The sequence below is a fragment of the Alligator mississippiensis genome, chromosome 6 (assembly GCF_030867095.1).
Source record: "Alligator mississippiensis isolate rAllMis1 chromosome 6, rAllMis1, whole genome shotgun sequence".
Lineage (NCBI taxonomy): Eukaryota > Metazoa > Chordata > Crocodylia > Alligatoridae > Alligator > Alligator mississippiensis.
In genome coordinates, this window is record NC_081829.1 from 46,995,986 (window position 1) to 47,068,074 (window position 72,089).

At 43.9% G+C, this 72,089-nt stretch overlaps 1 long non-coding RNA gene across 1 annotated transcript; it reads right to left on the bottom strand.

Annotated features, from left to right (window-relative positions):
* Positions 1-9,563: 9,563 nt before the first annotated feature.
* Positions 9,564-31,123, bottom strand: LOC132251163 (uncharacterized). Its single transcript, XR_009463034.1, has 3 exons — positions 30,994-31,123; positions 23,857-23,895; positions 9,564-9,587 (listed from the first exon to the last, which is right to left on the bottom strand). It is a non-coding gene; the product is annotated as an uncharacterized LOC132251163 (long non-coding RNA).
* Between the last annotated feature and the right edge of the window lie 40,966 nt (positions 31,124-72,089).

Sequence of the window (72,089 nt, forward strand, 5' to 3'; positions counted from 1 at the left end):
GGAGGAAACCAAATATGTATCTTGATAGCATTGTTTCTTTCCTGTCACTTATCTATTATGGGTGAAATATCATAGTGAGATTTAGGTGGGATCTGAATGGGGAAAATAAGGTGGCTTTGTGAACATGTTTGAGGGTAGCACTATAAATTAGAGCTAGGAGAAATCATAGGATGATAGAAAAATGCTTCCTTGCTATTTTCTGTATCATATCTGATCTGTGTATCTAGGATTTAAATCTTCAGCTGCCTATCTAATAAATTTTTGAAAATTAAAGTCTCTTTACAATATTAAATGTCATCTGCATTGAGGTAACCAGCTTCACCCTGTAAAAGGTGATGGCTAATGTCTGGGCACAAATACATAATCCCAAAATTTGCTCTTAAAAATATATCTTCAATGGAATCTTCAAGGGACTCCCCAGAACTTCCCAAGATGCCCGCAACTTCTGGGGAATTGCCCTTTTAGAATTGGATGCTGAGTACCTCTGGGAATATGCTACGCTTCAAGAAGCCTGGAATTCCAGAGTGTCTCCAGAGTTCATGACTCTTTCTGTGTTTCTCAGGGTTCCCATACTTCTGTCATAGAATAGATAGCTTAGAAATCCAGCCTGTAGCCATGCTTTTCAGGATTTTAGCTTCGTTGTGCAGAGCAGAGAGACTTTTCTGCTGGTAAGAAGCCACCTCACAGGATGGAATTTTGGCAAGAAGAATGCTAATGGAAAGAGCAAGTGAGCAGCCAGTTATGTAATAAATGTGGAAGCCAACATGGCCCCAGGCTTCCTGATGAATTTGGAAAGTTCTGTTGTAACTGTAACAAGAGAAACCATTTTGCTGGGTGCTCCAGATCCCAAACACAAAAATATCAAGTATATACAGTTGAGAGCATGCCAGAAAAACCTGTATGGTAGAATCAAGCAAAACCAATGAGAGGGACAGGATTTTGCTAAAAGCGAAAGGAACAACGGTTTCATTTAAACTGGACGTCGGAACTCAACATTTCAGAGCATAAATACAGAAAATTAAAATTGAAACCAAAAGTGAATCCAACAAATATATAAATGACTTGCTATTCAGGAACAATTATACCAGTGAAAAGGAGTGGCATTGCTAACATCCAATACAGAAAATGAGCATATATTCATTAGCTATCCCTCGATACAAGGAGAATGTCTGCTGTGGGGGGAGGGGGATAGTGAGGGATTACTGGTGAGTTTGAAAGTGGCTAAGGAGTCCAATCTGTGGTCTGCAATTTTTTCTACAGATATGACAAGTGATGCCCGGGGGGAAGGAGGAGGGGGAGGAAAGAGGGTACAACTGTTGGCCAAGAGGTTTTGTGCTTTCCTTCCTCCTCTGCCATTTCTTGGCTTCCTGAGCAAGATGGTTCTCTTCAAAGTGGGCTGTAGCTTGATGTATGGTGTGGCACCACTGAGACCTGTTACCAGGCAGCATTTCCGAATTTGTAGGGTCATCTTACCATGATTAAGTTGAGAGAAGAGGACGTGCTTCAGAGACAAGTGCCAGCCACCTGCACACAGTGGCCAGCCCAGCAAAGTTGATGTTTCATGATTTTTGCCTCAATTCTGGTTATGTTAGCTACAGAAAGGACACTGGCATTGGTGCAGTGCTCTTCCCATCTAATGGTCTCCCTGAGGCAACTCCAATGGAACCATTCCAGGCACTTAAGATGGTTTCAATATGTCACCCATGTCTCACACCCATAGAGGAACATGGGAATACCCTCTGCACTGTAGACCAGGATCTTAGTTTCCATCTGCAGATCTCGGTCAGCAAAGACACAGCGAAGCAGGTTTCTGAAGGATATGCTGGGACAGTAGATCCTATGTTCAATGTCTACATCAAGACTGACTGACTAGGAGAGATAGCTGCCAAGGAATGGGGAATGCTCATCATTTTCCAGGGGTTCTCCACCAATGCTAATTTGGGGGGGAGGGACAGTTTGGGCTGGGGCAGGCTGATAGAGCACCTTGGTCTTCCCAATGTTAAGGGAAAGTCCCAGGCTGTGATAGGCACCGAAGGTCAAAGGTGGACCACAGATTGGTTTTAGTATGCACAAGGATAACAGAGTCATCAACGTACTGAAGGTCAGTGATACCAGTCTTGATAATTTTCATTTTGCTGTAAGGGTGCCAGAGGTTGAAAAGCTAACTGTGCATTTGATACTCTACCCCAATTCTGGGAGGAAAGTGGTCACAGAGGAGAATCAAAATCACACCAAGATAAATGGAGAAAGGGCTTGACATGATGACACAGCCCTGCTCGACACCAGTACCTATGGTAAATGGGTCCATGTCTGTTCCATTGCAAAGGACTGCGGTGGTCATCCCATCATGGAGTAGCCTGAGGAATAATGCTGAACTTCAGTGGACAACCATGAGCCAGCACCTTCCATAAGGCTTCATGATTGATGGAATCAAAGGCCTTGGTTAGGTCAATGAGTGCCATAAACAGCTCCTGGATCAGTGGTACCCCAAGACGGTCTAAAGCCACACTGGGATTCTGCAAGGACATTTTCAGGAAGGGGGATAAGGCAATTCAGAAGAAGCTAACCTATTTAACAATTTCTTTGCTTCCATTTTTCTGAGCAGGGACTGGGTCAGCCCTCCCACCGGGACCCCCATAAGCCCCAGGGGAGGTACGCCTAGGCCTAGGGTCAGAGAGGACCTAGTCAGGGAACTTCTGGAGGGACTGGACGTATTTCAATCAGCAGGTCCTGACGACCTCTACCCCAGAGTGCTGAGGGAATTAGCAGAGGTCATTGCGGGACCCCTGGCACAGCTTTACGAGCACTCGTGGTGCTCTGGTTAGGTGCCGGAGGACTGGAAAAGGGCCAATGTGGTCCCCATTTTCAAAAAAGGGCGGAAGGAGGACCCAGGAAGCTATAGGCCAGTTAGTCTTACCTTGGTCCTAGATTTTTGAGAGAATTATCCTGGTGCAGGTCCGTGAGGGGCCAGCAGGAGAGTTTATGCTTAGGGGCAACCAACATGGGTTCATTAGAGGCAGGTCCTGTCAGACCAACCTGGTAGCCTTCTATGACCAGGTCACAAAATCCTTAGACACAGGGGTAGCAGTGGACGTAGTCTTTCTGGACTTTAGGAAGGCCTTTGACACCATCTCTCACCCCATTCTCATTAAAAAACTAGGAGACTGTGGTGTCAATACCTACACAGTCAGAAGGGTCACTAATTGGCTGGAGGGCCACACCCAGAGAGTGGTAGTGGACGGGTCTTATTTGACCTGGAGGGATGTGGGCAGTGGGGTTCTGCAGGGCTCAGTCCTTGTGCCTGCACTGTTAAACATCTTCAGCAGCGACTTGGATGAGGGGGTAAAAAGCACCCTGTTCAAATTTGTAGATAACACTAAGATGTGGGGAGAAGTAGGCATGCTAGAAGGGAAGAATAGGCTGCAAATCGGACCTAGACAGATCACAGGGGTGGGCGGATGAGAACAGGATGGGTTTCAACACTGACAAGTGCAAGGTACTGCACCTGGGGAGAAAGAACCAGCAGCATACATACAGACTGGGGAACTCCCTTCTCATCAGTGCAGAGGCAGAAAATGATCTTGGAGTCATTATTGATGCCAAAATGAACATGGACCAACAGTGTGGGGACAAAGTCGGGAAGACCAACCGTACCTTTTCATGCATCCACAGATGCATCTCAAGCAGGTCCAAGGAGGTGATCCTCCCCCTCTATATGATACTGGTCAGGCTGCAGTTGGAATACTGTGCCCAGTTCTGGGCACTGCACTTCAGGAAGGATGTGGACAACATGGAGAGGGTCCAGAGGAGGGCCACCCACATGATCAGGGGTCAGCAGACCAGGCCCTACGAGGAGAGGCTAAAGGACCTGAACCTGTTCAGCCTCCACAAGAGAAGGCTGAGGAGGGATCTAGTGGCCATTTACAAAATAGTCAGGGGGGACCAGCAGGCAATGGAAGAGTCCCTGTTCCCCTGAGCACTACCAGGAGTGACAAAAAATAACGGACACAAGCTGGCAGAGGGTAGATTCAGGCTACATATCAGGAGGCGCTACTTCACTGTCAGGGTGGCTAGGATCTGGAACCAAATTCCAAATTAAGTGGTGCTGGTTCCTACCCTGGGGTTCTTTAAAAGGAGGCTGGATGAATACCTTGCCAGGATCGTTTGACCCCAGTACTCTTTCCTGCCATGGCAGGGGTCAAGACTTGATGATCTGCTCAGGTCCCTTCCAACCCTACCAACTATGAAACTATGAAAGGATGCGAGTAAGAATCTTCTCAGCAGTGGAGAGGAGGTCAATGCCTCAGTAGTTCCCACACACTGACTTGGTCCCTTTTCTTGAAGATAGCCACAATATTGGCATTGTGTATTGTGGCAATGTCTGTATTTATGCAATGTTGGCAGAGGTGGAACTTCCTCATTAACCCATATTTTGATGAGAAGTTGGTGAAATTTTTCCACTAGTGCAGTTCCACCAGCTTTGAAGACCTCTGCAGGGATGCCATCTGCACCTGGAGCTGTATTATTCTTGGTCTGAGTGATAGTATTCTAGGCTTCTTTGAAGGATGGAGGATCAGCAAGAGATTCTATTGCTAGGTGTTGAAGGATGGACTCGATGGTGGCAGCTGAGACCTTGGATTTACACTTGAGTAGAGTCTTGAAGTGCTCCTTCCAGGGTTGCTTGATGGATACATTGTCCATGAGAAGGGTGGAGCTGTCCTGGGATCACAAAGGGGTTGGGCCATTGGAACGTGGCCCATGGATAGCATTTATTGCTTGAAAGAAGTGTCTCATGTCATATTTATCAGTGAAATTCCGGATCCTCGGGGCCTTCACTTGCCGCCACTTTTTCTTGATGTCCCATAGCTTCCTCTGAACTACAGTTTTAAGCTGGTGGTAAGCCCCTTGTTTTTGCTGGTTGGAGGGTTCATTTTTCCAACTGCAGAACATGGCTCTCTTCTGATGGATAAGTGCTAGGATTTCCTCATTGTTATCATCAAACCAATCTCGGTGGCGGTAAGTGGAGTATCCAATTGATTCACCACATGCCTTATGATTAACATTCTTAAGCTTCTCCCAATGTGCCTGGATGCTCTTGTCAACAGGTAGGTCAGAAAGCCTCTCAGTAAGGAGTTGCTGAAGAGCCTCACATCTAGCTTGGTCTTGGAGTGCCTTAATGTTAAATCTCTTCCACATTCCTTTCAGTGGTATACAGTGTTGTGGTGCAAGCTGCATGCCCACGATTGATCTGAATAAACAGTGATCAGTCATCTGCACCTCTCATGACTCAGATGATATGGCCAGGCTGTGGTATGATCACAGGCTCTGACAATAATATAATTAAGAAGGTGCCAGTGATTGGGGCATAGATGTTTCCAAGTTGTCTTATATTTGTCATACAAACTCCTATACATTGTAGCTAGGTGGGTACAATGGTTGCTAGGGAAATGACACCATTTTGGAGTCTGGCAGCTTGTGAGTATCTCAAACTACCACATTTACCCAAATCCAAGATGACTTTGAATTTAAGACCCCTCCTAGTAATTATATTCTAGGCATAGGAAATTTATAAATTTATTATAATTTTCCTTGTCTGGGATCTAGTAAATTCATCCCCTCACCCTGCCCAACTGCAGCAGGACAAGCAGAGGCAGTGGTGCTATTTTTCCTGCCCCTTGTCACCTATCCACTGCCCAACTTGCCCAACAGCTCTCTGCCTCCTTGGGTACCTGTCCATCCCACTCCTGTCCTCCCTACTGTGCCTGTATCCCCCTAATCTGTCCCCCAGCCATTTGCCACCCTGATACCTGCCCCTCCACCTTGCTCCCTGACACTTTCCACCTGCTGCCTGCTCCCACACCACTTGCCTGGCCCCCTGCACCTGCCCTACTACTTGGCCTCCTTGCCACTTGCACCCCCCATCTACCTCCCCAATACCTGAGCTTTGTGATGTCAAACTCCTAGCACCTGGCCTCCCCCACCACTTGTCCCCCTCCCACCTGACACCATGCCTGCCACCCCCTACTACCTGCCCTCATTGCTTAGCCCCCTGACTCCAGTGCTCCTGCTGTCTCTCCCCACCCCACAGCAGCAACAGAGGTTGCAGGGAGTGGGCTGTGGGGAGCAGAGTAGGATGGAGGAGGAGGGGGCAGGTAGTTGGAGGGGCAGCAGGGGGCAGGTGGTTGGAGGGGCAGCAGCCACAGAGCCATAGCCACTGCTCCATCCTGCCTGTACTAGAATCTAAGATGAGGGCCTTTTTTCCTCCATGTTGAATGGGGCAGGGGGAATCTTGTCTTGAATTTAAGTAAATACAGTAGTTAAGTGTGTGCTTGCAACATGAGAGACAACATTCATGCCTCCTGATGATCCCCCCTGGCCATCATGCCCCAATTCCAGACAACTTTCTTAGGCAGAAACCAAATGTTTCAGAGCACAAGATGCAACCACATCCTTATGGGAAGACATGTACCTACAGACAAATGCAAACACTAACATGCAGAAAGAGGAAATTAGCCTTAGTATTCCAAAGCAAATGAATTTGTGCCATGTAAAGATGCATAGCTGCCGACAATTTAAATAAATCTGATTCCAGTATAAAAATGTATATCCATCATGACTTGGAGGGAAACTTCCCAACAAAAGCAAATCAGAAAATGGATCTGGTACTTTGTCAGTCTGAGAAGAAAGTGAAATCTCCCAAAAAAATCTGACTTGCAGAAAAGTGATGCAGAAATGGGAGAATAGGAAGCGTGTGGTAAAGACTCACTCCAGTAACTTCTCCTCTGTGGATGGGTGTTAATTGATTTTTGCTGGTATTGTTAAGGGGGTTGTAATGATAGAAGTTATAATTGAGACATCCCCTTAATGAGAAGCTGATAAAAGTTGGGAATTGGAAGATGGTCCCTCAGTTGGGTTAGTTGGTCAGAGAGACTAAAGGGCTGCAGAGGTTTGCCTACTAATCCACAAATAAAATTTGCTTTTAGTTTTTTTCATTCATGTATTCCTGTGTTGATTAAACCCAATGATCACTACAGACACCTTAACTATCAGCACACTCTTCAGTGTTGGGGTTTAGTGATGTTATTGCTTTCACTTCCTAGCACAATAACAGTAAGAGAAATAACTTCCTGCCAGTGGCTCCAGAGGAACCAGCACACCTCTGACTTCTAACCTGAACACATCACCCCCAGCCCTGCCTCACCAAAGGAATTCATGTATATCTGGAACAGATGCAGTTACAGCATTTTGATATCACTGCATCCCAGGTTCTTGGAGAACTTTTTATCAGGGGTATCCCCTGGAATTTGCACCAGCATTTGGCATCAATGCAACTCATCACAAACTTGGCCATCATTGAATGGGTCATAGGAACACTGGAGAAAACTGTTTACTTTGGAAGCTAATTAAATTTTTGGCCACTCAAGTTAAGACTGACCTCCAATGTATGAATTAATGTCATTTAAGCTGTAACCTACTAACAACCACAAGAGAAGCAACTAGATAGTTTCACATAAAAGCATCAAGCTGCCATCAGATAATAATTGTTACTGTTAACTTAGCCCTGATCCAAACAAGTTGATTAAAGGTAAAAAATAAATAAACCACTGCCAAAGTGTCCGCCATCCCCCTCTCGGGTTTGGCCCTTGGGTGCAGCACGGTTCTGCCCCAGAAGTTTCTCTGACCACCCTTCTGGAACCAAAGATAAGCATTTAGGGTCCTGAACACCGTGTTCCTGAAAATCTCTGTGAACGTTTCCTAAGAGTTTTGTGAATGTGGCACCCAGCCCCACCACCAGGGTGAGGCACCAGAAGTGTCTGTCCACCTGGATAGAACGGTTGGGCAACGCATTCACAACGACCCCTTATGGACTTCTGGGCCACACTGGGTAGCCCATGTCAACCACTTGCGCCACAGGAGAGTGGGCTGGGGGAAATTTTTCAAAGTCCCAGGTCAACCTGATTCTCCTGCAGGAGAACCCCGCCACTCCCAAGGAAGCACCTCAGCCTCCCTGAACCTTGAGCCAGTTACCAGGGTGAAGCTGGATTTGTGGCTGGGCTCCTGGAACTTCTGCCTGGCCTGGCCTGCCGGATCAGTCCCCATCCGGACCTCCAGGTTGATATAGCCTTATGGAAGGCTGCCCACGCCCCAGCTGCCCCAGCCCAGATCAGCCACCACCTGGTTCCACTTGGAGGGGGTCACTGGTCACCCACCCTGGGGCCCTGTATACCTGCTGGGACCCTTTGAGATGGCCCCGGCCTGCCCAGCCCTCAGGCAGGTCACCTGGGTGAAGCCGGAATTGTGGTCAGGCTCCTGGAACTGCTGCCTGGCCTGGCCCGGCCCGCTGGATCAGTCCCTTTCCAGACCTCTGGGTTGACATAGCCCTGTGGAGGGCTTCCTGGGCTCCTACCGCCCCGGCCCAGGTTAGCCACCTCTTGGAGGGGTTGCTGGGTGCTGACCATCAGCATGATAGGGGCATACAGTTGCTAATCTAAACCCTCCAAGAAGCAATTCTTTTTCTCTACTTTTGCTATTACAGTTGGCCTCTTATACAAACTGGACAATGTTTTACAGAAGGTGCCACATGGATACCAGATGGAAGGGTTGTTTTCCTTTTTAAATTAATTTCCTGAACAGTGCCACAAGAGACTTCAGTATGACTAAGTCAGTGCTGTTTTATGACTGTGGCACTAAAAGCACTGAAGGTATGATGCAACTTCAGATAAAGAAACTAATGTCATTCTAACTCTCAGCTACTGTCTGAAGCAGTCCCTGGGCCATTTCTTCTTTGCTTGTGACTTTCCTAACACCCCTATCTGAATATATTTCCCTCAGTAGCTTGAGGGGTTTGGATAGGCACCTGAAGGGTGAAAACTGAAGGCTGTCCAAAGTACTAGATGGTTGTGCCCCCTGCACAGGGGGTGAGTTTGCTCATAGACCTCTTTAGTCACCTGCATTCAAAACATACCTCTTGCATAGATAGGGAATCTTTATGGATGGATCCAGGTACTCTGGTCTGTAGGAAGTACTAATGCCCTACAAGGGTTCCCTAGTCCTGCTCCCACCTCCTATGAAATCACAATTGGTAATTCTGCTGCATTTGGGATCTGATTTATCTATAAATGAATAATGACATGAAAGCTACACATACATTTGCCATGACCCAGTTGCTCAGGAGGAGCACAGGAGAAAGAAGTGCCCTTTTTTTTTTTTTTGAAACTGGTACAGAGGAATTTGAATTTCTGAAATAAAATGAGATAAAGGACATTCCTCTGGTTTGCAAATTTGAAGTAGCATACTATTTACTTCGTTATCTCCACCCATTTCACTGTCTTCAACAGTTCTAGGACTATAAATAAAAGATACAACTGCCAATAAAAGCCAGGAGTTTGAATATTATATAAAAGAGGCAATATATGAATTAGCTTCTCTTGTGGTTAAACAGAAGTGTCTTGTCCCAAAGCCTACCTTGGCTGAAATGTCACGGCTGTTTTCTGGCATCTAAAAGCCATATTCTGTGTGTAGTCATTAGCTGCCATTTCTGTTTTCTCCTGGCATTCTGAGATTCCTGGCAATGTATTCTCCATCTGCTGCAGACACCAAAAGAAATGTTACCACTGGCCAGGCTGATGCAAACATTATGCTTAATGGGGAAAAAAACCTGTAAGAAATTGGAAGCTGATTTGTGGGGGGTTGGAAAATGGTGTGTAGTGATTTTTGTTTTCCCCGATTAAAAAACAAAAGTTGTTTTTCTGATGGAATGTTGGAAAACTGCCCTAAAAATGGTAATAAATCAGGAAACAAATGGAAAATACGAGGTATAAAGGGTTTCAAAGTGTTACTGTTGAGCCCCAGCTCAAGTCTGGGATCATGCCCGGTATGCAAAGGCCAATAAAGATACCAGGGGTGAAAGTATAAAGAAGGTTTATTGCTAGCAATAAAAGGTGCGAGCGGAATAATTTCACTTAACAAGCACACCAGATCACTACCACTAAGCATCTTTTATACAGGAGTTTTCAAGTTCTCACCAGCATATTTGTTTGCTGATTGGTTGTAAGGAGTGACGCAAGAAGTTCTTTACTGAGCATGTCTCTATACCTGTGTTTTAGCTATGTATCTCATTTACGTACATGTATGTTTCATTAGCATACTTTTTCCCCACCTAGGGGTGTGATTTTTAGTATTTTAATGAGCTCTTTGACCCAGTACTTTGATTCTGCTTTCGTTTTCAAGCCCCCTTTATCTAAGACTATCTGCCCCTTATCATTGCAGATGGGCCTCCGTCACATAACATTCTCCTCTGCTTTGTCTTGGGTAGTGTTTTCTAGGTCACTCCTTATATTACCACTCTCCATTTTAAACCTCTTTCTGAAACTTGCTCACGCACAAAGAGCCACCGATAAGCAAAAGTGTTGTCCATTTTCTGCTTTTTGTTCATTATTTAGATGACAGATTGTCACAACCCAGTTAATCAGTGCCCATACCACTAGCAAGAGATACCATTCAAGTAGTCAACTAAGGGTTAAAAGAAATCCTTGCCAGAAACTCCTGAAACAAAATCCTGGCAGAGAGCTGTATATAATTTATGCCCACGTCACAAACAAGAAACGAAACTTAAGACTGGTCAGGGTGAAAGGGGATAGCTCTGCCATAAATCCCTGCAACTGGTCAAAAAACAAGCGTAAGCCCCTCATCATAACCTCATACATAACAGGCAGGAAACCTGACCCACTACCTTGTAACCCAATAAAACAAAGAACTGCTGCTTGCCAGAAAATTAAAGATTCCACGTAACAGTTCATCATTGGGTATCTCCGTCAGACACCTCTGTCTATAAATAGTTTAGCAACCTCCACCCAGGCAGAGAACCCCGGAGAAATCTCTGAGGAGAGACCTGAGTCCATCACCAGAGTAGCTTGATGGCCTGATCAGCTGTCAATCACTCCCCGTCAACGTTAATTTTGATGTAATAAAGCCCTGCAGGCTCGATAGTCCGTTCTCGGCGCACTTCGTTCGTCATTGCTTGATATCGTAACCCGACCTTGTTCGCTCAACTGTAATCGATGCAACTGTAATGAAATAAAGGCTCAGCCTGCGTTGCACGTCACTATCTGGGCGACGTAAGTAAACAATCTCCTGTAACCAACACGTGTCTGTGCCTGGTTAATTTCACCCCATCCATCACTACCCACCTGTCAGGTGAAAGTTTTACTGCTCCGGTGGGGGTGGGTCAGAAAGCAGCTGCCGGCCGGCTGCTCCGATTCCCGACACAGATATCAGCACTTGTCCCAAGGGGTCCTACACATACCATTTAATATGCTTATTTATGTATAAATATTTGCATTTGCTTCAAGAGCACTCATTCAAATGACAACACAGATTTATACTGGGGGCCTCAGCCTGGAACTCTGACCCACAAAAGTCACCTAAATTTACATTAATTGGATTTGCAGGCTTTGTCGTCTTATATTACTGTTTTTCCCCTTTGCATTTAAACAATAATTTTGTAGTTTACTAGTAACATAATGCTTTGGGATAAGAGAAGGTCAGTTGGGAGGAATCTGTCACATCACTAGAGGAAAAAAAAGGCAGTTTAGTTCAATGATTTGAACCCAGAACAGGTAATTATGGAGCCTTGAGCTTTAAGGCTGCCTATACACATGCCTGAGGATGGGGAAGAGGAGTGTTTTATCACACTTTATCTAAAGCGCATTCAATGAGGTTTAGATAAAACTCCCCTGTGGCCATTTTGAAATGCGCAGGGTCTTAATACATGTGACCATGAGGCAACGCTGGAGTGTTCTAATTAGAACGTGAATGAGTATGTCTAGATGCACCCTAAGCCCAGTTACGCGACTGAGATGAGTCACTTACCTAACCTTTACATTATTTGTAAAATAAGATAATAATCCTTCCCTATTCCTTCAAGCCATTGTAAAGTTTAGTTAAGATGTCTTGTTCTGGAAATGCAAAGACTAAAATATTGGGGTTTTTTTCTTCTGTACCCATTTTATTACCCAGTAATTTATTTTGATCATTTAGAACATTGAAAATAAATGTACTTTTTAAAGCAACACTGTTGATTCCATTTTCAAAATGTTACATTTGGGCATTTATATACCTACCTTTTCATTTGGCGATGTGCCAGAAATCCACTGCTTCTGAGCAGACTTCATTAATAGAGTCTGCTCTGCACGTGAGATAACACGCACTGTGTGCAGTTATGTAAGTGGCAAAATGCGTCAGCACAGGAAAAAATCATGGTGGTGCGCTTTTGAACTAAAGCACCTCTGAGGTGCTAAGTTTCATTTTATAAGTATGTCACAGTATCAGTAAAGAATTTAATGATGAATAATTTAATAGTCCATAGCCATGTCTATGTACATCAAAGATGAGCTACCCAGGAAGGGTATTAATCAAGAAAAGATGACTTTGAATTCCAGAAGTCTTACAGAATATAAGAATATAGCACCTAGGGCTGTGTGTAAGTGAAACAAGAGCCACGTGTGCATAACACTTGAAAGAAAGCTAAATGCTTTTGCACCCCTTTAAATGGTGTCAGTGTTTACACACCTCAGCAGTGTATTGTGCATTCATTCCAGCCGCTGTAAGAAATTCAGTGGCTTAATGTGCCTTAAATGACCTGGGGTGCAGTCCAGGATTCCAGATGGACTCGGGAGAAATGCCGCCAGGCCTAAGGTCAGGGAGGACCAGGTTAGAGAGCTGTTGGAGGGGCTGGACGTGTTCAAATCAGCAGGTCCAGATGCTCTCCACCCCAGGGTGTTGAGAGAATTGGCAGGGGTTATTGCAGGGCTCCTGGCATGGCTTTATGAGCACTCGTGGTGGAAGAACGCAAACATGGTCCCCTTCTTCAAAAAAGGGAAGAGGAAGGACCCAGGCAACTATAAGCCCATTAATCTTACTTCAATCTGGGGGAAACTCTTTGAGAAGATCATCAAGGAACACATCTGTGATGGGCCAGCAGCAGAGATGATGCTCAAGGGCAACCAGCATGGTTTCATTAGGGGCCGGTCCTACCAGACCAACCTGATTGCCTTCTATGATCAGGTCACAAAAGCATTGGACGCAGATGTCGCGGTGGATGTAGTCTTTCTGGACTTCAGCAAGGCCTTTGACACCATCTCCCACCCCATTCTCATCAAAAAACTAGGTGACTGTGGCATTGATGCCTACACAGTCACATGGATTGCAAATTGGCTAAAGGGTCATACTCAGAGGGTAGTGGTGGACGGCTCTTTTTCAACCTGGAGAGAAGTGGTCAGTGGGGTCCCCGAGGGCTCAGTCCTTGGGCCCGCACTGTGCAATTTCTTTATTAGTGACTTGGACAATAGGGTAAAAAGCAGCCTGTTTAAATTTGCTGATGATACCAAGATTTGGGTTGAGGTGGGCATGCTAGTAGGGAAGGACAGATAACAGCAGGACCTGGATAGGTTACAGGGGTGGGCTAACGAAAATAGGATGGGTTTCAATACTGACAAGTGCAGGGTGCTGCACTTGAGCAGTATGAACCAGCAGCACACTTATAAGCTGGGAAACTCCCTTCTTGAGAGCACAGTGGCAGAAAGAGATCTTGGGGTCATTATTGACTCCAAGATGAACATGGGCCGTCAATGCGAGGTCACGGTCAGTAAAGCTAACTGTACCTTGTTGTGCATCCACAGATGCATCTCAAGCAGGGCCAAGGAGGTAATCCTCCCCCTCTATGTGACACTGGTCAGGCCGCAGCTGGAGTACTGTCGGACTTGATGATCTACAAGGTCCCTTCCGACCCTACTTCTATGAATCTGTGAGTTTTGGTTGTAGCTGTGTTGGTCTAAGGACACAGGCAGGCAAGGTTCTTTGAGAAGATGTGATCTTTTATTAGATATTTGTATTCGATATTTTTATATTGTTATATTTATTATATTTTATTTAGATATTATATTAATATATAGCTATATATAAATATGTTATTAATATATAACTATATATGTACTTATACATGTAATTAGCCCGAGGTGCAGTGCTCCAGAATGCAGAAGCCCCTGCACCTATCTCCTTGAAAGCTGTCAGGCTTTGTGGCCTCAGCAGGGGCCACCATTCCTGCAGTTTTTACCCCTGTGCCTTAACACACATACAGCGTCACCCATGTCATGAGTTTTGCTTGTCAGCAGCTTGAGGTGCAATTTCCCAGAAACCCCTGCACCCATCTCCTTGAAACTTGGCAGGCTTCTTAGCTTAAGCAGGGGTTAGCATGCCTGCAGTTTCCACCCTGCTGTGGCTTAACAAACACACGTGACATGAGTTTTTCATGTCAGCAGTTTGAGGTGCAGTTTCCCAGAAACTCCTGCACTTATCTTCTTGAAACATGCCAGGCTTCGTAGCCTGGGAAGGGACTAGCACCCCTGCAAGTTTCATTCAACTCAGGCAAGAAATGACAAAGTTATAGGCTGTTTTGTGTTTCCCCATTATAACCTATAGGCGAAATGTTGAAACAGCATCGAAACGACAAAACTGTTTTGATGAAATTAAATGGAAGTGTTTTTAAAACTAAATGAAATTTGAAACAAAATACTGTTTAGTCAAAATGTCAAAACGCAGGTCAAAATGGAACAGTGTTGTTTCGCACAGCCCTAGTGGCTAGCTATCTTGCTGAGGGCCTGGAGCCACTGCAATGTGACCCCATGGACTATTGGGCAACCCTCAGTCAGATGTGGCAGGATCTGGCCACGGTTGCCAAGGAACACCTGTCCTGTACACCAACCCGTGTTCCAAGTGTGAGGCTGTTCAGCATTGGTGGGGATGTTGTGGCACCCTACCATACCTCCTTGGGTCCTAGTTTCCTGGAGCAGCTGGTGTTCCTGAAGGTGAACCTCTCACTGCTGGGGTTCCTCAAGCTCCACCTACAGATGGAGTAAGTGCCACCATCCTCACTCCACACCTATTTACTTTTTTAATTTTCTTTGACAACCATTTAATGCCCCACTCTCAGATATGGAGGCAGAAGGTTTTCACCAGCCAGCAAGGGGGAAAAAAAGCTCCCTACTGAGCTCCCATGCCAGGATGAATTTGGAAGTATGGGCTACAGCTATGGGGAAGGAGAAGCCCCCAGGTCCTGGGCATCACCTAAAACTTGCTTTCATTTTCAAATGCACATACATAATTTCAAACAGTGCAGCCAGTCAGCTGCATGTTGGCTGCCTTCTTTTTGCAGTTATCTCAGTGAGAAGCACAATGACAATATGCCTAGCAGGAGCCCAGGTGTGTGCAGTAGCCTGCTGTTTCAAATTATCAGCCTTTTTTCCAAAGACAAAGACAACTTGTTGTATAATCAGCACCTAGTACCAAAATAACAACACATTGCTTTCAATTTCAAGTAAAGTACCATCACAGTGTGAAGAAGCAGATTATATAAAATCAGGAGCATGGCTTCCAAAACAGACAGTTTTAAGGCTACTTTACATTGGAATTCAATTGAAAAACTGCTGATGAATATTACTATAAGCAGAGCCTCCTTTTTATATGCATATTAAACAAAACCTGTGAAGCAGGAGGGAAGAGAAGAAAAACAAAAATCCCCAACTTTACAGCGTTCCCTGCAGCCACAATGGACCATGCAGGTAGGGTTTAGGCAAGTGCTTACAAGGCTTATAAGTAACTTTGTTCAGCCTTTACTTATATACTCTTCATTCAGCCTAATAAAATGTACGGCTTGGCCTACATTTTCCCCACAAAGGCCCCAGTCATACCAACTAGTGCATCTTGGCATACCCCTTTACTTGCATCAAGCTCCATGGAAATCTGTGAGGATCTGCACCCCTGAAGATATCCACCCCATTAGTAATGATGGTAGCTATAACTCCCTACAGTGACATGATATTTATTTTATGTTTTTTATTTTATGTCCCTAGCATTAATCTTGTTACCAATAAGGTGCTGCATCAAAACTCAAATCAAGTTGGAGGTAGAATAGTACCTATTCTTCCCACTTCTTCTGGCTAGAAACATGTGAAAGGAAGAGTGGATGGGAGTAGGCCTTTTAAACTCTGTTTTCTTTCCTAATTCAAGCCCTGTATCACAGAAACGCTAATGTGACTTTTTTTCCCTCCAGATACTGCACATTACAGTTGCATCAATATGTTATGGCACTCTAAAGATACAATCACAAAGTGCTACATAAAACTAAATCTGCTTCTTCAGTTAAAATCTTCAGGCCAAACTCAATGGTAATATAAAAGATAGTGTACATCTCTTCAAAATGGGCAATGTACAGTGGGATGCACTGTCTTATCTATAAGCATGAGGAACAAAGGAAACTTACACAATGAGGAGACAGAAAGTAGGCACTGAAAACAGAAAAAAAAAAAAACAAACCAGCAACTGACAATGGGTTGTGGAACAAACATCTATCTTGTTAGCCACAAGCATAATGGTAGTTTGTGCACTGGACAGCAGACTCATATTTTACGGGTTTGAGTCGAGGTGAAAAAAATGGAGGCAGTAGCTCCAGCTGAGTGGAGTGGACCAGGGTCAGGAAGTGGATGCGAGGGGAAATGTCACTCCCAACAGCCAGGTTAAACCTCCCCTGGCTCTCAGTTACTACAGATTGATATGCTGAGACACAATGCAAAGCCCTTAATTCAGTAGTGCTTACAAGACCAGGGAAAGGTTAACCTGGCTGTTGATGGAAATACCTCCCCTTGAAGCACTGTCCTGATCCCACTCAACTCAAGTCCTCTACCTCCACTCCAGCACCTTTTCCGAGTGCCTGGCCACCCACCCCCTTAGTTACGCTCCTTGTATTAACTGGCAACTGCTTTTCTTGATATGCCTTCTCTTGCATCTATTAGCATGTTTCTCCACCCATTTTTCACAATTCCTAGAAGAGTTAAAGGGGTGATGTATATCAGCTTCTATTTGCCCTCTGAAAAATCTTCTAACAACTAAGATTTTTTTTTTTTTTAATTACAACATTAAAAAAAACAAAAAACTGGGTCTGCACTATTCAACATCTTCACTGGCAACTTAAACGAGGGGGTAAAAAGCACCCTGTTCAAATTCACAGATGACACTAAGATGTGGGGAGAAGTGGGCATGCTAGAAGGGAAGAATAGGCTGCAATCAGACCTAGACAGATCACAGGGGTGGGCGGATGAGAACAGGATGGGTTGCAACACTGACAAGTGCAAGGTGCTGCACCTGGGGAAAAAGAACCAGCAGCATACCTACAGGCTGGGGAACTCCCTTCTCATTAGTGCAGAGGCAGAAAAGGATCTTGGAGTCATTACTGATGCCAAAATGAGCATGGGCTGACAGCACGGGGATGCAGTCAGGAAGGCCAAGTACCTTGTCATGCATCCACAGATGCATCTCAAACAGGTCCAAGGAGGTGATCCTCCCCCTCTGTTCGACATTGGTCAGGCCGCAGTTGGAGTCCTGTGTCCAGTTCTGGGTGCTGCACTTCAGGAGATATGTGGACAACATGGAGAAGGTCCAGAGGAGGGTCACCCACATGATCAGGGGTCAGCAGGGCAGGCCCTATGAGGAGAGGCTAAAGGACCTGAACCTGTTCAGCCTCCACAAGAGAAGGCTGAGGAGGGATCTAGTGGCTGTTTACAAACTAGTCAGGGGGGGACCAACAGGCATTGGGGGAGTCTCTGTTCCCCCAAGCACTACCAGGAGTGACAAGGAATAACGGTCACAAGCTGGCAGAGGGTAGATTCAGGCTAGCTATCAAGAGGCACTACTTCAGTGTTAGGGCAGCTAGGATCTGGAGCCAACTTTCAAGAGAAGTGGTGCCGGTTCCTAACCTGGAGGTCTTTAAGAGGAGGCTGGATGAACACCTTGCTGGGGTTGTTTAACCCCAGTACTCTTTCGTGCCATGGCAGTGGGCCGGACTTGATGATCTGCTCAGGTCCCTTCTGACCCTATCAACTATGAAACTATTAGGTGATTCAGTAGGCAACTAATTAAAATCTTTACACAAGCTATATAACTACATTACACTTGAAACTGATGTTCTGACAGAGGCAGGTCTTTTTATTAATAAATGGGGATTAACCACAGAAAGAAAATCAATAGCAGGCCATTTTATAATGCTACTAACTAAACATTAATGGAGAAGCAAATATAGGGCTCAGTTATATCTCCTATGCTGCAAAGGGAAATCTGTTCACTTCATTATAACCCCTGGAAAAGCTGAATTTGTGCTTCCCCCAGCATAGCCCATAAACATAAATCCATAGGGAGAGCACTGGGATTATGGCCACATCTGTAGACACCTAACAGGTATCTGGCCCTATGTACCTACTTCATGTTTTTGCCTCTGAATCCTTTATAGACAATCCAGTTTCATAAATAAACAAGGAGAGGAGTAGTAGTTTCACAGTGCATGGCAGAGAGCTCAGAGAAAGCTTCAGTTCTGATGCTTTTAGAACAGGGCTATAGCATAGCTACAACAAACGAGTGCCATCTGGGTGTTTTCTGCATACAGGGGTAATTCCAACGAGTTGATTCCACTGAGTTTGTTGTATTAGACACAATTCAGAGAATTACAGGATTATATAAGTAAAAACAGAATTGAAAAAAGATTATGTAAACATGACATGATTGGAACTATTAAGTACAGAGGAATATAATGAAAGCATACAACATATTGAATGGCAGAGAGAAAACAACATGGGTATTTGTATTCACCCATCTCATAATTTAAAAATAAGGGAACATTCAGTGAAATTAAAAGATACCAAATGCAAAATACTAAAAAGATAATTTTGCATTGTGTGAAATAAAGTAATTCGTGAAACTCAGTGTCAGAAAATAAAGGTTAACACTAAGGGCCTTATTACACAATAATTTGGGGCGACTCCCAGAGCTCTCACCCCCTGGACTGTCTGCACATTAACACCTAACACTATTTTTAAGCACAAGTAACATGGCTCAAAATTATGCCACTCCAGGGCAGGATTAGCTCTGATCCCTGTTACCCAGTTTATATTACACTAAATTGTACCCATTTAGTGTACCTTAGTGTAAACACCCTATCTGCCCCCCTCTCTCTGGCTAGCTTTAACAGAAAAAAATATTGTCATATAGAAAGTAATTGGACATATTCTTATTTTCCATAAATACATTGCACTAGTCCTTTAAATAATCCTCCTAAGGTCTTAGGGCCTTGTTACCATGTTAGTGCTAGCTCAAATTTGGAGCAGTCACACCTTTGGCCAGCAGGAGCCTGGAGGACTGAAAGGTAAGTGTTCTCCCCCTCTCCCTCCCCACACCATTTTCAGGCTTCCCTTCTGTCCTCCAAGGCTCCCCTAGCTCTCCTCCCTTCCCCACCCCTCAGGGCCCCACTGCCTCCAGCTGCTCCTGGCGCATTACTTGTGTGGCTGCCTGCACTGTCTGTCCCAGGGGAGCAGGCAGGGAAGGGTTAATCAGATTGCCCAGCCACTGTCACTAAGGCTTTTGTCTGGGCCCAAAGAGCAGCAACCTGGCAGGCAGGTTAATCCTTCCCTGCCTGTTCCCCTAAGACAGACAAAATGGGCAGCCACAAGTAAGTAATGCCCCAGTGGGAGGCAGGGCAGACCCCAATGGGCACAGAAGTGGGGAGAACTGGGGGAGCCTCAGGGCGCAGGGGGATTCTTACCTTTCAGTCCTCCAGGCCCCAATTATTTTCTATATGAAAATAGTTTTTTCTGTTACAAAGCTAAGTGATATATACTATCATGATCCAGTGCAGCCATACTAGTCACTGATAGACATGGAAACTGCCCGCCCCCCAGCAATTTACCAGAAGAGGAAGTGTATTAGTTTGTTCTGGCACCCCAGATAGACCGATAACATGCTTCAGCAGGGCTTTTTGGTGCTTTTATCAGATTCAATCAGGTATTAGATAAGAGTGCCAAGAAGCCCTGCTGAAGCGTGCAATCTATACAGACATTGGACAAGCTGGGTCAAAATAATGCAATGCCTCTTCTGTACAGGTGCTGTGCTTGGTGTAGGAGCTTGCCGAGCTGAAAGTAAAACACTATTTTTTTTTCATGTCTGTAGGCAGCAACTAATGGAGTTGGAGTCAGGGTTCCCTCTAAGCTGTGTGCATGCGCAGCCACGCACACTTTAAAAGCATGCCGTGCACGAGTTCATTAATGCCGTGCACCTAGCTGATGAGGAGCTGGGGTGCAGCTTCGAGGCAAGAAGCTGACCATGGCAGAGGCATCTACGCCGGCGTGGGAAAACTTACCGGTAAGCTCCAGGCAGGCTGCTGGAGGCTAGGCGAGGCGAGGCATGGTGGGGACGGAGACGGGGATGGGAGTGGGGGCTGGGAAACTGCTCTGCTTCCCAGCCCCGTTGCCATGTGCCTCCTTGTTCCCAGAGGCATGGTGAGGCAGGGACTGGGGCTGGTGCCGCTCCCGGAGGTGAGGCAATACGAGGCTGGGGCCGGGACCAGGAAATTGCTCCAGTCCTGGTGGTGATGCGGGGGCCAGGACTGGGAAACCGCTCTGGTCCCGGCAGTGATGCAGGGGCCAGGACCAGGACCAGGGCTGAGACCAGCGATGGTGCAAGGCTGGGGCCAGGAAACTGGTCCGGTCCCAGCAGTAATGCAGGGCCCGGGCCCGGAACTGGGAAACTGCTCTGGTCCTGGCACCAATGTGGGGGCTGGGGCTGGGGGTAGGGGCTGGGAAAAGAAAAAGTAAATTACTATAGATATAAACACATTCTGAAATTACACTATGCACTGTGGGAGTGTTTTTTATTTTTTTATTTTTAAAAAAAAAGAGCTGAATTGTTTTTTATTCTGGTGTTTGTTTGTTTTTTAAATATTTGTCCCAATCATGAAAGGATTATCTTTTGTTGTTATACCATGTTATACTGTGAGTGCGCACGAAAGGGGGAGGCGGGACCAACTTGGGAACGGACCAAAGTGGCGTGCTCACGGACCGCTACACCTTAGAGGGAACATTATTTGGAGCTAGGAAGAGTTGTCCCTTACTGGCAAGTTCTCTCATTAACAAACTTCCTCTGAATTATCTGGCACTGGTCAGGCAGAACATAGAACAGATCTCCGATCTGATTTAGTGTGGCAGTTCTTATGCAATTAAGTGGATATTTTGCTATTTCTCCCTTATTTGTCAATTTAGGAGATCTTGCTGGAAAACTGCATCTGTTTTGAGACCGTGACCTTTGGAATGTACATGTAAATAGTAAGTTTTCATTCACAAGGATGCCCTTATGACCTGCTGGGATCCTGGCAGCTGAAGCTTATCTGGAGAAATGCCTATGGAAAAAAAAGCTACATCAGAAACATTGTGTCCAATCTCTGGGAAATTTTTAACTGCAGAATCGACCCTTTGCCATGGAGTTATTCTTAAGTAGCTAGAACCAAAACTCAATGGTGGATATCCAAAGTTAGGCACCTAGATCTCTGCTGAATAAAAGTGACTTAATTTCCACAAGTGCTCAGTACAAATAATGAGTACAGAAGTCAGTAAGACCTATGGGTTCTCAACACATCTCAGGAACTGCTGCTTTTATTTGGGAATCTAAATACAGATAAAAGTGTCAAATTTAAAAAAACTAACCTTAACTTTTGGACCACATTTTTATTTTTTCTTAAACTCTTGTTTGTAGCTGCTAAGGTTGTGAAGGTAAGCTTTAAAAAGGCTCTAAAATAGTTTAATATAAATAAATAGAGAAAGACAAACTCAATATGAAAACAAATTTACACTTCTAATGCATTCCTAAGAAATGTCCCCAGTGCCCCAGAGTATGTGGGACATGTCATTTCTTAAATTACTTCAGACCCAGAGTCCCCTTTCTGACCTCACTATTTTACTAAGCCCCAGTAGAGCAATAGATGCTGTGCATTGTTCCCCATCTATTGCTTTTTCCTAAGCTAAATACAGAAAGCCCAAGACTGAATCAATTCAATCTTCTCAGGTTAGTCTAAACTATGTAGATTGGACTGATAAGCAAGTGAACAGACATTCAGTTTTGATTCTGGAAATGCAGACGCATGCCTGAAAGGCCAAGGCCACAAGCCGGGGGGCACTAGAGCACGCCTCTCTGCTCAGCTGGAGCAGACAGCTTGGGCCAAGGGTAGGCTGCCCACCCTGAAAGGGAATTTGCAGGAGAGGTACAAAGTATCCTGGGAAGCTGGGGGATGGTGAATTACCTTGAATATGGAGAGGATCTGGGACAGAAGTTCAATAAACCTATTTAACCTAAATCAGTTAATTTTGAAACTACATCTATCCAGGTTTATCTTAAACCAGTTTTGGCCATTTTGAATGTGGCTTATGTGCACTGAACTTCTGCTGTGTTACAGATTTGAACCAGTTTCCAATCACTTATACAGGTTTTATGTGTAATTTCTGTCCCTAGCCAGAGTGACAATTAGCCATATTATAGAGGAGGCCTTCTCTTGTCTTTATTGTTAAGTTTAGCAGCACCTAGAAGAGCAGGCCAAGGACTATTGCTCAAGTGTGCATTGGGACAAAGGTGGAAGGAATGAAAACAAAGTGCTGGGTGACTGAGAAGGAGTATAGGAGGAAGGTATAAAAAAAAAAAAAAAAATGTCATGTCCCATACCATTATTCAGGAAGAGGGAGGATAAGTTATGGTACTTTGCCCCTGAATTTTAGAGCCCACAATAAACCATTTAAACATGAAGAGATTTAAGATGATATTATAAACTACTTAGAAAATGATGCTGTCACCTTTAATATTTTGATATTTACAGTATTAATCCAAAAATGTGATTGAATTAAAATATCAATTAAGGGAGTCATATAGGAAAATAGAAGTGTCTGGAATCCCTATAGAAATGTTACACTTCTTTTTCCATAGTCACTTTGACAGCATGTATGTATTGTTTAAACTGAAATACATCCTGGCCTACCCTTAAAAAATAGTCAGCAACACATTAACAAGCAACTAACAATCAGCTTAGGCTTTTTATTCCTAGCATTTCAGCAATGTAGATAGTACCTTACTCACAAATCTATAAATCATTTTGCTACGGACAAATTCTTGGACACAACACAACTGAGTAGTCTTATTTAATAGCTTCTGAATAATCAAGTATGTGAAAATTGGTGATAAAATCGTCTGTGAATGATAGCTAACAAACCATGTATATTTTTAGAAGCAAACAAATTATACTAATGCTGAATAATAAGGTATAATTTTCACAGCAGAAATTAAAGTATTTTACCTGAAACAAAACCAACTGTATATTTAAATTTTGCTAGTGTGATCTCAATATTTCTAACTTTACAATGCTTCTTCTTTCTCTCTTGTCCATCTTAAGATAAATATATTTCCTCGAGACCAATAAGTTGAAGTCCATCTAAGAAGTTTACTATTCTAATTGCAGAGGAAAAATCTATTTTGATCCCAAACTTATCTGAAAAATGTATACTGATTTTGCTCAAAAGTTTCTTTAAAAATGTTTTCTGGAAACACATGCAATAAAGATAGACCATGTGCCCTGTAGAAAAGTGACACACTTTTGCTTGCCATGATCCACAATAACAGGAATTAGCAATGTCTTCCAATTAAATTCACAATGTACATAAATTCATATTTAAATTATATGTAGAAGACAGCAAACAGCAATATAAAGATATTATCTCATAAAGATGTTTCATGTTCAGCAGTTTTATTTACAGTGCAATTAACCATTGTTTTATATCATGTGCCGCGTATTCTCAATTACATATTAAAACAGAAGACTGGGCATGATTAAATGTTACAAGAGACTGGGGGCATTTGAAATAGTATTTAAAATTATTTCCTGCAGTAGCTAAAACCTTCATTCTTATTTAATTTTATAGGTATATATTCAAAGTATTCACTTACTCTGTTAAACCTGTGCTGTTGAAGGAGTTATCCTGAAGACTGAAACAGAAACAAGAAAACATCAGATAAGTCAATAAGGCAGGCAGGCTCCCTGTATCCTTTTTAGTTGTTGGAACACATACACAAACATGGCATTGCAAGTCAAGTCTGCGTGTTAGCTCTACATGAATATACTGTACCTTCAGCTGCTCTGCACATGCTCATAATCAAAGAACCACAGGGATTACCCTAACACTCAAAACCACAAAGCCCATCAGGCAGTGCTTTGAATTAATATATGGATGCAGATAATCAACCCATAAGATTCTTTAATAGGGATCACACCTTTACAGTTGCAAACTATGTTGTTAAATAGTAACCTGGATGTATAATGTTTTGATAGAAATACTTGGCTTCCTTATTCTTTAAATATTTAATTATTAGTATTCTGCTCATTGTGTACAATATTGTTTTTATTAATTGAATTAGGGGTGGCTAAGACTTTCTTGAGTCTTTTCTTCAGTGATCTTTCAGATTTTGCTCAAAACCAAACCTGAAAAAAATAAATCAGAAAGGAAGGACAGATCAAATAGCAGAAGGTTTTAAAAAGAGCAAACAATAGGTAAAACAAGTTCCTATAAAAGAGGAACTGTGCAAGAGCAAAATCTTAAGCACACCTGCAGCAAAATGTGTGCAAAACTTTATTATACTTTTTATAAGGGTCAAGTCAGGATACAGTTAGCTGTGCTGACTGATACAACCTGAGAATCCCTGACCATTTGAACCTCACAGTTCCAGCAAATATTCAGTTGGTTTGTCCTGCAATTCTGTAAGAGAAAAAAAAAATTTCCTCCTACATGTATTTTCCAAACAATGGAGTGTTACAAGCACTTCTGATGTGTGACAATGGCACCACACAGACTACAGCAAGAAACGAAGCAGGGGTAAAGAAGTGGGGCTTCCTACTCTGTGAAGCAGTCTGTGCTAGCATAGTGTAAAACACAGCTCCTAATCATTGTTAGCATGCATGAGGTGCTAAAGCCACCTAGGAACAAAGAACCAGAATTTCCCTTTCCTTATTAACAATATTGACATTGTCTCTTCTTCACCTGATCACCTACACATTATTTCATGGCTTTTTCCTTTTCATTTGTATGCGTTGCATTTTTACAGATTATTAAGCAGCCTCAATACTTAAACTGCAATTTACAGTTAGTTTTGTACCATGGAAAAAAAATCTCCAAGGAAAAGGAAGGTGAACACAAAGGTTATAGTTTGTAGATAATACTTTAGTAGCATCTTAGATGCAGGTATCATCATCATCTCCACTTCCTTTCTTTTGCTTTCTTTCATAACCAACCCATTCCTGCTTAACTGTACTGTACATAAACCATATTTTACTTTCTTTTTTCCTGCTCATGTTCCCCCTGTATACAATAAACTATCTGAGTAATACTACTGCTTTTTCCTCTTGTTTGTGACTTAACCCTCTTCACAGGTAGTTAGAAATATGGAAAACATGTAGGAAGAAGTCTAGATAAGCTCAACTACTACTATTTCCCTGAGGGGGGAGATGAACTTGGGAACCATAGCTGGACCATGGTTTATTCTAAATCCTTTGTGCATACCATTTTATAGCTACAAGTAGTTGCCTAAGCATGGACTGATGAATTATTTCAATGAATAACTACAGTATTTGCTTCTTCCCTCAAAGCAAGCATTATATAGTTAAGGGTTAGTATGTTGCCAACTTTCATATTATTTCATAAGCTTCTTAATATATCATGTTTTTTCTTAAGGCTGCAGCTACTGAAACAAAGAAACTGTAAGAGGCTCAGCTTTCATTTTTTAAATGTTTTCCATTTAGCATGGAAACTAAAAGCAACTGTATGTTAAAGGCTCAGTTACTAGACAACAATTAAAGCACACAGAACTTGTTATTTTAAAAATAATCTTATGTGTTAGGACTACTTTGTAATGATTGGGTGCAAGATACCCGATTTTTAAATGCTTGGATTTGACAACTCTACTGGTGTTTGAAACTTGCAGTTCATTGGAGTTCAAATTATGGTCACAAAATTGAAGCAACAAAAATCAATGCTTGGCTGGGGCAGGGTTGAAAATCTGATCCATCTATTGGCCATTTTGGAAAAGGGAATGGCCAGAAAATGGTCTTACCTGTGCTTTTCTACTCCCAAATTGTGGACCATCTTACTTGTTAATTCATATCCTATATTAACCTAGTAGAGACCCATGCTGTTACTTCAGGCAGAATCTGGCCCTAAAGGCTAGAAACAGACATTACACATAAACCAGTTTAGGTGATCAGAAACTGGATTAAGCCTGTAACAGAACAGATGTTGATTGCCCATAAACCAGTTTGAAAATGGCTTAAACTGGTTTGAAATAAACGTGGTTAAATGTAGCATCAGACTTAACCGATTTGGTTCAGACAAGTTTATGTCCCGGACCTCTTGCTGATTTAAGCTAAACCAAACACCCCGCAGCATCCCAGCATGCTCACTTGGCTGGGCAGGGCTCTCTGCTCTACAGCAGGGCTGGTCTCTCCTCTCTGCTCCTGCAGCTCTGCAGAGACTTGCAGACACAGCAGGGTCTGCTGGCTTCCCCGTGCTCCCCCCTGCCTCCCTCACTGTTCGCTGCTTAAGCAGATATCCCTTCCTCTCTCCCACAGCACTGACCATAGCCAGCATGTGGTATGCTAGCTAATGCTATGTAAGGCAGATAGGGCAGTGTCTGCTTAGGGTTTTTTGGTGGTAATCAAAAGCTAAGATGGTAATGTCCCTGAATTCCTACTTTTGCAAAAAGCTGTTTAAGAAGAGATTGTAATGAGGGAGGCTTTGTTTTCTGATGGGATGTTAAATGGTGATAACAGAGCATTTATTAGCTCTGTTATCAAGGGGGAGGGGGGGAACCCCTCCCTAACCACAGTGTCCTGCTGGGGCTTGGCCATACCCCCCCTCAGCTCCCTGCAGAAAGAAAGGGAGGGTTGCTCTTCAGCCTGAGCCACTGCAGGCATGTGTCTGCATTTCTGGGATGTCTGTCTGGGATCAGTTACAAAACTGATTTAACTTAGCCAGGTTAAACTAACCTGCAAAGATTGAATCAATTCAGACTAAGGCTTTTTGAATGTCTGCCCCTAGCCAAAATGAAGTGGTTTTCTCTCTGCAGCCTTATGTAAAATACTACTACCTTAAAAAATATCATCAGCAAAATGCTTAAACTGATCAAATCAATTTCACTGTCAAATCACAGCCCCTTTGAGAAAAAAATTGCAATGGTAAATTCAGTAAACTTTGAATTTAAATGCTGAATGGAATTAAAAAAAAAACCTCTTTTAATAACTTCAATATTTGAAGTTATTAAATCACATCTTGCTAGTGCTGAGTGAAGTTTCATCATCTGTTTTCTATTATTTAATTTTCTAGACAATTAAACTGCTCTTCTTTTTTTAAAACCATCATTATGAAGAGAAATATACCTAGTATTCCACCCTTCTTTTGCCAGAAAACAGCACAAGCTAAATACCCTGTCTTATGCCAAGTTTTAGTCCACAGTGTAATTGCTTTCAGAATCAACAACTTTTCTGGATGTCAGAATTCAAAAACATTGTTATTTTTACTTTTGAACATAGGTGATGCATGCCTCCTGAGGCTGGGGGGGCACAGCAGCCACCCACAGGTGGCAGTGGCATGGATGCAGCAGCAGTGAGTAGGGACTGCCTGCAGGTGGCCTCTCTGACATCAGTGGCAAGGGTGAGCCAAGCAGGGACTTCCCACAGGTGGCCATAGCAGAGTCGGCAGTGGAGGGGGTCCTCCCATGGCCGGGCGCCGAGCCCAGAAGTGCCAGCGGCACTTCTTGCAGGGGGGGGGGGGTGTGGGGAGCACCAGCACTCTGCATGGCCCCCTACCCATCACCTAAGCTGAAAACACTTGCTCTCAGGGAGGGGTACCAGGGTTCTCAGAGGGGCACATGCCTGCATCGCCTATGCTTTTGAAAATTTGGCCATCTTGTTCTTCCATATCTTTAAAACAGTTTTGACTAGAAACTCTGTATTGGTTTTAGTCTGTTCCTCACACCACAGAGGATTTAAACTAGTTTTAGGGCTGATAAATGTGGAAATAACTGACATAAGTAGATTTTCACATGTATAAAAAAATATGAATGTCCAATATACTCATTAAAAATATCATAGGTTATTTATAAATTCTATATATTCACATCTATCTGCATTCTTTGCAAAAGACCAGATGCTCCAAATGCAGAGGCCTGTGATGGAAGAAGCTGGAGGCAGATATATATAGATAAAGTACAACCAGTCTGAAAAAAGCAGTAGAGCTAAGGGAGATCAAAAGGAGGAAGCATAGAGACAGAAGATTGTGATAATTAATACAGTCAGCCTGTGATTAGTTTGCAGGCCCATGGTCCTTGTGGCTAGGCACAGAAGTTACACATAAAATGGATTAAGTAATCAGAAAGTGGTTTAAACCTATAACAGAACAGGGACTAGGACAAAGATTACACAAACTGGTTTAGTGATCAAAAACTGGTTTAAATCTGTAACAGAACAGACATTCAGTGCACATAAACTAGTTTCAAAATGGCTGAAACTGGTTTTGGATAAACTTTCTTGAACATAGTATCAGACTTAACTGATTTGTGTCAAACTGCTTTATGAAACTTCTGTCCCAGAGCCCTTCCTGGTTCAAGTTAGATTACAGTCCCTCAGCATCTCAGCATGCTCTCCAACCCTGGGGTAGGCTGTCTGCTTCAGAGAGCAGGGCTGGCCCCACCCCTGTGCTCCCTAGCTGGAGCAGTGAGGGCTGACTGACAAGGGGTTGGGGTGGGGCAAGCTCAGCTAGGGATGCAGCCCAGTCTACAGGGGGCTGCTCCCCCGGAAAACCCTATCTGGGGTCTGGGCAAGGGAGGGGGTTAAACACCCCTTCCCCTGCTCAAACTTACTTCTGGCTGCAACTGTGGACTACAAATCTCAGAGGCACTTGGAAGCAGGAAGAGGAAGTGATAAGCAACCCTGCAGAGTCCTGCTGCTGTAATTTTGGACTGCAAATCCCAGAGACCTCTGGGGCAGCAGGAAGAGAACACACAACCAGAGAGAGGTGCTTGACCTGAGCCACTGCAGGCATATGGCTATAATTCCTGAATCAAAAGTAAATGTCTGTTGAGTTGTTTCGTAATTTAATCTGTATTTTAGACTAACCTAAAAAGACTGAACCAATTCAGCCTCAGGCTTTTTGACTGTCTGTACTTAGCCTGAATGACTAGTCTTACTAATGGTTTAGTTCCCTGTACAGTATGGACCTTCACTTGAATGTCAAGGCTATGCTTGCATGATGTGTGAAAACTACAATGTTTCTCTTAGGGGAATTTTGGCTGAAGTAAATGATAGAACTTTTCAATCTTAATTCCAAAATAATTTAGGTTTTGTCTTGGGAATAAACAAATTTGTTTATAAGTAGAGATGCATATTTACAGAGAAATCTAAATTTCCTGGTACACTAGGAGAGTTAGTATTTCTGCATTTGCTATCTGTTAACTGGTGATGTAAAATGAAGCACAATCCTACAGAATGTTATTAGCACTGATTGCGGCTTTTTTTTTCCATTTGATTTTCTACAGAGTTCAAATTGCTTGTGCTGAAATGCTACAGTTGCATTTGCATGCCATTTTTTAACACACAACTAAACTGAAGTTAAAATGAAAGAAAAGTACTTGTACCATCCAGCAACAGGCCAAACTCAATGGTGATATAAAAGATAGTGTACATCTCTTCAAAATGGGTGACGTAGGGTGAGATGCAATGCCTTATCCATAAGGGTGAGGAACAAAGGAAACCTACACAATGAGGAGACAGAAAGTAGGCACTGAAAGCAGAAAAAAAAAACTGACAAGAGGTTGGGGTGGGGCAAGCCCAGCTTAAGTCTAATACTATGTTCAAGCAAGTTTATCCACATTGTGTAATGTGTTGGAGATAAGCCTGGAGCTTCTGGAAGACCCTTATTAAAATTCTAGCACCAAATTGAAGGGAAAATTGGAATGATCTCCCCGCTTCTAATGGAGCTCATCCTCTCTCCCAAATCATTCATGCCAGAATCACTTTAGGCCATAAACACACTGAACAAATAAATATTTACCTTTAAAATTTACTAGATTGTGCCAAATCTCAACACCCTACCCCACCACATTTTATGGGGTCTTTACTTTCACCCTTATGACTCAGGTGGGCCACTGTTTCATTGAATTAGTGTAAACAGACCAGGAGACATGCAGATTCACTATGCCTCTGTGCCAAGTAGTACTGCCTCCTTCTTTGGTGATGGTTTATGAGAGAACATTGCGTAAAGTCTGCAATCATTCATCTCCATATTTTGTAAGCCCACACATCTCTAATACGTGATAGTTTCTGACAGGATAGATGCAGAAAGTACTGTGTGGCAGCCCTTTGTTAAAATACTTGCAGCATATTATGGATTAAATTGATTTTAAAAGGACTGTTATTTCATTGCAAACAATGACTTTTCCTGCATATGGCCTGTACAATTTTCATGCTATTTTCTGATCAGTAAAGCTTAACCCAAGTTAACAAACATGTGAGCTAGAAGTCACATGCCAGTTGTCTACAATGATAAGTACTGAATACTACTCAGCAGAACAAAATATTTGTGTGCCCTGCTCTGCTTTCTTGATGTGCTGCCTGGCTTTACATGGTTAATGCTATAAGAGACATAAGAACATTTCTTAGACAAAATAAGCTGAAGTACAGTGATTATATCCTGAAGCCAGTTTGTGAGCAGTGACTCTAGCTTTCTTTATCTTTGATTCCATCAGTGACCTAATTATCATATCATGTGAAAAGTAGTAGAAAAAAAATGTTTAGATACTCTCACTGTTTCTCTTTAAAAACAAATATAATAAAGCTTTCTGTCAAATGTATGTGTAGGTACAGTAACTGCTGTAGAAAGCCAGGAATTATAATTCTATTAACTTTACATTTCCAACACGTTCATGTTAAAAAGGATGCTGCATTAAAGGCACACTTTGATGGGTATTTTCCTTAGTAAACCCAACTATTTGCATGTGAATTTTCTGGGAGCCATCAATAGCAGACTCACTAATACCTACACATGATCTTTCAAGAATTCAACATCTGCCTATTGTCAGAAGGGTCTGTTTGCATTGAAGTCAAACATGTGACTGCACTCTCCATAGACCTGTGATTCTCAATCGGGATGCCAGATCCTTTTGTGGGTGCCATAGCCTAGAGACAAAAGTTGAACATAAACAAGTTTAAGTCATCATAAAGAAACTGGTTTAAACTTGACACAGAAGTTTAGTGCACATAAACCAGTTTCAAAATGGCTGAAACTGGTTTAAGATAAACCTGGTTGAATGTAGTATCAGACTTAACTGATTTGGGTCCAACTGCTTTATGAAACTTCTGTCCCATACCCCTTTCTGGTTCAAGTTAAGTCATAGTCCCCCAGCATGCTTTACAGCTCTGCTCAGGGTTGGGGGAGGGAGAGGTAAGGACTACCCCCTGCAGGCAAACCTTGGCTGGGGGCTGGGGCCAGGGAGTGTGGTTAAACTTCCCTTCCCTGGAGTACAGAGCTGCCCTGCCCTGCCAAAAACTTACTTCTGGCTGTAACTGTGGATTACAAATCCCAGAGGCACCTGGAAGCAGGAAGAGGAAGTGATGAGCAATCCTGCAGAGTCCTTCTGCTGCGATTCTAGACTGCAAATCCCAGAGACCTTGGAGGCAACAGAAAGAGGAAGCAAACACACAGCCCATGCTGGCTATGTACTAGAGAGCTGTGCTCTAGCCCTCCTCCCTCCCTGGCTTCTGGCCTGAACCACTGCAGGCATGTGGCTGCATTTCCCGATTTAAAACTGAATGTCTGTCCAGTTGTTTCTCAGTTTCATCTCTGCAGTTTAGACTAACCTGCAAAGACCGAACCAATTCAGTCTTGGACTTTTTGACTGTCTGTACTTAGCCCTAGAGTACTGTTCAGTACTGTTAGATGGGGAAATATGATTCAGAAGATAAACCCCAAGATTTCAAACAGAATTCCATAGTATTAAAAACATTTTATCCTGCTCTGTAGTTTGTCTGTAGCCAAAAACCAAATGAAAACTAAGAGCCAATTGTTTTGAGGGGTGCTTCAAGTCCAAAAGGGTTGAGAACCACTGCTATAGCCATATCTTGGCTAGCTTTGAAATAACAAGTTCGAATACTAAGAATGGTACACCCATGACAGCACAAAGCTCAGTGCAAGCTGCAAAACCTGCTTGAGAAACCCAGTAAATACAAGGGCAGCTATCTCACTGGGGTCTATACCACAAGGACAACACTGCTATCCGCACCCTAAATAGCAAACTTAAAGCCAACTGAAATGCACCTCAACAAACTGCAGTCACAGCTTTTGACTGTAGTGTTGATAAGTGATCTGTTTCCAATTAGAATTTCTTTCTACAGAAATTTTTGCATTTCCAATATAAAACTGCAAAACCATAAGGCTGAAAAACCCAAACTAAAAAAAAACCCCTGACTTCCCTTGAAAGTTAAAATATTTTTTTTCCAATAGGAACAGTTTTGCCTAGCTCTAGTTGGAATGTTTATCCACAAAGCAGCTTTCCCCCAGTTCGTTCTGCACTGTAATCTCTTAAATTTGAGATTCTACTGATATTAGACCATGTATCATGGGTGCAGAGTTGTTTGCCATGTTCTTTACGGTGCCCATGTAAATGCCAGTGAAGTACATTCCTTGGTAAAGTTTCCTTTTTTTATTCTGCATGACTTTGACCTATAGCATTCTTTTCCGGTGTCTTTTGTTCCAAATTGTGTAAGTGGGATAGAGGAACTGAGGCTTCAGCTACTAAAAAATAGTCCCAGGAATGGCTGAAACTATTACAGGTTTGACATTTTGAAGCAGACACAGCTGCTCTTGTGACATTTGCAATCTGAAGTGTGCTTAAGCAGCACACGAAACATGAGAACCCGTATGCATAATGTTATACAAAAGCTAAATGCACGTTGAGATCACAAGCAAAAGTTTCTGCATATGAACTAGTGTTTTCACAATACTTATCACAATGGGGTAATGACTGTGATCTATGACTGGTACCCAAAAGTACAAATAAATAACTGTCACCAGCAGGAAATGTTATAGGTGCTATAAGAAATTCTTAGCATTTAATCTAGAGAAAAACAATATGCTATTCTAGGAGCCTTGAATTAATATGCCACAGACTTGTCTTGTTCAGGAATAGAACACTCTGACTTTATTTTTAGTGTTAAAGATTAATCTACTTTATTAAATCCATCCTGCTCTCCTGGAGGTTACTGTAAACAACCCCAGAGTGCACAGCATGCACTGGATTTCAGTTTAAAAGCAGCTGTGCCAACCAAGTTGCTGATCAAACCCTGTCTATGACTATATAGTTATTCCCTAAAGTGGGTTTTAGTGCAGTCACCAGTGGAAGCATATATGGCAATACAGTTGCATGGGAGATAAGATGATGAATCAAGCCCAGTTAGCTTTCTGACTGGCAGAAAGTGGTTTGTTCCTACTGGCAGCACTGAAGAAGGAAAAAAAGCCAAACAAAAAAACCCCAAAAGATAAAATTTGCTTGTGAGAGGTTCCCAGGAAGCTTCACAACTCAGTAAAACTAAACCAAGTATTAAGACAAAGTATTGATCTTAGCTTTGCCTACATAAGAACACATCTAAGGGGTGTATAAATGACCTTTTTGAACTCCTCTCTGTGGACATTCATCCGCATGTAGTATCTGTAAAATAACTTTTTTCCTCCCTTTCGGCTTGTATCAGGAGGAGATAAATAAACGAATTCCTCACTAAGGAACCAGAAGAGTGTAAAAATACTACATCATTCTAGCATGTGTACAGCATGTGCTGAAAAAGGTTTTCTGGTATTTCAAAGAAAGTAATGGTCAAATTGCTGTTTGTTTCTTCTGCATAATCCAGGTACACAAAAAAACCCCACAAGAAACAATTGTGGTATGTTTTTATCATTATAAATGTAATGGGTTTTCTCCCCCCCACCCCCCCATCTGAATACTGCACCTCTAAATCTATGCAGACAAGCAGGCTTTTCACACTGAGCTCGGTGCAAACCATCATGGAGGAGGTATATCCAGTTGTAGGCTTCCTCTTGGCTCTTTTGTTGTTTCTTGCTTGGGTATTTTCACTTCCTTATTAAAAAGTGATCACAGACAGCCTGATATTTTCTGTAAAACGTACTGTATAAAATGAATGATTGTAACAAATCAATCTACTGAAAATATTTTGCTTTAGATGTCCCACTGAAAAATCTTAAAACCTTAAGCATCTGCTAATCTGAACAAATATGTGAACTGTATTTTTGAACAAATTCAGAAGCTAAAATATTCCCAACATCCATTCTCAGAAGTATAACTACAAACTACATATTAAAGAAAAAAACTTTTTAGTTGAGTGTAGAAACCTTCCCCAAAGGAAGGCCCAAGGGAGATGAGACATTTTGCAACACCTGCTCCATACCTAAATGGAGCCATTAATTACAGTTGTTATATAAACAATGAACAACACTCATATAATGGACATCACCTACTAGTTTTACCTTCACTAAAAGTTTACAAAATAAAATGCCATAATAAAAGTGAGTATAAGGAAATAAACTTGTCAAAAGCAAGAACAGTGTCATTCACAAAACAGCAACATCTACTCAGTATAATTACTGATTGATGTTAGAGTGAAATATGAACAAAAACTCTCTGATGTGCTAGTGATTCTGTGAGTGGACAGCGTATTTTTAAAGGGAACTTGAATTTCTGTTCTGTTTCTTCTCTTTTCACTGTCCCTCTCATTCAAGGCTTGTGATTTATCCCAGGGATACGTGAACTAGATTGGATTACCTAAAAACTGCTTCAGACCCTCATCAAAACTCAACTTCAAATGGATGCATGTCTCTTACCCAATAGTTTGTGTGTCACATGTACCATTGAAATTCCTGATTCTGGCACCAGAATCTGAAATGCCAAAATATTCTGATAGTTTATTACATAAGGACAGATCTCAGAAGGTCTAAATGAGTGTAGATCATATAGACCTGGCAATTCAGATCTCAGCTGAGGATCTAATCTGCAATATTTGTAGCCCAAATTTGCTGACTCCTGTAATCTCATTTTTGTTTTCAGTTTTGGGCACCAATCCAAGCAGAACCTCCAGCCTTTTGAATTTCTCCTACTATTAGCTTGCTTTCCCTTTCCTCCCAAGTTACTTTTGATACATTGCAATAAGCTCTGGCTGGTGCAGATAGATCTTAAAGTATGAATAAATAATGTAATTTGAGAACATACATTTAAAGCTATGCTATAATATGCTGCTACAGAATTGCAACATATTCCTTTTCCTGATTATGTATTAAGGTAAACTACAGACTGCTGCTCTTGCTGACACTGGCATTCTGAATAATTGCTAGTATTTACATTAATAGGCACATGTAGTCTCACCCTTGTTATAATGTGCTTGAATAAACTCCAGTGCAATCTAAACTCTGAGGGGTCAGCCTGCCAGCCCAGGGCTGCTCCCCCTGGGGCATCATGCTGTGGAGAATCTGGCTGGGACACAAGGGTGCTTTGCTGGGCTAGCCGGCAGGCAATCACCAGTGGTTCTTCTTCATCATCTGGTATGATGCTTATATTAAAAATTTCCATGCAAATACCCTATTTTTCTGCATTGGCAAATCCTTATTTTCTCATTCTACTCCACATGCCCTTCTTCTCACTATAACTTTTTCTTTATTTGTATGAGTAGATTGATGAGGGGATGGTGTCAAGTTTTGTTTAAACACCAAATTATAGTTTTCTATGTTAGAACTTCAGTGATTTATCAAAGTTAAGTAAGATATTAATTTAAAACATGTGGTCACAAAGAAGTCCCAGTAAAATGCAGAAGAGGCAACAGTTTATGACTAGATGCAGAAATGTTCTGAGATTTCTGTTCTCTTGGAACATAGGGCCTGAAATATTCACCTGTATGGGGGTCCACATTTTCCATTTGTAATCTTCTACCTCTTAACTAGGATAAGACTTCAATATTTCCAGATACCTACAGAAACTTACAAACTTCAGTGGAGTAAGTTAAGTTCCATATACACATTGCTTGTATTCAAAAAAATGCTTGCGTGTTATATCATATCTTTAATCCGTTCTTTTTATTTAGTATTTTTGATCCATCGGTATTTAAGTGCCATCCTTTTCAAGTTTGTTAGGTAACTGAAAATGCATAATTTATAGAGTAGTAAAACATCCAAAATATATGGAAGCTATAGATTCTGTTAAAGCTAACTCATGCTCATTAGTATTTCAGATTTTCCCCTATAGATTTTTCATGTTATTTCATGGTCTTGTCATGGCTCATACTGGAGATATTTGCACTTTGAGAAACACAACCCAATGCACTTTTTATTTATTTCTTTATTCAAATACATTCTGATTGGCCTTGCTCTATGAAAAGAATGAATAAAGACTCCATGAAGACAGCAGGGATTGGTTCTGACTGCTTAAAACACCCTTATTATCTACCCAAGATGTTGGGGAAATACTGAATGCATGTCTACAACCATTGTTTACTGAAATACATACTTCAGGCATCTTATCTATGGTTTTATTTTTTGTCTCCTATTTCTCTCCACACTTACTCTTACCTTTTCTGTTAGTTTTTCATCACCTAATATACAAGATTTAAAAAAAAAAAAAAAAAGATACATTACTCTTCAGGACAAGTGAAGAGTTTGCTTTTCAGAAAAGCTTGAAAATGCATCTAACCTTTTTTATTTATTTTTTTTTTAAATCTTGTATATTAGGTGATGAAAAAGATACATTACTCTTCAGGACAAGTGAAGAGTTTGCTTTTCAGAAAAGCTTGAAAATGCATCTAACCTTTTTTTATTTTTTTTTTTAAATCTTGTATATTAGGTGATGAAAAAGATACATTACTCTTCAGGACAAGTGAAGAGTTTGCTTTTCAGAAAAGCTTGAAAATGCATCTAACCTTTTTTTTTTTTTTTTTTTTCCAGTGAATAAACACTTTACAAGAAGGGGAAAATTCTATTTTACCCAAAGACAAGTTTTCAGCAGCAGGGTATGTCCTAGAGATATTTATAGAAAGCATGTAGAACTGGGATAGCAGACTGCACAGAATCCATTTTACATAATACTTCACATTTTTGTCATAAAACAGGACTCCATAGAACATGTAAGTTAATAGCATGGGAATCTCATATTATATATATATATATATATATATATATATATATATATATATATATATATATATATATATATACACACATACATACATACATACATACATACACATACATACATACATACACACACACACACACACACACAGCCATGTTTAAATTAGTTTCCTTATTACATAAATGCATTTCCTTTGTTAGAACCACCCAATGTAAACCAGCAGTGTGCACTGGAGCACCATGGATGCATACATTTAATTTATTTGACCAGTTTAAATAAAACAGACACACATGATAAACATGTATCATATGCCTTGTTTTCTCCCTTTCCATATATCACATGGGCATACTCCATTTTTCCCCATTCTTTTGAATGGGCAGTACAGTAACAGCTCACTGGCCTCCTTCAGCTGTTCTATGGCCTCTTAGCACTGCTTATATAAAGTAGACTGAGAATTTAAGAGATAAATGGTCATAAAGGCAAAATTAGGCCCTCTGTACTCTACTGCATCTATTTCAATTATGTCCATGATAATCTGTACTTATTTAAGAATAATGTCAAGTGGAGGCGGTATTACCTCTGAGCTCTGTGTTCTTGGGGAAGCCTGGCACAGTACTCAGCCTGTCCGACTCCCAAAGGACTCACTCCCCCCCCCCCCCACCTCTGCCTGAACAAGAACTGATTAGAGGAAGGACTTACAAGAGACAATGAAGATTCAGTGGGAGATGCATCTAAAGCCCTCAAGACAAGGGTGATAAGAATGAAGCAACTCCCTGGTCTCATTTGCATCTGGGATGGAACCAGATGACGACTCATTTAAATGGGAAATGGGACAGGAATGTACCTTCATTAGAATTCAGGATAGAAAACAGATTCCCAGGCAAGGACTGCACTGAATTTTGGGACCAGAGAAGCAGGGGAGCACTGCATGATGGGGGAATCCTTGCTCCAAATGCTGATCAACCCACATTTACACACACCCAGCTCAGCATTTAATCAAATCAATTCTAGTAATGACTCCTTTATTGGTACCCAAAACACTAAATTTGCCTGTCTGTATCAGAGTAATGCCACCCATAGCCAGGAGTGATCAGTTCCAATTATCCAGCATATGAGCCACTGTTTACCCATAAACAAACCTAGTGTTGTCCCTTCAGCCATTGTTAGTTCTCTACAAAAAACCCTACCCAAGCTCAAGTTTCTGTCCTTGTGCTTGGATCCAAAAGCTGCACCAGTTCCAGTCCTTTTCTGCCTGGAATCCTTTCATTGATCATGCTCAGAACTCTGCCTGCGTGCAAGCTCCAAAGACCTGGGAATGTCAACTGGTTCAAACTTTGCTGAGTGGTGAGACCCCAACTCTCTGCCTCTGCCTTCTAAACCTCACTTTTGCTAATCAAACTTGAGCTAGACTTCCCCAAATACCTAATTAAAACAATGTAATATTGTAACGGTTTTATTTGTCTCTCTTGTATGGCTATTACTACTGGTGTAACCATAAGTTCATATACCTGGCAATAAATAACTTTTTATGGTCAAGCTGGTTGCTATACTCTCTCTCTGACTTCAAATGGGGAGATCAAGGAAAAGGAAGAGTAAGTGGTCTGCAGCAATGCTTCTTTTACCTAAGCCACAGATCCCTGTAATGCCCAATACTACAGAGGGTATGCTCAGCAAGGGAGTTGTTACAAGAGATTGGGACATGCCGAGTGCTGAGGTGCATGAGGGTATCAGCTGAAAGTGGTGATCAGACCCAGCCTGCTTAGACATACATACACATGCATGCTAACTGAGTACGTCTAACTGTATTTATTATTGTCCTGCTGAAATAAGGGATGAACTGAGTTCAAGGCACATGAGGGTGTCAGCCTGGCAATGCTGAATAACCCAGGCTGACTCAGCTGGGCTTTGTTAACCCATATGCTTATGTCTGACTGCATTTTATTGTTGCCCTGATGAATTGAGTTCAAGGCATATATGAGGGGGTCAACCTGTCAATGCTGAATAATCCAGCCTGGCTCACAATCTGTGTGTGTATATATGTTTGACTGATTTGGTGGTTGGAGGAACCCAGCCCCATTGAACCCAAGTCCTGCAAGATAGCGCCTTTGGGGGTGAGGACTTGCAGAAGGGAGAGATACAGCTCCATATAGAAACACAAGTAACACAAGCAGCACATTGATAGAATCACAGAGACCGCAGAAATGTACCCCTAATAAATGAGTACACCCAAAAGTGATGGGCAAATCTGGTAATAGGGGATTTGCTGAAAAGTAAAAATTTTGAGAGGAAATCAGTCTTAAAGGCTAAGTACAGACAGAATGCCTAAGGCTTAATCAATTCAGTCTTTGCAGGTTAGTCTAAACTGCAGAGATTAAACTGAAAAACACCTGGAGAGACATTACCTTTGATTCAGGAAATAAATGCAGCCACATGCCTGCAGTGACTCAGGCCAGAACATGAGGGACACTAGAGCACAGGTCTCTGGCACATAGCCAGAATAGTCTGTGTATTCACTTCCTCTTCCTGCTGCCCCCAAGGTGTCTGGGATTTGCAGTCCACAATCACATCAGCAGGACTCTACAGAGTTGCTCATCACTTCCTGCTTCCAGGCACCTCTGGGATTTGTAGTCCACAAGTCACATCCAGCAGTGAGTTTTCAGTAAGTTTAGTAGCAGGATAGCTCTGTACTTGGGGGAAGATGTGTTTTACCCCCCTTCCAGGCCCCAGGAAAGGGTCTGAGACATAAGTTTCATAAACTGGTTTGACCCAAATCAATTAATACATTCAACCAGATTTACCTTAAACCAGTTTCAGCCATTTTGAAACTGGTTTATGTGCACTGAGCTTCTGTTCTTAATAGGTTTAAACCAGTTTCTGATTATTTAAACTGATTTACATGCAATTTCTGTCCCCAGTCAAAATGCAATGGGGAGGACTAATTAAAGCCAATTGTATTAAAAGACGTGATAGCTAAACAGTTCAAATGCGAGTGTTAGATCTGAAAGGCTTTCTATTTCACTCATGTATACTTTCTTGTACTCTCTCTTCTTAATACAAGACTTCAGCCCCTGGTCCACTGGCACTATTCTTGACTTTACCAAGTGCAATATCTTCATCAAATATTTTATTTCTTTTGCTACTACTTTTTGTAAACCAGCTGAGCTTCATTCCTGGTTACCCCAAAGGGTAGTTGCTTAAGCAGGTCCTTTATCCTGCTACCATTTGCAGTCCTGTTAGCTCTGTTATTAATCCTACCAAACAAACTTCAATCTTTAGCAGCACTAACAAGACAAACCAAAATCTTCCATCCTCTCTAGATGCTAGGGCTAGGGACAGACATTACACATAAACCAGTTTAAGTGATCAGAATCTGGGTTTTCCATTTCTTACAGAAAAACCATGAGGAAAAAACCTGATTTTTCCTTTGAATGGAGAAAAACATGAATTTTCCCCTTTGAAGTGGGAAACCACGGGTTTCCCATTTTGCAAACTGCTTTCTGCAGGCTGGCAGAGTTCCAGCCTGTAAGACCTATCTGCAGAAGGGCAAAAAACCCAAAGCCCTTTCCAGAGGGGAAAGGGGTGGGGCCTGAGAATGAGTCAGCCAAGGCTGGTTCAGATTCAGTTTCCCTCCTGTGGCCTTTGGGGTAAGTGCAGCTTTTGGGGGCTGGGACCTGGAATGGGGGCAGCTAGGAGCCCCTTCTGGCAGGGCTGGGGGAGGTTGGGTGAAGGTCATGCTGCTGGGGGTCCCAGGCCTGTGGGGAGATCTGGCAGGGTGGACAGGGGAGAGGGCAGTGGTCTATGATCAGTGATCACCCTGTCCTGTGCTATGGGCTAAGGCTGGGGTGCTTGCAGGCTGCTTCATCCCCAGCCATGCTGCCTTGTCCCTCCATGGCTTGTCCTGGGTCAGCTTGGTCTGGGAGCGCTGCTCATCTGGGGTGGTGGTGGTGGCGGCGGCAATGGCTTGGTATGGGAGGGAGGGAACATATGCTGCATCCCTGCCTGCCAGACCAGGTGCCCTTGGGGCAGAGTTGAGGGCTGGGGTGGTGCCCAGGGTTGGGGCTAGAGCTGGGGCACTGGGCATGAGTTTTATGCATCCTCCATACCAGCAGCTGCTGCCCAACTGCTCACTGTACTGGTAGGCTTTCAAAACATTTTAGAATTGTAAATATAGTAATAGATAACAGTTGGACGCAATGTTTTATCTATCTATAGTGGTATTTCATTTTAATTGTGGAAAAATGTGGATTTTGGGCTCCACCATATGAGAATCTGGGATTTTTTTTTGGTCAGAGAATTTGGGATTTTTAAACAGAGAAAACCAGGATCCTTAATTATCATCATCCAGGTGGTCACTACAGGGAGGCATTTGGAAGACTTCTCTTCTAGTCCTGTCAACTCATCCAGAGCAGCTGTCCACTTGCAACTGCTCTTTGCCATGAGCACTGCTTCCAGCTACTGCTTCCAACCCATGCCCTATTCAATTTCTCTTCTTCTGCAGGGATGGTATCTGCCAGCCCTCATCTATCCTGCCCCCTATTCCACTCTTCTATCCACATCTAACATTTGCTACTTCTCCAGCATTCTACAATAAAAAAAAAAATCATGAACCACACTGCAAAATTCATGGGACTCCTGACTCATGAGATTTTTAAGTCAGTGTTTTTCTTTATCTTTTGAACTTTGAGCTTTTAGGATGCACTAGGTCATCTTTTCAGCTTTTTTTTTTTTTTTTTGTCTGCAACAAGGAGGGCTTTAAAACTTACTTTAAAAAAATAAGCCAAGATTCTAATCTAATCACTTGCTCCCAGACCAGTGACTTGAAAAAATACCAAATAATCATGAGATTCTCAGTAAAATCGTGAGACTCAGTGACTTTTTCTCTAATACCTCTATGCACTACTGCGCAGGGAACATTCTCTCAAAGCTCCCTTCCTAATTCCCTGAAGAAGGAAGCAATTGCAAACTGTCACCAGTGTTAAAATACCTGGAACTAAATTTGCACAGGGTATTAAAATGTTAAATAACATCATAGCACCAACTTTCAATTCTATGAAGTATTCTCTGCACAGCTGTGCACAGATTTTGAGAGACCACTTTGCACAGGCATAGATTTCACCCTGACTTATCTATCTCCTCTGCACACAACTAAGCACATTTTTACTGAGTCCATTTTATGCAGTTTATTGTTCCATTTTTTTTTCTCAAAACAAGGCCAAGCAGTGACATTAATTGGCTCAGTGTGAAAATGTTTTCAGATAAAGCATGCACAGTGGAGAAAATAATCTCAATGTAAAGCAGAGTTGGAGCAACAGTTCTTGATATAAGATCATTCATAACTTCGGGTAGCAACAAGTCTATTTAGTTACAGCTACCAAAGTGTACCAGAAATGCATGATTCAATACAAGTAATTAATAGTTATGACTAACGTAAAAGCTTTCTTTTAGTGAGCTTTTATACAGTCATAGAATCATAGAAGTAGGGTCAGAAGGGACCTTGTAGATCTTCAGGTCCAACCCCCTGCCTGGGCAGAAAGAAAACTGGGCTCAAATGACCCCAGCCAGGTAGGCATCAAGCCTCTTCTTAAAGACCCCCAGGGTAGGAGCCAGCACAACTTCCCTTGGAAGTTGGTTCTAGATCCTAGCCTCCCTAACTGTGAAGTAGTTCTTATGGATGTCTAATCTAAACCTACTCTCCAACAACTTGTGGCCATTAATCCTCGTTATCCCGGGGGGTGCTAGGGGAAACAAGGTCTCCCCCAAACCCTTCTGGTCCCCCCTAGTGAGTTTATAGACGGTCACCAGGTCCCCCCTCAGCCTTCTCTTGTGAAGGCTGAACAGGTTCAGGTCCTGTAACCTCTCATTGTAGGGTCTGCCCTGCTGTCCCCGGATCATGCGGGTGGCCCTCCTCTGGAGCCTCTCAATGCTGTCCACATCCCTCTTGAAGTGGGGTGCCCAGAACTGGACACAGTACTCCAGCTGTGGCCTGACCAGTGTTGCGTAGAGGGGGAGGATCACCTCCTTGGCCTTACTTGAGATGCACCTGTGGATGCACGATAAGGTCCGGTTAGCCCTGCCAATCGTGACCTCGCATTGTCAGCCCATGTTCATCTTGGAGTCAATAATGATGAAGTGATCCCATCACCCTTTATTTCACAATTTCTAAAATAGCCATATTTAATGAAATCTAAGGCAAGTTCCCCCCCCCCATTCAAAATGGAGGAAGAAGCCCCTCATCTTAGATTTGAGTACGGGGGGGGGCAACTGTGTCTGTGGCTCCACCTCCAACCCTGAGCCTGCAGTTGGAATTAAAGCCAGTCACTGGAGGGGTGAAGCATGGTGTTGGGGCAGGCTGCAGGGGAGCGGCAGCACAGGGGGCAGGCAGATGGGGGAGTAAGTGAGGGGAGAAACAAGTGCCTGGAACAAGAGGGGAGGATACAAGAACTGCTGGGGGGGGGGGGCGCAGATAGAAGGATGGCAAATGGTAAGGGGGCCAATCAGAAGGATATTTGCCAGGAGGGACATGTGGGAGCAGTGTAACCTAAAGGGCCACAGAGGGTGCAGACACTGTGGGGTTAGACATGGGACATGCAGGCACTGTGGGCCAGGAGAACAAGCAGCTAGGGGAGGACATGGACAACAAGGGGCAATGGTCAGGTTATTTGACTCCCCTATCACCTGCCCCACCACCACCACCATCTGCCCCCCTGCTGCTATTTGCCTCACTGCAAAGGTGGTAGGTAAAGAATTTAAGATGGCCCTCCAAAACATAGGTTCTAGAAATGAAAAATTATAACAAATTTATAAATTTTCTATGTCTAAAATATAATTATTGGAGGCCCTTTTAAATTCAGAGTCAACTTGGATTTGATTAAACATGGTATTAGCAAAGCAAAATGTATTTAGAGGTGCACTGATACATTGGTCCCATATCATATTGGCACTGAAAAAAGGAAAATTGACATTAATCGATAATCAATTTTTTGGTGGATGTAGCTGATAATGTCACAGATAAATGCCACATGCATGCATGCAGCCATAGCATAGCACACAAACACAAGGAGCACAGCCTGGAAGCCTGGAGAGCAGCATCTGGCTGGTAAGTCTGTTGTGAGGGAAGGGGCAGACCAAGGCCCCTGCAGTGAAGGAGGGAGTGGGGCAAGGCATGGAGCAGAGCTGCAAGGGGGGGCAGCTCCCAATGCTGCATGCACCCCTGGGGGAGGCATGTAGCATGTGTGCCCCCGGATCTGCATGTGAGGTGAGAGCGGACTGCTGCTGTGGGTTGGGGCCTGGGGCAGTGCCAGGCTATTCCTGGTGGGGAAATTAAGCCAGGACTGCACTTGGGGTGGGCAGCGGTGGCTCTGGGAGGGAGGGGCTACTGCCACCCCACAATTTGCCATAGCCCCTGCTCTCAGCGCCGCTGCTGCTACCTGCCCTGAGCACAGTCTGACCCAGTCCCCTCACCATGAAGGGCCTGGTGCTGCCCTCAGCCCCAGCCTGCAGTGACAGCCTGCCCTTGCTCCGCATGCAGATCTTGGGGCGGCACATGCCCCCATGCCTTCCCCAGCATTGCACACAGTGGTGGGAGCTGCCCCCCTCCCTGCATCCCCTGGATGAGCTGTGGCTCCATCCCACACCCCACTTCATCCCGGCTGGGCAGTGCCTGCCTCTGCCCCAGCACAAGGTCTACTCTCTCCCTTACTGTGCAAGCCTCAATCTGCCCTTCCCACTCCCCTTTCCCTGCAACAGACTTAACAGGCCACATATCAGCAATTGGATCGGTATTGGCCAATATGGGTCATTAAAAATCAGCCATCAGTATTGGCCCAAAAAATCTCCACTCCTAATCACATTAGATAGTGAAAGTACAGGCTGGGTGAATGGACTGGCAGACAGAATACTGGCTGGATCATTAGGCTCAAAGGGTGGTAATTAGCAGCTCACTGTCTAGTTGGCAGCCAGTATCAAGTGGAGTGCCACAACAGACAGTCCTGGGGCTGGTTTTATTCCATATCTTCATTAAAAATTAGAGAAGATGAGCTGGAGTGCACCCTCAGCAAGTTCACATATAACACCAAGCTGGGCAGAGTAGCAGATTTGCTACAGGGTGAGGGTTGGAGTCAGAGAAACCTAAAGAAATGGGAGGATTGAACCAAAAGAAATCTCATGTCATTCACTAAGGACAAGTACAAAGCCCTGCACTTAAGACAGAACAATCCCATGCATCAGTACAGGCTAGGGACTGACTGGCTAAGCAGCAGCTCTGCAGAAAATAACTCAGGGGTTACAGTGGACAATAAGCTGAATATGAGCCAACAATGCACCCTTGTTGTATAGGCAGCTAACAGCATACTGGATTACATTAATAGAAGTTTTGCCAGCAGATTGAGGCAAATGATTATTTCCCTCTATTTGGCACTAGTGAGGTCACATCTGAAGCACTGTATCCAGTTTTGAGCCCCCCACTGCAGAAAGGATGTGGACAAATTGGAGAAAGTTCATTGGAGGGCAGTGAAAATGGTTACAGGGCTGTTCATATTACTTTTGAGGAAAGGCTGAGGGAACTAGGCATATTTCATTTGGGGAACATAAGACTGAGGAGGGGGGGGATTTAATAGCAGCCTAGCAGACTTCAAGTACTTGAAGAGTGGTTCCAAAGAGGATGGAGCTAGACTGTTCTCAGTGGTGGCAGATGACAGAACAAGGAGCAATGGTCTCAAGTTGCAGTAAGGGAAGTTTAGGTTGAATATTAGGAAAAACTCTCTCACTAGGAGGGTAGTAAAATATTGGAACCAGTTACCTAGAGAGGTTATGGAATCTCCATCCCTAAAGGTTTTTAAAGACCTGACTAGACAAAGACTTGGCTGGAATGATCTAGATGGGGATGGTCCTCCTTTGAGCAGGGGATTGGACTAGATGACCTCCTGAGGTCCCTCCCAACCCTAATTTTCTATGATTCTATATATAATATACATTAAAGTTCAAAAAGAAAAACATAAAATGGGCAAGAATTCAGTGCAAGTGAAATGTACTTTGCCATGCTCAATTCAGGAAATCAGTCCAACTATACCCTTCAGCTTTTAGCCAACTAAAAAGCAAGCTATAGAGGCCAGTTATTCTGAGTCATGCTGCCATCAGGTGCTTCAACCCTGAAAGGTGGTACCCTCGAAGCAAAATTTTAAATGAACTGAATCCTCCCTCAGGAGCAAAGGGGACTAATATCTGATAAAAAGCGAGTCTCCAGGGAACTTGAAGTTTGGGCAGAAAGCATAGGCAGAAGTGTATTGCTAGTTAAATTAAACTCCTGGAAAAAAGAGTTGAGTTTGGGTTTCTTCATTCATCATTATAAGGGATCCTGGTTTTCTCTGTTAAAAAAAAAAAAAAATTAAAAAAAAAAAATCACAAATTCTCTGATAAAACCACAAAATATCTGAATAAAAACCCCAAGATCTCTGTTTTTCCACAATTAAAATGAAACACCACTAATATATAATCAGTTAAACACAATGTTTTATTGATATATTTACAATTTTAAAGCAAGTGGGAAGCCTACCAGTGCCTCAATAACTATAATAAAATAAATTCTAAGTACCTATATATTTTGGCATTTGATTTTGGGTTTTATCATGGAAAAATATCAGAGCTCTCACTGCCTCCTTCGCTCACCAGGACATGGGTCCAGCTGAGGCTGTCTCCCACACTGCTTTGTGCTGCTGAGCAGCCATGATATGCCAGTGCCCTGCCCATGCCATTGCCCCTCACTCCCAAGCCACAGCCCCCCAGCCCTGCTGGTGCCCTTCACTCCCTACCCACAGCCCCCATCCCTACTGGTTCCCCTCACTCCCAACCTGTAGCTCCTACTGAAGTACCCGTCACTCCTAACCAACAGCCCCATGGCTGGGGTTCAGGATGGAGCTGCAGGCGGCTTATCCAGGGCACATCAGGGAAGGAAGCCAGCTCCTCACCATCAGGATCTGCAGCCCAATGCCCCTCCCCAGCAGCACCTGAGCCCTGGCTGCCACCAATGGGAGGTGATAGCTGCTGCAGCCAGAGTGGAGTGTGGAGCCTGGTTCCCCCTTCCCCATGAACAGCATGACTGAAGCAGAGCCCATAAGGAGGGGGTGGATGTAGGCTGGTGGCTGTGGGCTTGGGGCTCCCTGCCCTGCTTTCCTCCCCGCCCCCCCATCCCCAGGGGCCTCTGCACCTCGGCAGGCAGAACCTGGTGCAGGAGTACAGAATGGGGAGGGGAGACTTAGTGCTGCTGCCAGGAGCCTCATGCTGCCATGGCAAGGCAATCCTTGCCCACTCAACAGTAGCAGGGAGCACAACACCATGCCATCACCCCAACTATTGCTGGGTGGGCAGAGGATACCTCACCATGGCAGCATAGGGCATTGAGCCTCCCCACCCCAATCTTCCCTGCCACACCAGGTCCTGCCTGCTGGGATGTGGAGGCCCCTGCAGGAAAGGCAGAGAGCCCTGAGCCCACAGCTGCCAGCCCACATTCCCTCCCACCTCATACACAAATCTGGGGGCACATGCCCCCTGTGCCCTCCCCCGGGAGTGCACACAGGGCTGAGGAGCCAGCCCTCCTGCCACGCCCTGCATGAGCCACCTCAGATCCATCCTATTCCCCATCCAGGCCCTGTGCTCACACATTCTGGTCCCAGACCCTAAGCCCCAGGCCCTATGCATCACCCCAGCAGGGCAACTCCCCCAGCCCCAGTTCCAGCCCTGCCCAATTCCCTTCCTCACTAGGCAGCCTCAATCCCCCACCCCTCTCCTCCCAGAAGTAATTCCACGGAGCTGCAGGAGCTGTTTTCCATGCTACCTGGGTGCCATGTGCATGTGTGTGTCCGCACATACATATGTAGCCCCCTGATTAATTGCCCTCCTCCCACTCCCCCCCCAACCCCTTGCAGGCCAGAATGCTGCCAGCCTGCAAGGGGAAGCTCTGTTTTCCCCATTAAAAAGAGAAAATCCATGTTTTTCTGTGTTTTTCCATGGTGAATGGAAGACCTGGATCCCTGATCATCAGTATAAATCAGTACAGCACAGAGTGAGAACTCTCTTATGTACCATTAAAATTAACCCACTAAGTAAAAACATTGTAAAATTATAGGCATGTCCTATTCCTGGCATGTTCCTATTATAGGCATATTGCTATTCCTTGTAGAACAAGAAAATAGCAACATATATAATTATCCCTGTTTTACAGATGAGGAAATTTAAAACTTTAAGGCTGCTTACAGACATGAAACAAACAAACAAACCCAGCACTTTACTTTCAGCTCAGTGTGCACATGCTCAGAAGAGACATCGTGTTAGTTTGACCTGGCTTGCACAATGTCTGTATAGATCCCATGCTTCAGTGGGACTTTTTTTGGTACTTCACTGCATTACTGGGGACTACATAAAATAAAAAATGAGAAATGAGAATACAACATTGGAGAAAAGAATGCTAGGGACTATTGGGAGACAAAAGAGACTAACATTCCTGTTACTTTATCTGCTGCAAGTTTTTCCCTTAGAGTCCAGGCAGCTGAATAGAAGGTAGCTATGCAGGACTAGGCACCAGGGAAGCCTGTTACCCAGGCAGAGGGCTGGTCATTAAGGAAAAGGAGAGCCTGTGACTTGTGGCAGGCAGACACTGAATGAGGTGAGCTGGCTGCAGAGGCAAACAATTAGATGCCATAAGCTAGGAGTGCCTAGGGAAGGTGCAGCTCTGCTACAGTAAGGCAGTAGAGCAGAGCAGAGCAACAAGGAAACAGCTGCAGCTGTGTTTCTCAGTTCCCATGGCAACTAATTTGTCAGTTCCCTTGGCAGATCCTGATGAATCAGCCCTGCAGGTGGTGGGGAGAACCACATGACCTGCATGGACAGGACATAGGAGGTATAAAAGCCTGGGGCTTGAGACCAGTGTTGGCTTAGAAATGGTATTTTAAAGGTTTGCTTTTTGGGAATTTACTTCTATGTATATGCATTAGAATGGTTCAGACTGTGCAGCACAGGTTAACTGATTTCTAAAAAGCTTGGGTCTCACACAGATAGTTTCTCTAGCCTTGGAAGCAGACAGCCTGTCTAACACAAGGCCAACAAGAACACATTCTGAAAAACAGTGGGGGAACCAAGGGAGTATGTACCATACTGCCCATAACATAAGTGGCATCAGCTAACAAGGCCCCAGAGCAGGGTAGCCGGACTCCCAGTTTTGGGGGAACAGACCAAATTAGGAGAACCCTCAGAAAGCTACATGAATGTGCAACCACAGAGAGACAACCAACCAGAGATAGCCACAGATGAAGATTCATCAGGAGGGAAGGAGAATACAAAAGCAGACAACAAGTCCCTCCTGCCTCTGTTATCCCTCCTCATTGTTCCACCTTGGATCTCTCCTCCTTATTCATTCATGTCCCCTGGGAAAGGTCCCTGAAGCCACCATAGACAGAAGGCATACCACCAGCCTGCCTCATCCACCCCACTGGAGAGGGAGAGTGGGCCTCAGCATCCCATCTCCAGACTGGTGACATGCTAACATGCTGACACCTAAGAGAGTGCCTCAGAGTGAAGACTGCATCCTGGCCAGATGTACTTGGACCCTGATGATAGCCCTAGGATTTGGTAGATATATAGAATTGCTTGATTGTTTGTATTGCTTCACTTCTGTTATCACTGTGCATCGATAAATTTGCCTATTATTGAATGGAGAGGCTGTGGCAAGGGCAGGAGGTCCCAGGGGTGCCAAAGAGGCATGTGACAGTTGTGGGAGCCCTGCCAGGGGTTGGGGCCTGACACACAAAGCCTGCTTTTTCTAGGAGGAAGAAAACAAGAGAGAGGAAGGGAGACTTGAGTGCACTGCCTGAGAAGGGAGGAATTGGGGCCAAGGGCCCTGTAGCCCAAGAGGGGTGAGAGCATAGCCTGAGAAGAGCAGGAACAAAAGGAACATAGCTCAGGAGTGGTGAGAAACAGGGTCTGGGACCCATAGCCTCAAGGTGTGTCAAGGATCAACAGGGCCAGGGAACCCACAGTCCAGGAAGGGCAGAGACTAGTTATGACCACAGAGGCCTGAGCCTCAAGAAGAGGCAGAGGCTGATATGGCCTAGGAGGCCCAGATTGAGTGGAAACTGGGCTGAATGTCAACGATGGGCGATTTGGTAAGACCTGTGAGACATGGGCATTAGGCCTGTGAGAAGCAGCAAGTCTTTCAATTAGATTTGGATTTGGCTGATGTGGAGGGACAGTGATCTGATTCGGTGATTCAAGTCACTGTCCTGATTTGATTTGGCTTGATAGGATTCAAAGATTTGGCGATTCAGCCACAGACTATAGTGGGGAAATCACTAAAATACCAATAACTTTGTCTTTTTTTTTTTTTTTTTTAGATTTGGATGAAAACATCAAGGATGGTAGTCCCTTCTGAGGGCATGAAACCTACCAAGTTTCAAGGAGATAGGTGCAAGGGTTCTATGAAAGTGCACCTCAAACTGTTGAAAGCAAAACTCGTATCACTTGTATGTGTTAATGGTTGTAGGTTGTAGTTGTATTGGTCTCAGGACATAGGCAGACAAGGTTCTTTGGGTCAATCTTATTAGACCAAATGAATAGTTGGAGAAACATATCATAGCAAGCTTTCAGGTTGAAAAACACTTGATCAGGCTGAGGAAGCATCTGCAGTTGGTGTGTGTGCTCTTCCTGGATGGAACGAATAGCCAGAGGATGGCACGCAGTGCAGACAACAAAGCCAGTCAATGAACATGTAAATTGAGGCATCAGGGGGTGAGGAATAGGCTGGGAGTGGGGAGGGGGATATAGCAGGTAAAAGTGGAGAAAGAGAAACCTGGAGAGGCAGATATCAGGAGGGTTATAGCGTGCCATAAATCCAATGTCTATACTGAGTCCATGGGTGACTGGTGCCTCATGGCTCTGGGTGGGCACCAGCAACTGATCACCTACTGGATGGGGGGTGGTCCCCCATCATCTTCCCTGTTATCCATACTTTATGTGGGGCATCCTTGGAGTCCCCTTTAAGGTTTCTTGTGTCCCGCTCTTTACTCTTCTGCCATGTCTTAATGGAAATTATTATTGATGTTCTTGAAAGCGGGAGACTGCCTATTGTATTTCATATGTTGGGGTCTTTTGCCTCCACAGGCCTTGACCCTGGTCTTTCTCTAGCTAGGCCTCCCTGTCTAAACCCACTAAACAGGGTTAGACTCTAGCCTTCTTTCCTGCTCTAATCTAGAGCCCTGCCTCCCTGGCCTAGAGGTATAACCACTAGCCCCACAGCTAGGGTGGTGCAAGTTCAAGGCCAGGGGATGGACTTGCTTAGTTCCACAAAAAGAGCCAAAATAAAATTGCACCACAGGCCTTTTGAGATTGTAACTTCAGGCGCTGGGGTCAGTGCACTCCAAAAAATCCTGTGCCCCCACTGGCACAAGGGTCTATGTACCCCCAAAAGCTGTAACCTTGCTGGCACCAGGGTCCCCACTCTGTAGTGGGCCCTGAAATGAGGCCTCCTCCTTCCCCTAATAGCCTCACCCAAACCACTGGGCAGTCAATAACCAAAAGAAATATGGACAGTCCCATCCATGGACAATAACAGCCAGTAAAAAAAAAAAAGGGGGGGGGATCAAAGAAAGCCATGCCAACTTACATTTACTCCAGGCTCATGCTTTGGCTCATCACCATTGTCTTCTGGGGTGGCTATTGTCTCTCAGGGCTTCCATAGTCCCCTCTTCCAGCCTTTGGACTGCTCACCAGGCCTCTCATGGAGCTCTGGGATACACTGCTTCCCCTTTGGCTGCTGGTCCTTACTGCTACTCTCCCCAAGGTTTTTATAGTCCTGGCCTGCCCCTTCTGGTCAGCTGACTAGCTGGCCAGGCTCAATGTTTAACCCCATCCTTACCAGCATTCCATGCCCAGAAAGTTGTGGCCTTAAAGGGGCAGACCCATCTCTAATAACAGAGCTAGGGTTCCCTGTTAAACCCCTATTACCTATGATTGAGTCCATCAGTTTTTGTATCTAAGGGGTTGATGAAGTGAAGTTCATAGGCTTATCTGTGAAAAGTGTTTTGTAAATTCAAACAAGCACTGAACCTCACTAACCTTATCACCAGAAGCAAATTTCCTACAGCCCAAAACACACCAAATGGATCCAGACCATGACATGACAAGAAATGCAAAACCTGCCAACATATCTCCAGGACCCCCACAATTATTACACCCCCACAACAGAAACATCACCATTCCTGGATCTTACAGGCTGTACCTTCAGAAACATTATACATCTCACCCAGTGCACCAAGTGCCCTGGCGGAAAAGAGACAGGCAAAGTACCCTCTTGGGTGTAAGAAGCAAAGGTGCAAGAGCAAGAACACAAAATAAGGGAGACTAGCTACCAAGAGACTAGATAGCAAGCCAGAGCTTTTCAGATGCTGCTGGTACAAGAGAATCACAGATCACGTCACACACAGCCTATGTTGTTTCTACGTCCCTCCCTCAGAGCATTGTGACTGGAAGGGAACTCAGGAAAAGATAATAGTCACTGACCAGCTACAGATGTCAATATCAGAGCAGTCTTTCTCCCCCACTTCTCAGTTTCTGTGTCCTGCAAGCCTGCCTTCCAAATCTTTCCAAATTGATTCAGATGCTTCCAATTCAATTCAGACCTTTTAATGGGTCTCCAGATTCAATTTGGATTTAGATATTCTGCCACCAAATCAGGCCGAATCTCCTCAGAATCAGATCAGCTACCAAAACTTCACACAGCCCTAATAGGCATGACTGTAGGGGAGGTCAGAGACAACAGAATTAGCCCCCCAATGCAATTATTGCACTGGAGAGCCGACAGGCCAGGAGGGACCACCTAGTGCCTGGTGGGGCAGGGGGGAGGGGAAGGAAGTTTGAGATCTGTGGAGTCCAGGAGGGACTTACTGGTTACAAACACAAATGAGTGCTCACCTCAGCATTTCAGGACAGGCTCTATCCATCAATTTAACTACAAGGCATGGCAGAAAAAAGGGAAAGAGGAGACCCAGGGAGATGGGTGGATGCAGGAGTTGTGTGGCCCGCTGTGGCATCAAAGCCATCTCTGGGGCCCATTTCTGCTGCAAGAGGTATGAAGTAAATTGGGAGACTAGGCATATTATTTAAATTGAACTTGTACTAATGAGATCTTTATTAGTTTGACAATATAGTGCTATGTTCTTAAGGAGAAAGCTTTTAATTGATCACAATCTGGAAAAGCATACTTGAGTGATTTGATTAGCTCTCAGCTTTCCTAACTGTCCTTAGCATCCTTCCTCTTGTGCACTCTGCAGATCTCAGGGCATTTATAGTTGTTAACAAGTATGAAAATTGAATACAATTATATATGTTGTCTGTTCTGATGAAGCATGCGAGGTCTCTGTACTCTCATTGCATGCTTCAAATCATGATCCTGTAGGGTTCCAAAAAACCATTAAACCAGTTTAAGGAGTTAGTTCTGTCTGTGTGCGCCTGCAATACTACACACACATGCAAGCTTCCCACTCAAGTTGTGCCTCATAACAAAACAAAACATCAAATATTTAAATCAGATTAGTTTTTAAAGAAAGAGTCATATCTATTACTGGGGAGAATTCAACTATAGAGAAATTTACCACCCACATACTTCATTATCTTATGCTTTGTGGTCAGATTATTTTAAAATCCCACTCCTATTTCCTATTGTAACACGCTTTTTAAATTGCACTGTAGATGCAAATATGATGCCTGTAAAAAGGGTGAGTCACTGCAATACTGCCACTTGAAATATGCGATTATTACTTCTCTTTTTTATGATGTTCCCTGATCCACACAAAAATAATTATCTTATTTAATACCTATATTTATCCAAAATACCCCAACTTAATTAGAAATACATTGTTTTAATTTAGTGAATACATAGGAGAGATCAAACAACAACTGCGCACCAGAATGAATGCACACCGGAAATCTATCAAAGACAGAAATACCCAGTTACCGGTGGGGGCACATTTCTCACAAGAAAAACACTCTCTCTCCAATCTCTCAGTCCTGATCCTCAAAGGAAACTTACACAACACTTCCCAGAGACAAGCCTATGAACTCCACTTCATCAACTTCCTGGATACTAAAAATCATGGACTAAATATAGACATTGGATTTATGACACATTATAACCTGCCTGACATTTGACTCCCCAGGTATCTCTCCACTTTCATCTCCCTTCTCTCTCTCTCTACCCCCCCCTCCCCCACCAGCCTGTGTCTCACCCATTGACTCCTCAATCTACATTTTCACTGACTACCCATCTTGTATGCATATGAGCCCAGCCTGGCTTCTTTACTTTTCATTCCATCCAGGAAGAGCACACACCAACTGCTGAAACTTCCTTAGCTTGATGAAGGGTTTTTGAACCCGAAAGCTTGCTTAATAACTAGTCTTCAACTATTTGGGTTGGTTTAATAAAAGATATCAAATTCACCCAAGGAACCTTGTCTGCCTAACTATAGGAAAATAACTTTAACATGCTCGCTGAACCTTTGTTTTAACCTGATCAACAAACCAATGATTTATTGCATACTAAGGAGATGTAATGGAATGGATGTCTCCACTGACAAGGAATGTACAAATAACATGAAGCATTTGTATTTGTGGATTATCCTCCTTTTCACCGTCAGAAAGGTCAGTGTTAAAACAAATAGGTTTTTGTGAACGTCTAGTCCCAACACTAAACCTATCCATCCACCTGCCATTTATCACTTCACCTGCTACTGTCCATTGACTTATTTAATGTGGTACATGGTACAGACTTTTACCAAGCAGCTATAGGTAGCTTATATGTAACCCTCCCAACTTCACTTATGTAAGACACTCTGACACACAGAACCTTTGTCAGCTTCCTTCCTAATGCAGGTACCACACTGACCTTCATCTCTCTGGTAAATATTAAGCCTGTGCAAAGTGGAAAGTATTAACTTTGGATTCAAATTCAGTGATTTGGAGGGACAGTGATTCGATTCGGTGATTTGAATCACAGTCTCAATTCAATTCAGCCAAATCCAAATCCGAAGATATTCAGCAACGAACCTTATTTGGCCATAGACTATGCAGGCAGGCAGTGCTGGCAGGAGCAGCTGGGGGAGCAGCCAGATGAGCCTTGGCTTCGGCCAGCAGCCCCAGGAGAGTCCAGCAGCTGCCCTCTCCACTGGGACAAGGCAGGCAGTACTGGCAGCCCTGGGAAAAGCTGCAGGGGCTGGGGGAATGATCAGGGAGTTGAGGGAATGATTGGGAGCTGAAGGGAATGATAGGGGAGCTGGGGGGAAGCCCCTGTTCATTCCCCCAGCCCCTGATCATTTCCTCCAGCTCCTGGTTCAATCTCCTAGCTGCCAGCCTTCGCCTGGGGCTGCCAGCACTGCCTGCCTCACCCCAGTGGAGGTGCAGCTGGGGGAGCAGCCAGGCAAGCTGCAGCTTGAGCCAGCAGCCCCGGGAGAAGCCGTGGGGGGAATGATCAGGGAGCGGAGGGGACAAATTGGCTTCCCCCCAGTTCCTCATTATTCCACCAGTTCCTAATTATTCCCCCAGTTCCCATGGCTTCTCCCGGAGCTGCCAGCATTGCCTACCTTGCCCCAGTGGGGGCAGGGCAGCTGGGGGAGCAGCCAGATGAGCCATGGCTTCTCCTGGGACTGCCAACTCAAGCCAGGGCTCTTCTGGCTGCTTCCCCAGCTGCTTCCGCCAGCACTGCCTAGTGCCTGCCTATACAGTCTATGGCCAAATCTCCCCGAATCGATTCGGAGGCTTCCGATTCAATTCAGTGAAATTAATGGGTCTCTCAATTCAATTCCAATTCATAGATTCAGCCACCAAATTGGGCTGAATCTCCTCCAAATTGAATTGGCTTCCAATGCTTTGCACAGCCCTCATAACTATCCTGTGTATTTTGACTGGCTGATCACCATTAACATTTTATTTTAGCTTGCTTTCTTTGATTAAATGTGGCTAGACAGACCAAGAAAAAATAAAAAGACTACTTTTAGACAGATTAGTATGTGCGCATTGTCTTAAGAACTCTAGCCCACTTGCCTCTGGCAACAAACATTTAGCATCTCAGAAAGTAAGGGCAGACAGCTTCACAATACCACTAACCACACTTCCTTTTTTTATGTACATCCAGCCCATAATGCTTATTTAAAAAAAAATCTAAACCACTAAAAACATAAATTACTGTATTTCTTTAGCATATCGACTAGTCTAGCAGAGAATACACCATGCCAAAACATTAAGCCAACACTCCACATTATATAATTAAACCTGTCATTTTCATTAAATTAAAATTAAATAAAGAAGGCCATCTGTTTTTCATTAACAATTTTGTTTGTTTACATAAGATCCAAAATGTAGGACTGAATCAATACTGGGGCATATATTACATTACAAATAGTGCAATTATAAAACAGTGCAAAAACAAAGGTATGCTGCATGTGCAGCTACAGGATGGACATTCCACATCTTAGGCTGCTCATACATTCTTGAATTCGTTTGAAGCAACATGCGACTGAAATTAGGGACTGTACCAAGAGGCATACAAACAAAAAACAATTACAACTGTCCTCTCAGATACTATCATCTGACAAAGTAGGTTGCTACTTACAAAAGCTCATGACTCTCTGAAGTTTCTCAAAGGTGTCACCCTGCCCTACCAGACTAATACAGTTTACAACCTTTCACCCATCTGAGTTGCATTGCCCAAGTGATGCTCTTGAGAGCAAGATTCTTTTGCTTCCTTTACAAAGGGCACAAAAGTCCTGCTGCAGCTGATAAATGCCTCCCAGCCTCCCACCCCCCCCCCTCCCCACATCTGGGCTGGGCTGGGCTCTTACGGTGGGGACTGTGATACAGCTGCAGATGCAGGGCTAGAGCCGAAACCATTGGTGCACAGAGGGTGCATGCAGGTGCATATGCACCACCTGAGATTGGCCGTGCACCCCCTGGAAACACCAGCCATGAAACCAGAAGTGCCAGCAGAAGTGCACTTCTGGTTTCACCACTGGTGATTTTGGCAATCGGCTGCTAGGGGACCCCCTCCCTGGTCAGCAATTGGCCCCCAGTCAGTGATCTGGTGCCCCCCCCCCCGACTCAGGAGTCACCAGTCGTCCATGACAGAACCATAAACCAACGTAGGGCAGACAGAGCCTGTGCAACTACATACACACGCTCCACCCCACAGCTCCCAGGAGTGGGACTGGGCAGGACAGCATAGTACAGCATGCACACACACAGCCCTGGCCCTGTGGTTCCCAGCTTCCCACCAGTCCAAGACTTTTGCTTAAATTCTCTAACAGCTGGGATGCTGAGATGGCCTATAAAATCCAGAACTGTCCCAGCCAATCTGGGATGTATGGTCACCCTACCTATGACCCTTGACATATCCCCTTCTACTGGCTCCTCCAACCTTTGCTTTTCAACTCCCCCTAATTCCTGCTGAAGTTCTCAGAAAGGAGAAAATAGGTGTTCATATAGCATGAACCTCACAATAAGTTACTTAAAATTATTGGTATGAAAAGAGCACCTCCCAAAGCACCAAGCCAACTCTCTTTCTTGGGCTTATGAGTGCACTGCTTTTACAGTTTTTGATATTACTAATGTGGACAGCCTGACCTTTTCTTGGTGAAGCACTGTCATTTAACAACGAGGCAACCAAAAAAGATTCTTAAAAATTACATAGTTTCAGGAACTTTCCATAACTCAGACATAGAAACAAGCTGATCCTCTGTCATGAGTGCACTTTGCCGCTTCCAGAGTACAAGCTCTCAAGGAGGTCACCAAGACACATTTGATAGGAACTGTGATTGAATTATGAGATGTATAAAATGTCATAGTTACAAGAATCTGATTGCTTGGTATATATTACTAAACAATTTAAAGAGATTTATCCAAGCTCACTTCAAAAGCAAAGTCTATAAAATAATGTGGCTTCCTATTAGCAGCCACATAAAATTAGAAATACATCATCACTTCATAAAAATCTACTGAGAAATAATGGCAATTCTAGAAATAAATCACTACATACTGAATATGCTTTTGTTATTCCTTATACATTACATTCTCACCCAATCTAACATATAAACTGGAATAAAGGATCTGGTAGTTTAGCTAAAAACCTCAAAAAAGTTAAAGAAACACCTTTTATCCTATCTTTATGTCAATCCAACAGAACTCTAAAATTATTTAATCTGAGATAAACCCATCTAGTCAAAGTTAACATTTAAGGGCTAGGCATTCTTGTAAGGATTTCTATGAAATATAAATGGGACACTGATCTTTCATTTGGAAAGAAACAATCAATTTTTTTTTCTGAGGATTAAAGCTCTCTCTCAAATTATCATCATGCTTTCTGTAAAATAAGTAGAAGTCTGGCAGACTGAAACAATATATTAATGCCTCATAATGAACAGTCTATATTAATTTCAGTGGTCTGTTTTTCTGACTTATTTACAACCTGCCAAGTAAAACACCAAGCTGGCACACACCTTAAGATATGTTAATAGATTTACTTAACCACACATTAGTACCATGTGTTTGGTATTTAAAGATATTTGTCATTCTATGGCTCTATTTCTCTCCATTCTTCATTTTTCCTCCTGTCTTTCCCTTCTCTAATCACACTAGAATCTCCTCTTGGACATTTATCCTTCCTTACCATCATTTCCCCTTTCCCATTGCTTCTACATATTTTCAGTCAACTTCCCACCCTCTTTACAATCCCTGAGGCATGGAGGAGAAACTAGGAGGCAAAGAGCCTACTCCAAGATTTTAGGGTAGAAGTGACTACAGAGTCATAGCTGACTCAGGAGGAGGTCAGCAGGCTGCTATAATGCAGTGAATAGTCATTGTTAAAGTACATGGAGGTAGGTGAAATGAATGAGCAAAAAAAATGAGGAAAGGGCAAAAAAAAAAAAAAATTAGAAGGGAAGGAGATGGTTGCAGAGGCAGATCCCAAGGGGGTGTGGGTAGCACAGTTACATCTCCCCCTTTTGGACCATACCTTGTGGGCAGCAACTTGAAGTTTTCAAAGAGATTCTTCCAAAGGTAAGAGTCTTTACTCCCTTCCCTTCCACGCCCAGCAATATGACCCCCCGCTACCCTGCCCAAGTCTACCACTGCCCCCTGTCCTTAGCTGATGGGGGTGGGGAAAGCCTGCCGCAGCCATGCTTTACAGGAAGCCAGGCTCCAGCATGTACAGTGGCAAAAGTTGGGTAGCTTCCTTTTCCCTGCCAAATCCTTCTAGGGGTTCCCTGTTCAGCCTGGCTGGATTGGGGCACAACTAACTCTGGAGCTCCTCCCACCACCAGATCCACTGGGAACAGAGCAGTGAATGGTGGAGGGTGGAGGAAATACAGAGGATGTACCACTGAGCATGGAGGGGAGGGGAAAGGAAGCAAATCTTACCTGATTTGGGGACTTGGGAAAAGTCCCCAGATGCTGTTCCTGCCATGTGGTCTACCTGCCCCAGTGGGCAGGTAGTTTGGGGAAGTTGGGAGCAGGTTGCAGACACCACTGCAGCACTGGTCACTGCTCCCACATCCCCCACTTTAAATCCTGGATCTGCCCATGGAGAGCAAGAATGACCTAAGGAAGTGACCAACTGGGGAGAGTGGTGGTAAAAAATTAATTGGAGAGGGGCTAGGACATTGCATTGAAATTTTTTATTTTTGTAATTTTCTTATTTAAAGATATACAAAGCAGCCTGGTTTCAATTTGCAGTACACTGTAAGCCTTTCTCACTTGTAAAAAAGTTGTCAGGTTTGACATGGTTTCCAAGTAAAGCCAAAAATAGATCCAGGGTCTCTGAAAGTTCACAAACCTAATTAAAGCAGGATTAATATTTAGGGTTGCAACTTACCTTGTCTGAGTTTCAGTTTTAATGCAAACATTGTCATATATATCTAAATTCCACCATCATTTTTAGGAATCTAGGCTGTAGCTGTGTTGGTCTAAGCACAGAGGTAGACAATCTTTAGGTAGAGGTGATATCTTTTATTAGACTAGCTAAATACTTGCAAAAAAGTTGCTATTTACTAGGGGTGTGTGAAACAGGCCCAATTTGATTCAGATTCAGCTCAAATCAGGGACAATTATTCAATTCGTTGATTTGGATCACTGTCCCCAATTTGATTAGTCTGAATCCAAATCTGAAGATTCGATGCTGATTTGGAGAATCAGTGATTCAGCCATAGACACAGATTTAAGAGTTTTTTCTACATACTTTGAGGTACTAGTGCAGCTTGTGAACGCTGTGATGGTGGGGTGGATGGAGTGTGCCACAGGAGCATGGCCTTCCCCCCCCTCCCCGCATGCTTGGTGATGAACCCAGAAGTGGACTGGAAGTAATTCCGGTCCACTCCCAGGTCTGCCAGGGAGCATACAGAGGACCCCCCTGTACCCTCCTGGCTCTGCAATTGGCCACAGGGGGACCCCAGGTGCCCCCCCCAGACCCAGGAGGCACAAGTCGCCAAGCCAGGAAGGCATGCTCCCCAGTGGACCCAAAATTGGACTGGAAGTGTTTCTGGTCCACTTCCAGGCCTGCTGCTGAGTGCACTGGGGAGCCCCCTGTACTCCTGTGAAATGCTCCATGTGCCCCAGCATTGCAGCATTCACGAGCCACCTGCTACCTAGAGGTATGTAAAAAAATATTTAAAGCTGTGTCTATGTCCAAATCGCTGAATCTTTCTGAATCTCTCCGAATCAATTCGGAGGGTTCCAATTTGATTCGGAGAGATTAAAGGGTCTCCTGATTCAATTCAGATTTAAAGATTCGGCCACCAAATTGGGCCAAATCTCCACTGAATCCAATCAGTGACTGAAGCTTCACACAGTCCTATTATTTACAAGCTTTCAGACATATACATCCTTTGTCAGGCAAAAAAAAATTTTAAAAAAATTTAGAAATGGAGAGAGAAATTAAAGATGGTCAGTGTGACGGCGACGGGCCGCCGTCACGGGTACAGGTGGAGGATAGGCAGGACAGGGGGGCAACAACACCCCCTCAAGAAAGCCACAGGCCAGGCTACTCACCCCCAGGAGGGATGGCGGCGTCAGAGCTGGGACAGCAGCAGCAGACGCAGCCGCCATTACAGCCGCGCAAGCCGGCACTACACCGGCTGTTTAAACAGCTGTTCTCAACAAGGGGAGCAGCTGAGCCAATCGTGGCAGCCGCTGCGGCTGCTGCGGGAAGTTTAAAAGCCCCGACAAACCCCGCGGAAAAGGGGAAGCCAGAGGAGGAGAGAGGAGGCATGCAGCACGTCGCTGCCGCTTCCCCAAAGCCAGAGCCTCAGGCAGGCAACTGGGCATCAGTACAGTGGCTGGGGAGAGAGCCGGAAGCCCCGGTCGGGGCAAGAGGAGCGACTCCCAGGGTTTGCTGGGAGCAAAGCAGCAACTCGGGAAGTTCTCCCATTCCTGAGGAGCAGTATTTTTGAGAGCAGGGGAGAGAAGAAAGGAAAGGACCCGAGATAGCGGCCGGGTCAGGCGGAGGCGGAGCCAGGCTGCCTGAGGACGACTGTTGGCCTCGGGGAGGCCTGCCAGAAAGAAGTGCTGCAAGTAGTGGTGGATGGCCATCTCATCAACAAGTGACCGGTTGGCGAGTGGACGGGGTGTAGGGGTGGCGGAGCCCCGTGGAACATCTGAGGACCCAACCGTGAGTACCCCCCTTTACGTTGGGCAAGCCCCTCTGGCAGAAGATCTCCACTGAACCCCTCCTTTGAATCACTTAACATCCAAGTCGTGGCAGGTGGGACGAGGGGGAGGGGCTACCAGACGAAGGGCGGTACCGGACGTGAGGCCCACGGACATCACAGTCAGAAAATTCTTAGGTATGAAAAAAGCCAGTCTTAGAAAGTCTTCTGCAGGAATGCAAATTTAGAGGAGATGCAATAGACAAAGGCAGGTTGTTTTCCAAGACTGGCTTCTTTTATACCTGAGAGTTTTCTGATCATCTTTAATTTCTCTCTCCTTTTTTTTTTTTTTTTTTGCCTGATGAAGGATGTGTGTGTCCAAAAGCTTGCAAATAACATTTTTGCACCTATTTAATTGGTCTAATAAAAAGATATTACCTCTACCCAAAGGTTTTGTATACCGTCATTTTTATGAATTTATTATCAGAACAGATTACCAAGATCATCTTGGTCAACATGAAGCATAACAAAAGCCATAGAATGTCCCTTGTAACTCCAAAAATGGAGGCAAAGACTTGTCAAGTCCAATATCTATCTCTTAATCCATACTCCTCAGATGGCTACTATGGTCTAAACAACACTTTGAATGTAAGGGGCTCAATATTTATATACAAATCTGTGTAAGTGATTGCATATGAAAAAAAAGGAAGGTGCACGATTAATTTATACTTGCAATTCCCTGAAAAAATATACTGTGTTCCTGCATGCACAAATGTTTCAGTCAAGGCATAATTATATGGAAAATGACTTGATTTAAACACAATCAGGAAAGAAGCACACACAAGTTAGGCAGCCAACTGACAGACATTTTTTTTCCATGCATACCAGTTTAAAAATAAAGCTCAGAAAATCCAGGAATATTAAAAGCCTGACTACTGGAATATCTCACAATGATTCATGACTTTAAAAATTGTTTTGTTTTCTTAAACAGATATGTGAGAATTTAGGCTAAAATTAGAGTTCTGAATATGTTTGATAAACTACCATAAAGGTATTGCCTAAAAGACTGTCAAGGACCAAAAAAAAAAAGAAAGAAAAGAGACAATGTGAACATTTTAAGAGAACTAGCATGACAATGCTTTGATTCATGTATAAAATCAGAACTTGAAAGACAAGTAATCATTTATAAGGAAAATTAGTGTTCTACTCAGTAACGGAATTTATAGTTATATGCAAACACAAGAAAGCTTTTCAGAGTGAAAAAAAAATATTTCTATAGTAGAATGTTCAATAAAACAGGTGCACATAAGAGCGCTCGGATAATATTCATGCATTCAGCTGCCGTTTTAAGTCTGATCACTGCCTTTGATTGCTAGCTTTGTCTCACAGTTTGCTAAAAATATATAATTATTTACTATTCATTAACAGAATAGCATCAATGCTGTTAGCATGTAACATACTTATTTGGGGAAAAATATTTACATTACATCAGCCATGCCTATATTTACACTTTTATATATTCTCTTCATTTACCAGATATAATTTGCAAATGTGCATAAAGGCATGTAATGTGTAGCTAAGCAAGGATTTTAGCACCTAAGATCTGACAGACATTCAGATACTACACTGCTGGTTCACAACCTTTTCATACTCAAGTCCCTCTTCTATAATTTTGTAAACTGAGCAGCACTGCATTTCAAACTAACTTATTACAGTACTTACCCCTTTGCAGATAGGCCAAGTAACAGAGGTTGGGAGTCAAGCAGGAACTAAGCCTAAACCTGAGCCTATTCTTATCTGCTCATCTCCTCATACCTCCCAGGACCTAAAGAAACACTCCACTCTTACATATAGCAATGTTGGATTGTTACTGTAAAATACTGTAATAACAACAAGCCAGTGGTTGCAACCCATGTGCAAATGACAGCCACCTATCACTTGTTGCTGCTCCAGCCATCTTTGTCTTGCACAGAGGGCTGGTGTTTTGCCCTCTACTGCAGACTCCCCACCAAAAATGCAGTGCTGAAAAACCATGGCAAGCAACAGTTGGATGGGCTTAGATACACAGATGCTACAGTGTGGGAGGCAAAAAGAGCAGCCCTCAGCATGGACAGGGATGGCTGAAATGGCAGTCAGCCAACCTTTAGTTAGAAGAACAGACCAAACCATCACAGGCCAGAACCAACCTTTTTGTGGGCAGTGTTAGCGTGACGATATTTGGATCTTGGGGAGCACTGGGTGTGCAGCTGAATAAAAGCTTTTTCCTGTGTTTCAGCAAAAGCTGCTGGTCACAAGGCAGGATGACATATTAAAAGTAACTAACTTTGAAAACGCTTAAGCAAGCAGATTCCTAACAAAAGGATAGGGTGCAAAGTGCATGATGTGTTGTGTAAGAACAGGATACAGACCAACGCCTATTGTTAGGAGATAAAGCAGAAGTATGTCCTTGGAGATGGTGCTGAAGTCAGCAAGAAACCAGAAAGAACCAGCAAGAAACCACAATTGACCAGGAGAAGATGGGGTCAAAGTCTTAGGCATGCACTCTTAGCAAAGAGGCATGTAAATGAATGAAATGCATAGGCAATACCATGCTAAGGAAGCAAACAGTAAACAGAGGCAGAGTGTGAAAAGGGAGGAGAAATGGGTGAAACCAAAGGAGGGACACAGGCAGGGTAAATGTTAATGAGTATGAACCAAGGTGTATAAATGTGGAAAGAACTATTGTTCAAGGAAGCTCCCTAGTTTGTTGGTTTTTTGGGAGTGTCGCGACGCACCTTGCTGCCCTGCTCCTAGAAAGGGGAAAACTGGCAGGGGAGAAGCTCTGGCAGTGCATAAGGAGCCCTAGTGGTGATCAGGGAGTACAGGTGTGGGTTGCCGGGGCAACTAATGTGAATCAGCTGCCTGTAGGAGGCAGGGCCTGGCCCTTATAAAACCCAGGGCGGAAGTCAGGCTGGCAGTTCCCTGCTAACAGCCAGAGGGGCAGGGGCAGGGGCAGGGGCTTACGGAGCTAGGATGCGAGCACTGCAGGAACCGCTCAAGCAGTGTAAGGGAAGCGGCTCTGGAGGTTACAATCGTGTTGAGTCATAGCCAGGCGGCTTATGTTAAGTTATAGCCAAGAGGCTTGTGGTTGTTATTACGCCGGTGGTTTGGGTGAAGCTATCAGGGGTTGGAGGAGGCCTCATCGGGGACTCACAAGAGTGTGTGAGGGCCCCGGCACCAGTAAGGGTGCAACTTACAGGGTGCATAGACCCCAGCCCCAGAGAGGGGTGTTTTGAGAAGCCCCAGCGCGGGCACGACGAGCCCCAGGAGGGGGTACTACTAGGAAGCCCAAGCGTGGGCGTGGCGAGCCCCAGGAAGGGGGGAGCGCACTTGAGAGAAGCCCAGCGTGGGCACAGCCAGCCCCAGAGAGGGGGCGGAATTATTATTGGGGAGCCCGGTGCAGGCGTGTAGAGTCCCAGAGAAAGGGGGGACTATTGAGAAGCCCCAGCGTGGGCATGGCAAGCCCCGAAGAGGGGGAGTGCCTTATTGAGGAGCCCGAGATGGGCGTAGCAAGCCCGGTTGAAGGCTAGCACAGCGGTAGACCTCAGACAGGGGTAAGGTGCTGCGGTGGGCCCCCGATGAAAGGGGTTAGCAGTACGGCACCCCAGGAGCAGGGCAAGGTGCTGCGGTGGTCCCCAGCTAAAGGGGATAGCAGTGTGGTGAGCCTGCATAAGAGGGTAGCAGTGCGGTGGGCCTAGAGGACCGGAGACTCGGGAGCAAGTCCTGGAGTGGGCTAGGTTATTTTAGAGAAGACCCCAGAGAAGGGGGGCAACATTGCAGGAAGGCCCCAAGTGGGCTCAGAGAGCTCAGGAGGGGGCAGTACAACAGAGAAGGCCCGGGAGAGCAGGCAAGTTGATTATGACAGACCAACGTCCAGTACATCTGCGAGGCTTGAGGCGTGGTATTAGGGGTTGGTAGGAGCCACACGTAGCCCATAAGGCTAGGGTGCCTGGAACGCACCCAGTGTACTGGGAGACCCCTAGTGGGGTCCGGGAGAACACGGGGACGGAAGTCCCAGCTAACCGTGCCGAGGAGATGTAAGGCAGCCTCCCAACATATATATTGAACATCGAAGACATGGCCGGCAAGTATAGAGGGTGCCCTTGGGCCGAATTGGCACAGAGAGAGGGCCTTAAGGAGATCACGGCCCTCCTGTAGGACCCCGTCATGACAGGGAGCTAATCCAAAACTGTTTCCATTTTGAATAAAGCTGTTGCGAGCAATGTGTGCTGATGTTTGCTCCCTGCTTGCTCTGGCTAATGAGTAACAGGATCCATGGGCAATTGGATCGTTGTCTCCCTATTTGTTGGGCGCCGCATGGAGTCAGGGTCTAACAGGCAGCAGTAACATGACTCAGGGTGGGAAAGAGGGGTACCCACCTTGGACACCAAGTTAGGAGAGGCAACAGAATTGCCCTTCACTCCCACAGAATCTGCACCCTGGCAACATACCCAAGCCAGGAATCCCTAGGCTAGGGACAGATATCACAATTTAAGTGATCAGAAACTGATTTAAACCTGTAATGGGACAGATGTTCAGTGCACATAAACCAGTTTGAAATGACTGAAAGAGGGTTGAGATAAGCCTTGTTGAATGTAGAATCAGACTTAACTGATTTGGCTCAGACCAGTTTATGTAATGTCTGGGAGGGAGTGGGGCTGGGGGCTGGTGCAGGTGTTGCCCAGCCAGTGCAGGGTGGGGCACGGGACAAAGCTGTTGCTCATCTGGGGGCTGTGAGGGAGTGGGGGGTGGGGGTGGCTCCCACCAGTGTGTGCATCCCAGGAGGACATGGAAGTGGGGGGGGCATGTGCCCCTGGATGTGCACAGGGTGGGACAGCTGCAGGCTGGGGGCAGAGCTATGCCAGAGTCTTCCTGGTGGGGGTTAGGCTGGGATGCACTAGGGGTAGGGTGGGCAGCAGCTAAGGTGAATTTTGGGGTGGCTGCAGCCCCCCCCCCCCTGCAGCCCGCCCTGCAGCCCTGCTCCATTTGTCACCACTACCTGCCCTGAGTGTAACTTGGCCCAGCCCCTGCTGGGAAGAGCCTGGTGCTACCCTGGCCCCAGCCCACAGTGGCAGCATATCCCGTGAAGATCTGGGGTCACAACCCCCCTCCATGTCCTCCCAGGGTGCGTGCAATAGCTGGAGCCGCTCGCCTCTTGCACCCCCCAATGAGCTGTGGCTCCATCCCACACTCCACCTCACCCCAGCTGGGCAGCACATGCCCCAACCCCACTCCCTCCTTCACCACAGGGGCCTCGATCTGCCCACCTCATGCCCCTTACTTTCCCCTCCCCTTCCACCACAACGGACCTAACAGCTGCATGCAGCTCTTGAAGCTGCTGGGCTGCATATCAAAAATTGGATTGGTATCGGCCGATATGCCTCCTTGAAAATCAGCTATCAGTATCAACTCCAAATATCTCTATTGGTGCACCCCTAATTTAATCTGATCCCCAGTCCCAACAACTGGATCTCCTAGCATGGCATGTGTGTGGCAAAAAATACAATTTTGGGATCAGGGATAAGATTCCAATCATACCCTTTTGTCCCAGTATGTGGATATGCCATGAGTTCAATGTGAGGTGCTATGCAAACAAGCCATAAAAATGTTCCACATTATACATGGAACATGGCTGGTTTGCCATTTTATAGTGCCTTAAATTGGGTACATATGTGGCACCCTTGCCACTTCAGCATATCTAGCATGCTAATTGAGCCAGATATGTTATGTTTAAACATCCTAAGAAACCTTCTGGGGAAACAAATCCATCTACAGTGCTACTCTACCCCACCAGAGCATCATAAAGTGTCCATGTAAATTCTTTTGCTGAAACCCGTTCATTTTATTGAAATATATATTTAGTTTAAAATTTGGGCACCATTATTTAGATTACTTAGCTAATGCTTGGGTGGGTTACTTTTGTCAGGTGTCCATCAGTTATCTGCTAGGATATGTTATACATTACATTCCAAATTACATAAAGCCTTGATGTAAACTAATGATAAATCATCCCTAGAAATACCCTGGTGTACAATAAACAGTCCAACAGATCCTAAATTAATCAATGTGATGTTTCTCTCAGGCAAGCCTTGTTCATATTTCTTTAGGCAACATAGTTATAAGCCAAACGGTTTTTATATAACCCATTCCTTATTTCAGCAGAACCTATGTATTAAAAATCAAAGAAACAAAACTCTGCTTTCCTTTTGGTCTTAAATTAGTTTAAAATATGCAAGTAATGTAAGAGATCTGAACCTCTTTAATTTCTTTGACATTCAAATATTGCAAATACATGTTCCACAAAAACAAAGGAATAAGAAAAGACAAGAAACATTAATGTAATTAAAGATATATCTCTCATATCAATATACCAAGGTTTCTGCATCTTCCTTGTGTTGAAGAGAAAGAATAGCTACTATAGCAACCTCACAGAGCCTATTATCACCTCATTCTTAAGAGTGAGGTTAATGAGGGTTGCACAGAGATCCTAGACATGATAACATATGGGCAAATTTTTCCTCACTCAACTGGCTAAAAGACTTTAAAAGGACTATGGTCTGAAATTGTAGTCTGTCTGTGACCTGACAAGCTTTATGCTTCAGGGGACAGCAAGTGAGAGGGATAAAGGGATCATGACATTCAAAATTTTGATGAAAAATGATTGTTGGTTTGAGAAAGGGAAAGATAATATATTAAGACCTTATGGAATTTCAGTTTTTTAGAGCTTCCCCAAATCAATCTAGGGTAAAGAGCCTCCACAACAGTTGTGTTGATGGGAAGTAGCAGGAGTTCATATATCTCCACAGGCAGTGTGACGTTATTCTAATCAGTTCTGATCCATTGGAATGCATCCATTTGCCCACTCTTCTCAAAACTTTCCACTGCACAGAACAGTTACCATAAACTAGAACTAATGTTATAGATGGCTTAGGAATAGATGCTATAGATATCTGAGGAGTGGCACTGGGACATGGGAACCCAGAAGTTCATTTCCATCAGACTCGCTTTTTTTACAGGTTGACTGACATCCTATGTCGGGCTTTAAACCAAGTTCGACGGAGGACAGGGAGGCAGGAGATGGAGATAGTCTAGAACCTACAAGCTGCAGGACACACAACAGTACATACCAGGTAAGTACTAAGGGGCCCATTGGGCACCAAAGGCCATTTTGGAGGGCTCAAGTGCCTCTGTACTAATGCTAGGAGCATGAGGAACAAGAAAGAACTCACACTTCTGCTTGCAGACAATAACTTTGATTTAGCGGGGCTAACAGAAATCTGGTGGGACCCTACCCATGACTGGGAGATACACATTGAGGGCTACCAGTTGTACAGAAGGGACAGAGGAGGGAGGAAAGGGGGTGGGATGGCTCTCTATGTAAAGGAGCATTATACATCTACACTAATCAAAATGGGATCAGAGGAGGAGAAAGTTGAAGCATTGTGAGTTAGGACACATGGAGGTCAAGGGGAAAGGGACTTGGTGGTGGGGGTCTGCTACAGACAAGAGGAAATTACAATTACAAGAGGAAAAGCTAGGCTTGGAATTCTTGATGCAGCGCTCAGAGGCTGTAGATTCTAGGGATGTGGTTGTCACGGGCAACCTAAATGACCCTGACATCTGCTGGGAGGAGAAGTCAGCCAAATCTAACCATTCACATAAGTTCTTAACCTGCATGCAGGACCTTCACCTAATGCAGGAGGTATATGATCCCACTAGGGGGAATGCCTTGCTGGACTTGATGTTGGCAACAGGGGATGACCTGCTAGGGGAGCTACAGATGTGTGGTCACCTTGGGATAGTGACCACTAATCAATTAAATTCACCATTCAGCACTGGTGGGGCCACATCTGAAATACTGTGTTCAGTTTTGGGCCTCCTGCTACAGAGATGATGTGGACAAATTGGACAGAATCCAGAAGAGGACAATAAAAATGGTTAGAGGGCTAGGATGCATGACCTCTGAGAAGAGGATGAGGGAACTGGGTTTATTTAATCTGGAGATGAAAAGACTAAAAGGAGATTTAGTAGCAGCCTTCAAATACCTGAAGGGTGGTTCCAAAGAGGATGGAGCTGAACTATTCCCAGTGGTGGCAGAAAACAGAACAAGGAGCAATGGTCTCAAGTTGCAGCAAGGGAAGTTTAAGTTAGATATTAGGAAAAACTCTCTCACTAGGAGGTAGTAAAGCACAGGAACAGGCTACCCTGAGAGGTTGTAGAGCCTTTATGCTTAGAGGTTTTTTAAGACCCAGGTAGACAAAGCCTAGTTTGGGATGATACAGTTGGAGATAATCCAATTTTGAGGAAGAGGTTGGACTAGATGATATTCTGAAGTCCCTTCCTACCTCAATTTTCTATGATTTTATGAAATGCAGTAGATAAGACCACCTGTCACAGGAGAAAGTATCTATCAATTCTATGTTAAATTTGTTCTTCTTTTAGCCTGAGTCTCAGTGTAAATTAGATCGGACATAACAAAATAATATTAAACACTGTTGTTTGAATTATCCATCCACTTTGGGGATAAATATGGAAATCGTATTTTTTTTTGTTTTGCTTTAAAACTTGTACCTGGTTTGTGTACCACTTTTACCCTAAGGTACAGAAATTCTCTCTCATGAGCCGACTTGCTGCACATACACTCTTGTTACTGAACACTATAACTTTTATAGGAAACGATGGCAGCAACAAGTAAAGACACTGCAATTGCTGTAAAAAAACCTACAGTTCTCTAAAATCTATACAGACCCCCCCCCCCCAAGGGATTAAATCACTAAGTTTGTTTTTTTTATTGGGCATATTCAAAATCCAATTTAAATTTACAACATTGATATTCCCATTTATTTTGAAACTTCCTTATAAAAATTCTCAGGTTTTTACCAGTAAATTTAATATCCAACTGTGGAGCAATCAAATTCCATTAATCAAAGTCGGGGGGGTTCCTTTTGCAGTGGGGATCACCACCCACCCAGCAGCACCTGGTGAGCAACGGGGCTTTTATTTAAAGTATCAAGCTGGGGTGGGTGGAGGAAGCCATGGTGGGGGCTAGAGGAGTGGTCAGGGAGACTGTCAGGGGTTCCCCCATTGTCCTCTCCCCCAGTTCCCCCCTCATCTGTCTCTAGTACTTACCAGCTGGGAGTGGCTGCAGGATTTGATTTGGAGATTCGGCCACCGAATTGGGCCAAATCTCCTCTGAATCGAATCGCCACCCGAAGCTTTGCACAGCCCTACATCAAAACCTCTTCCTTAGTTTATGAGTGCTAATTAAAACCAAAATTCTGTCAGATTGTGCAGATTTTTGAACTATAAAAATATTTGCTTAATTTTATTCAGAAGCTCCTTGATAAACAATGTCAAACTAATTGTAAAGCAGTGTGCTATGAAACAGTGTTCTTTGACATCCTTAAGCTAATGATAATTGATGTCAGGGAGGGCATGATAGGGACCAGGTTACATTAGACATGCAGTGTACATACAACTCTCCTTCTAAAGCATCTACTGTTTGCCACTGTTGAAGTAAGTATACTGGGCTAGGTGAACCATTGGTCTGACCCAATATAGCACTTCTTATGATATGAACAAGCGTAGAATAAGTAGATACTCAAAAAAGTGAGAAATCTAACATAAAAGAAGACTGGAATTATATCCAAACAAATAAGCTAGATATTTTAATAAATAAGCCATAACTTCTATGTGCTGCTATAGAATGACAAATGAATAGAATGTACATTTCTAAAATTACAAAATACATTATTGAAACTTTTGACTCTGCTGCCATTTCGTCAGCTTGTTTGGCAACACAGCAAATAAAATAAGAAGTGGCTGATTTTTAATTCATGAATTTGCTGCTTCTATTTTTAAATCCATAAGGCAGAATACATCACTGAATTCTTCTCCAAATCTATTTTCATAAAGGTATCATAATCGTCAGAAACAGGCTACATTGTTTCAGTCCGAGGAAACGTGTCTTACAATGGGTCAAAATGCTCAGCAGCTTGCATGTTATAGAATCTTGCATCAGATAATTGCTTTTTCATAGATTTCATAGACATTAGGGCTGGAAGGGACCTCGGAAGATCATCGAGTCCAGCCCCCCGCCCAAAGGGCAGGACGTCAGCTGGGGTCATAGGATCCCAGCAAGATAAGCATCCAGTTTCATCTTGAAGGTGTTCAATGAAGACGCTTGAACAACCTCCGGTGGCAGGCTGTTCCAGACCTTGGGGGCTCGGACAGTAAAGAAATTCTTCCTTA